This window comes from the organism of the source record quoted next, unplaced genomic scaffold (assembly GCF_019419815.1).
Source record: "Pyrus x bretschneideri cultivar Hongxiangsu unplaced genomic scaffold, Pyrus_bretschneideri_v1 Contig26, whole genome shotgun sequence".
Taxonomy (NCBI): Eukaryota; Viridiplantae; Streptophyta; class Magnoliopsida; order Rosales; family Rosaceae; genus Pyrus; species Pyrus x bretschneideri.
Window position 1 is genome coordinate 4,621,942 of NW_025999568.1, and position 52,798 is coordinate 4,674,739.

The 52,798-nt window shown below is 35.7% G+C and overlaps 6 protein-coding genes and 2 pseudogenes across 8 annotated transcripts; 7 read left to right on the top strand and 1 right to left on the bottom strand.

Moving 5' to 3' along the window:
• Positions 1–9,271: 9,271 nt before the first annotated feature.
• Positions 9,272–10,082, top strand: LOC103957136 (40S ribosomal protein S30). Its single transcript, XM_009369229.3, has 3 exons — positions 9,272–9,420; positions 9,508–9,645; positions 9,855–10,082. Exons 1-3 carry the CDS (start codon positions 9,417–9,419, stop codon positions 9,899–9,901), a joined length of 189 nt encoding a protein of 62 aa, XP_009367504.1. The 5' UTR covers positions 9,272–9,416; the 3' UTR covers positions 9,902–10,082.
• An 8,644-nt stretch (positions 10,083–18,726) lies between these two features.
• LOC103957137 (glycosyltransferase BC10) lies at positions 18,727–21,313 on the top strand. Its single transcript, XM_009369231.3, has 3 exons — positions 18,727–19,033; positions 19,475–20,023; positions 20,418–21,313. Exons 2-3 carry the CDS (start codon positions 19,502–19,504, stop codon positions 21,051–21,053), a joined length of 1,158 nt encoding a protein of 385 aa, XP_009367506.2. The 5' UTR covers positions 18,727–19,033; positions 19,475–19,501; the 3' UTR covers positions 21,054–21,313.
• A 118-nt stretch (positions 21,314–21,431) lies between these two features.
• On the bottom strand, positions 21,432–23,885 carry LOC103957139 (annotated as a pseudogene).
• A 5,910-nt stretch (positions 23,886–29,795) lies between these two features.
• Positions 29,796–30,650, top strand: LOC125478708 (putative FBD-associated F-box protein At5g22720). Its single transcript, XM_048587145.1, has one exon. The coding sequence runs from the start codon at positions 29,796–29,798 to the stop codon at positions 30,648–30,650; it is 855 nt and encodes a 284-aa protein (XP_048443102.1).
• A 2-nt stretch (positions 30,651–30,652) lies between these two features.
• Positions 30,653–32,043, top strand: LOC103957140. The gene is made up of 3 exons (XM_009369232.3): positions 30,653–31,162; positions 31,251–31,424; positions 31,614–32,043. The coding sequence occupies exons 1-3, from the start codon at positions 30,734–30,736 to the stop codon at positions 31,845–31,847; spliced, it is 837 nt and encodes a 278-aa protein (XP_009367507.2). The 5' UTR covers positions 30,653–30,733; the 3' UTR covers positions 31,848–32,043.
• Positions 32,044–33,391: 1,348 nt separating this feature from the next.
• On the top strand, positions 33,392–51,200 carry LOC103957142 (jacalin-related lectin 19). 3 transcript variants are annotated; one of them, XM_048587114.1, is made up of 4 exons: positions 33,417–33,498; positions 33,606–33,673; positions 33,794–34,018; positions 50,832–51,200. In XM_048587114.1, exons 3-4 carry the CDS (start codon positions 33,833–33,835, stop codon positions 51,183–51,185), a joined length of 540 nt encoding a protein of 179 aa, XP_048443071.1. In that variant the 5' UTR covers positions 33,417–33,498; positions 33,606–33,673; positions 33,794–33,832; the 3' UTR covers positions 51,186–51,200. The 3 variants fall into 3 exon arrangements, with proteins under 3 accessions (XP_048443070.1, XP_009367509.2, XP_048443071.1); XM_048587113.1 differs by lacking the exon at positions 33,606–33,673 and having other exon boundaries at positions 33,392–33,498; XM_009369234.3 differs by lacking the exons at positions 33,606–33,673; positions 50,832–51,200 and adding an exon at positions 34,122–34,615 and having other exon boundaries at positions 33,392–33,498.
• LOC103957141 (jacalin-related lectin 19-like) lies at positions 49,949–50,818 on the top strand. The gene is made up of 2 exons (XM_048587115.1): positions 49,949–49,996; positions 50,504–50,818. Exons 1-2 carry the CDS (start codon positions 49,976–49,978, stop codon positions 50,792–50,794), a joined length of 312 nt encoding a protein of 103 aa, XP_048443072.1. The 5' UTR covers positions 49,949–49,975; the 3' UTR covers positions 50,795–50,818.
• A 244-nt stretch (positions 51,201–51,444) lies between the features above and the next one.
• On the top strand, positions 51,445–51,563 carry LOC125478751 (annotated as a pseudogene).
• The last annotated feature ends 1,235 nt before the right edge of the window (positions 51,564–52,798 follow it).

Sequence of the window (52,798 nt, forward strand, 5' to 3'; positions counted from 1 at the left end):
ATGTTTGTAATCCTGTTTGGAACAAGATAGTTGTTAAAGAACAATATTCCAATATGGAGAATGATGATTTTGAATCATTGAGTGTTAAATTGTTAAACCACTTCACTAGATGGAAACTAGGCATCGACTTCACGTTTATGTCCCTATCCAAATGATTCGCTAAGTTTATTGTAAACTATATAGTGAACAATTATCACACGCTCTCCAAAATATTGGATGTGTATAACATAAATGAAATAATAAGTTTAAAGAGAGACAGTGGGAGTTTAGGGACCATGACTATTGTAGTCATAAGAGAAGTCAACTAAAGAAGGCAAAATATCTCCAAGAGTACAAACTTTCTTTTTGAAATGATGGACATTGGAAGGGGTATTTGCAAGAATTATCTTGCAAGTGTCGAGAACACACCTTCAATGGTACTATAAATTGTTCATAGTTGGTTCTTTTCCTTGAATGTTTGATTATGTACTAGTAACTATGCTTGTAATCATTGTAAAAGATTGACTAGTAAGAAGTAGAAGATTAATGAGAGAAGGGAAAGTGCTTCACATTCGGAACATGAATAAAGATATACATCTCTGCGAAAGCATTTGGTACTTACTTCCTTATATGAACTACAAAGAAATTGGAAAAACAAACATTGTCTTTACATTCCAATTTTAATAAGGAACTTATCCTATCACTATAGTTTTAAGAGATGGATGGATTGTCTTGTTTAACAAAACATTGCTCATTATTATGAATAATTGGATTATTGTAATCAAATTGGTTGTCTCTACATAGTAGAGATGATGTGGTAGTGTTAACTGTTTAGAATAAAATGATGCATAAAGCCCAAAAGAATACAAAGAAATGACTTAACCCTACTGAGGTGTGACACCTTGAAAACATTAATTACAAGTTGCCTTTAGATGGATGCTTTGGATCATTAGATCCGGATCCAATGCCTTCTTGTTAAACTTGTATAAAGGCGAAATGTTTGAATATTTATTCTTTTGGAAAGAAAAAATAGTCACAAAAATGTTAAGGTTAATTCACCTAGATATTAGTGGTATTTGTCCACAACATAACACTGCTCATGTTATGTGACGTTCACCGAAGATCACTCTCAGTGGGACTATCGTGTATTTTGAATAAACACAAGTCTGAATACTTTGCAAAAGGTTTCAAAGAATTCAAGAATGTAAGTTGATGAGTAAGACGTCTAAAGTATTTATCTCCTTAGATTTGATCAAAGGAAAATGAACACTTTAGAAGAGTTTACTTGAAAGGTATCAAGGAAAATAGCATCATATGATAATGGATTTCTCTATTAGGATAAGAACAAACTCTAATTAGATATAGTTTGTTAAATATTGTCAAATTACCTATATCTAGAATATGTACCTCTAAGACAATGTGATTGTCTGTTAAAGTGTCTTCCAAAATGTTTCACAACTCCATCAAATGTAGTTGGGAAGAAAGACAAGTCTTAACCAAGTTGAGATTTGGGGTTGTCATGCATATGTCAATTGACTTAATACATGTGTGCTAATAAGCAATGCTTGTTTGAGCACAATCTTGTGGGATATCCTTAAATTAACCTTTGGATATCACTTCTATAGTCCAACTAACAAAGGTTGTTTATCGCGTAGTTCATTATAATCATACGAATAGGATTTGCCTAAGATAGAGCAAATGAACGAGAGATAGAATTCAAGGAATGAGTTGTTTGAGAAGGCCACAGCTAAATGATGATTCAACGTTTGGACATAGTATGGGCTTCCAAAACCATTATCAAGATAGCCTTGATGATATATTTCTAAGACCAGAAATTAGAAGATTTGTAAGTTGTTGAGATCCATCCATCATGAATCTAAGGGCTGGTTTGGTATTGCTGTGCTTTGAAAAAAAAAGTTTCTTCTGTTGTGCTGTGAGAATAAGCAGCTGTGAAATAAAGCAACAGAGTGTTTGGTAAATTTTTTTGTAAAAGTGCTTTTGAAAAAAAAAACAGTATTATAGTGTTTGGTAAACTTTTATGTAAAACAGATGTGATAAAAAGCCAGTTTTTCAAAGCTGGATTTTGCAGCTTCTTGTTTTTGGCTTTTTTTCACCCAAAACTATGAGAAAAAGCTGAAGCTGAATGTTTACCAAACACAAAAACAGCTCCCAGCTTTTTTTTATACCAGCTTTTTTTAGAATCACCTCAGTACCAAACCAAGCCTAAGCAAGCTAGTGAGGGCTATAAGCATTTCATAAGAAAATATTAAATCATTTGGTTTCTTGTAAGGATGTGAATGAATCCTTTGTTTGCTAGGTTTATAAAAGATTAGTGAGAGTTAATCATGTTCCTAAATTTGAACATATATATACGATATATTAAATTTTCGAAATGAACAGAATTATTCTTCAATAAAGTTATTACTTTAAGCATTCTATAATGATAGGATGTATGTGTTGGAGACATTTTCTATAGACTTAGGATAGAAATCTATAATGACAGATTTTAGGGTATTATTGGATTATCTCAAATCCCTATTGATAGACAAAAGATGCTAGGAAGTTTCTCAAGTGATAAATTTCAAAAGAAGGACAATTCCAGACGGATTAAGAAGTTGCTCTTCTTAAAGGGAGTGTGTCATTTGACTCCCAAATAAACATAGTGCGTAAATAGAGTCCTGTATGCATACACAGAAATGTGATTTATGTATTTCATATAGTATGAAAAACATTGATATGAATTCTACCTAGAACGGTACAAGATGATATCAATGCAAGCCCAGGATCAAAACTATGGCAAATGTCAAGTAAGTCCTTAAGTACTTAAGAAATGCTAAAGGATAGGTTCCTCAAGAATGAGGAAGATTTAGAGTAGTTAATGGAAACGTAAACGTATTAGATTATGAATCCAATATCACATCCATAATTGGATATCTCTTTATTATATAGAGACAATTGGATATCTCTTTATTAAGACTAAAGAGATAATTAAATGGAAACACTAAAAGTAGTTACTATAGTGTTGATTATGAATGTAAAATATATTGCCATACAGAAGCTTACAACAATTTGTTTGGATGGGAAAGTTCATTTATGAACTCTTCATTTAGTTCTAACCAGAAAGCGTCATTAGCGCTCCCCACTACAACACTAATAAGGCGATAGCTCAAGCTAGGGAATCAAGGTCTCATCAAGATCTCATCAAGATCCAAACACTATTGAGAAACTGAACCATATGATTAAGAATCATGTATAATGGTGACGTTGTTAATCTCAAGATTGTTTCTGTGGATAACATATATATATATCCACCAACTAGGCCTATTACTCAGCTATTTGTTAAATGACTTCAGAAGAGGTGTTATCACTAACCACACAACTAAATGGCTCTATTGCAAGTGGGAGATTGTTGGAAATATGCCTCGAGATCAACAAATCCGAGGGTTAAACATCATTGAAGAGTACCAGAGGTAATTTCTTGTTTTCATGCACACGCAACAAATGCAAAGCTTCATCATTACTAACTTTATGGCACCCATGTCTAAATCTAAAACGTCTCCACTACATTGTAAAGAATCGGATCACCACACGAAATTAGAAGACTAAATGGCACATATTCCAACTTACTCCAAAAGGCATAGTCTTTAGATAACTATCCATCCTCAAGGGGAAAAGTTGCCTTTCAGATACATAGTTGGGGGCAATTATGGGACCATGATTTTTCAGGGCCCAAGTAAGGTTAATCAAAATGACGTTACCTTAGAAGTCCGGTATGGACTTAATAGCTCCAAATCGAGCTGGATTAGACAGAGTACCGGTGCCACCATCACCTTGTTCTGGGCAATAGGCGAAGTCTAAACGACTCTGCTACAATGAATATGCTTGTTTTGCAAGACATAAGATCTGATCTAGATATGGACACAATCAGATTCGTCATAAGTCTTAAAGTTCCTACAATCTAAGAATTGGCGTGCACTACAAGTAATCATAACTCCTAAAATGGTGTAATTTCTACTTCTAAATATCTTCTAGTATTTTTTTAGCTTGTTCATGTCTCTCTCCCAACAATATAAATACACCTATCTAAGGTTCATCTCGAGTAATACAATCTCAATACTCTAATTCTCTTACCCATTGCTTGAGTCTAAAACTGCTTACTAACTTGACCAGTCAAAGAGCCTTTGGCTGACACACACATACAACCCCCCTCCCCCCCCCCACCCCGATTGGGCCCTAGTCTTAAGCTTGCTCACGGTTGTTCTCTATTTTCCAGGTTACTTGACTTTATGCCTCCACCATCTGTGATGGTGCACAAATTTGGTTCCAATAGGAAACTAAGTTTTTTTATTTCAAAAAAAAAAAATAGAGATCAACCATAAACCACCCATTAACGTAGGGGGGTGGGGGAAGGTCTAAGGGTGGGCATGGTTTAAGCCAGACCCAAATTTGGAGGGACCAGACTAAACTCATTTTAAAATGCAACAAGGTGGGCCAAGCCAAGTATAGGAATTATGAGCGTTGGGCATGTTCTTCAGTGTAGTCATGAGCTTGATAAATTCTAGTTTTTGAATTATTCTTCGTATCTTGGTATCTTCTACAATCATGTTTGTGGATGCAAATTTCCGCCTTCTTCTCCTTTGACGAAAATGGACCTGCAAAATAATAACACCTAAGATTATGGCCAAGAGCCTCACGCGCCCATAATGAATAGGGGGCTTTGGCTGAAGAATCTCCAATGCCAAAGTTGGAATTTTAGAGAGAAAGTATTTAGGGATTGTTAGGGAGAGATTGGACTTAGGTTTGTGGAGAAATATGGGGCTATATATAGGGGTGTGGCCAGCCTTATTTGGAGAAATAAGGACCGACCACTTATGGTGGAATTCTAGCTCTAATTGCAAGATATTATGTCAAATAATATCTTGCAATTAATTTGGTAATTAATCCCAATTTGAAAAGAATAATTGGGAGTTACCTTGTGGGTGAGGATTTGATGAGGAGTGAGGAGAGGGTTTTGAATAAATACCATTTTGATCACGTTTGACCTCGATTGAGCCATTATTGTCTGTTGCATGCGCATGAGAATTAGGGGTGGGCATAAAAACCGTCAAACCGCAAAACCGCATCGAACCGTAAGAAAAAAAACCGAAAAAAACCGTGTTGACCGGAAAAGTCAACTTTGAGTGAAAAACCGAACCGAACCGTTCAAACCAGTTCCGGTTCCGGTTTCGAATGACCAAGAACCGGCCGAACCGAACCGAACCGTTTTATTAATAATAAATAAATAAATTATATATACACACACATGTCATGGTATAATAGGTTGAAAAATTGTGTACAGGAGCTGCTGCTTCTTGCTTGCTCTCTGAAGTCTGAAAACTTGCAATTTGTTTCATCATTTTTTTGTTTGTTGACTGATTGACCAGTGCATATGTATTTTAGTTGTCTCTTTTTGTTGACTTGGTGCCACTACCAAAGACATTTGTATTAAAAAAGATGTATTGTATGCAACTTTATGTAATCAGTTTTAGAAGATGTATTTGAATGCATAATGATTTGGTGTTCAAATAATTTATTATTAGGAACCGTAAACCGGCAAGAACCGAATCGGAACCGGTGTAGACCGAACCGTAATGTTCTAGTCATAAATTTAAGTGGAACCGCACCGAATCGAACCGTTAATATATTTCGGTTCCGGTTCCAATTTAGGGGTGGAACCGCACCGAACCGCACCGTGCCCACCCCTAATGAGAATCCCAGTGTACCTCAAGGGTAATTTTATCTTTTTACCCAAGAGTCCACGTGTCGCCTCCATAATTTTCTTGATATTTTTTGCTCCACACAAGATGATGCACGTCATCATGATGCTTCAAATTGCCCATTGTTCCACAATCAAGCAACTTCTCTAATGATTACCTAACGAGCTTGGAGGATACCAAAACACTTATTCACATCTTTCATATACCCCTTTTGTTGTGCTACAAAGTGTTTTTCGTTCTCTGTGTCATTTGACATGGTCTTGCAAAAATGGTCCATAATGGGTTAATTTCATTAACTAAATAGTATGCTCCTGAGTACATTGTACCGTTGATTTCATACGCAATTTAAGGCGACTCTCCTCTCAACACATCAAAACAAGCGATGAACCAAGAACATTTAGGTCATTTTGAGATCCTAGTACACCAAAGAAGCAATGCAAAATGTATGTATCAAATGATGCCATTACCTCTAAAATGACACTTTATGTAGTGTTTCAATTTTCGTAATCTCCTTGCCATGAACTTGGGCAATTTTTCCACTACCGAAACCTCAACAATCAGCTTTTTAAAGGTACTCTACAGTATATAGTGAAGAACTTATCAAGGTAATCTAGTACAATGGATCTCTCCATCTTCTTGATCTCATCAACTGTGTCTGCAGCTGGCCTATAAGCAAGTATAGGGCAGCCATCATTTTTTGCTTTAGAAGAAGACCTAAAGCATGTTCATGATCCTTCTTTTGAACAAAATAATTACCATAGTTGCAAACAGCAGCTATGATGTTGTTGAACAAATATGGTGATCCTAAATCTTTTACAAAAATAATTTTTTGGGTAAAAACTATTTGGAATAAAGTAATCTTCCAAGACATTCTTACCTCGGTTTCCCTCACATAAGTTGAGGTTCGGCGCACAATCGGTTGTTAAACCACCTGTTTCTTGGTTGTGTTGATCGATTGATGATATCCCTTGCACAATTTGATGAGTTGATGCTTCTCTATGCATTTGGTGTTGGGCACGTCTTCTTCTTCATTCTTCATCTTCTCGCTCGTTTTCTTGCTCGACTCTCTTGCAACCTCCTTAGGTTAGACATTGTTGAAAGAACTTACTTTTCTAAACATCTATGAATGAGATGAGTAGAGGGGATGGAAGAGGCTTAGTGTTAGTAAATATGGTGGTTTGAAGGGTTTTTTATGGAGAAATATGAGGAAATCAGAATATTAGATAAAGACATGTGGCACTACGTGAATGGTTGAGAATCTTATCAAAAATCTAAGTGCATGTATTAATGAATGATGACATATGGCACAATGGGAGTGATTGAAATCTCATAAAAAATCTAAAGGGATGATGACATGTGGAAGATGAGGCCAACAAAGCATAAAAAAATGAAGACATACATATATTTGTCAGTAGTAATTGACCTTACTTTTACCCTTTCTAAATAGGTGGAGTTGCACAAAAGCGAGTTCAAAGTTAATAGTAACGGCAATTTACATGCCCTTGCACTTGCCTTGTCCTTACCTTCATAAAATGGATCGACTTGCTAGAGCAACTCTATCGTTGCTTGTTGCCTTGGGGATAGGCAACCAAATCCACTTCCCCTCCCAAAACACTTCAGCCCACTTGGATAATTGGGCTTAAGGCAAGCTCGATGGAGAAGTCAGACAATAATCGATTGGTCTAGCGCCCTGTCTATGTTACGCAAGACTCTACAATTTAAATTATTAAAAAATTAGAAAAAAAATTGTAGAAAATTATAAAAAATTAATTAATTAAAAACATAAAAAAAAATTATAATTTTTTTCCATAACTAACCATGTTCTTCCACTTTACATAACATTTTAATATTTTTAAATACTTTCAACCAATATTTTATTATTATCCAAAGTTAAAAATAAAGTTATCTTTTATTATTTTATTATTAAATAAAAATTACTAATATTTTAATACAAATTGCTTAGGCTATACAGTTTAGGCGTGGAGATGGACTTGAACAGTTGCTATTCACTGTAGACAATTACTGTTCATTTAAGGGGATTGAGTTGTCCATTGCCCAGGGGGCATTACAACACTGGAAGTGCTCTAAGACCATCTCCAACTCATGGGATAGAGCTTAAAATATAAGCTTTAAACTCCCCCCAATCATCTCCAACCATTGGGTTAAAATAAATAAAATATATCTTTAATGTAGATTCCCCCATAAATTAAGTCTGGCTTAAATTATTCTGGACTCACAAAGCTGTCATATTTCAATCATTTTTTTTGTGTTGTTTTACTTATAATCGAAAGGCTATGATCAAATGAGATCAAATCTTACGGTAAAAAAAAAAAAATATTTGACGCTTCAAAATTAAATCTAACATTGAAAATAATCTCAGACTAAAATTTTAGGCTATAACTATTAAAAAAGAAAAACAGTTTCTAGATTATGACTTAAAATTTTAAGCTTTATCCTCAAGAGGTGGAGATGGTATATAGGTACATTTTGAATAAATTTACCTTAAACCGTACGACGTGTTCAGAGAAGTCAGTCACACTACTGAATGAGTATTTATCAAATATAGCAAAAAATTAACCCTTAATTTCAAAAATATCACTTTTTACAAAAACTTTCAAATATATCCAATATTCACTTAAATAGATACAGATACCCTCAAATTTAACAATCAAATAAATTAAAGGTTTTTTTAACCAAAATGGTTCATGACATTGACACAACTCCTTAATATTGTCCTTAACAATGAAAATCAATTGTAGTGTCCTTGAATTTGTATATTGTGAATCATTTTAGTCTTTCTTTGAATTTGTCCTTCATGATCACCGTGAAAAATTTGTCAATTGCTCTATTAGTACAATGATGTGGTGCCACGTGAGCTCACAAATACAATCATATAATGACTGTGGATTAACTTTCAAAACATTTTTTATATTTAAAACTAAAAATAATATGAGTAAGAAAAATAAAAATTATAAATAAAAAAAGAAGTCGTCTTCTTCATTTGGTGGGTAAATCCAACAAACATGCCCAAATCAAAAATCCCTAACCCACCTAAATCCTTATTCTCTCACAATCCAAACCATCCACCTTCCAATCCAAATTTCCGCACACTGAGATAAATTTAGTGGTTCTTTCTTAAAATTGTCCTTTTTCAATTGGGTTCAATGATTATAGAGAATTGATGCGATTCGGAAAGAGTTTATGCGTCCATGAATTGGCAGCCCGCCGGGGGGCGGGGCGCTAAGACTCGGTTCGTGGGAAGAAAGAAAGCGTTGAAGGCATGATTGAAATTTTGCTGCTCCCACTTGCGATAACAACAGCGGCCAGTGATGAGGGGGTCGAAAGGGATAGGGTTATAGGGGTGAAGTGTAGAAGCAAAGGTGAGTTGGACCGAAGCTTGAGGCAACAATAGCTAAAATGCCTTTAATTTATTTTATTGTTAAATTTAAGAGTATTTGTGTCTATTTAAGTGAAATTTTAAATATATTTAAAAGTTTATATAAAAACTGACATTTTTTAAATTAAGGGTTAATTTTTTGTTATATTCGATAAATATAGCAAACAGAAGCGCAAAACAGAACGACCTTGACCCTATATAGTCCACTTCTCCGCCTCCGCCAAAACCCTAAATCGCAAACAGAAGCGCGCTAACACACAGAGCAGCAGCATCACCGATCAGCCATGGGTACGTGGTCCGCATTTTTTTTTCCCTTTTTTATGTGGATTTTCTCGATTTTTGATTGTTCTGCAACGGTGGGTGAGTGCTGTGCAGGCAAGGTTCACGGATCGCTCGCACGTGCCGGGAAGGTTAGGGGTCAGACTCCGAAGGTGGCGAAGCAAGACAAGAAGAAGAAGCCCAGAGGCCGCGCCCACAAAAGGCTGCAGTACAACAGGAGATTCGTCACAGCCGGTAAGCTCATCGCTCTCACTTTCACACATTAAATACTTCATGATTTTTTGGGATTAGGGTTTCTTTGGATTTGATAAATTAGTTCAATTGAAGTCTCTGGGTGTTGAAATTTTGAAATGTGATGTTGATTTTTTTTTATTTCTAATGCGTTTGAGGTGCTAAAGGTTGGTAATTTGGATGGTGCTGATAATTTCTGGTTCGATTTGCAGTTGTTGGATTCGGGAAGAAGAGGGGGCCGAACTCTTCCGAGAAGTAAGGTTGCTCTGTGAGGACTTTTACTGGTTTTTAATGAGGGATTAGTTTCATTTTAAATATGGATTGTGAAATTTTGTAGCAGTTCAATTAGCTACTGGTTATGTTTAACTTGTACCCTTTAGGAGCACTCTCTATGATATTCAGATTGGGAAATGCTTATTAATATGTTCTACTTTTGACCACATGATTGTTTGGTACTGGTCTTTGATTTTAAGCTCTGATTTGCTCATGCCTTGTTGTTTCATTGTTATAATTGGTTTTGGATCACTAATGCCACCTTTTTATGATCCTACTAGAAATTACTGTTATTCTTGTTTACGAGAGGGTTAAGAGATTAAGGAGTTGTTTGTTTGTTTAGAAATCTTAAGTTAAGTGATAATGTGTTTAGATTTCGGTTGTTTTCTCCCTTGTAAACCCACAAGCCTTAGAAACCATTTTCCTTTAAAAGTTTAAACCATGGAATAGACAGCATTGCCGTTGAACTCCTTTCTCATACCAAACCATTTTCCTTTAGATTTAGGTGTTCCGTCTTGGAACAAGAGCTAGGGTCACACCAAAGCACAGGCCTTCCAAATTGAACTTTGGAAGAGACCCGAGTGTACAACAAAGCTCTAGCTAGATGTTGTGGTTAAATAGGAGGTAAAATAACTTCAATTTTGAAGTTTGAATGTGCTTATGAGGTAAGCAGTAGCATCCTGTTACACCCTTTGGTCGTAGTGGAACCTATCTCCTCACACCAAACCGGAGGCCTTCCAAAACTGAGCTTTGTGAGAGACCCTAAATGTAGAGTAGAAACCCAGTTCCTGAGGGGAGTGGTCTTGAATGAGGTGTAAAGGACTTCACTTTTGAAGTTTGAATGTGGTTATGAGTCAGGTGGTAGCATGTTCTGTGCATTATCGAGCGCTTACTTTAGTTTGAAATCTGTTAAGAGTTGAGATGGTTTTGCAATACATGACTAGAATTGGGAATGAACCGATGAGTGTATATGAGGAACAGAGTACCATTGGTGAATCCGTCATGATCCTCTGGATGAAAGCAGAAACAAAATTGGTTTCTTGAACATGAAAATCTTAGACACTGCAGAGTGGCGTGTTCCAATTGTATGATTGTATCTAATAGTGTAGCAGTATGTCACAAACACTTGGCACGATGATTTGAACATCACTGCTGGGACTCGTCTCTGCACGATGATATGAGATGCTAGAGTAGAGGTCACCACGTTCGAACTCCGTAGTATAATAGCGAGATATAGGTTTAGATGTTGAAAGTGAAGATAGCTCTCGAGGCCTACTGCTTTTCGAGTTCGCCCTTTAAAGATGGCATCGCAGGCGCCCCGGAGGCAGGCTGGCGGGCGGGGTGGATTGATTGCAAGTAATACTCTTCTTCTTGGGAGCTGGAGCTGGTTGTGGAGACAATATCATAGCTTCTCTTTTTACCTGTCTTTTTATCAACAAATAATCATAGTTTTTGTATTGGTTTTATCGTTTTTAATACGAAAACATCGGAATATCCGACCATTCCTACACAGATTGGGAACATGATCCTATTTGGATTCTCTTTTAGGATCTTAGAGGTCAGTTCATCATATCCGTTCATCAATCATCCTATGATCAGAAATTATTTTAAATTAAACACAAACAGACTTAACAAAAGTTAATCGCACGATGTATAATGAACAATTAAGATGATTTGATCCATAGAATCCTCACAAAAAGGATCGTCATCCCACAAATTGTATATATATATTTTTGAATATTTCAGAAGTGTTGACTCGGATCACAAAGATCCAATGGGATTCGGACTGTCAAGTGTTTATTGATCTCTGTCCAGTGATGTCTACGTGACAACGTTTAAAAAAACAAATGGAGATAACAACAAAAAAATGAAAAGAAAAGGTTGGAGTTGGAGGCCTGCCAATTGCTGTCACGTTGTTGCGACGGCCGTTTCAGCCATTTAGTCGTTTCGTAAAGATTGAGAAAGGAGAAAACCAAGCGCTATGCTATGATTTTGCTCACACTACTTTGCTCACAACTACAAATCGAATACGCCGCAGCCCACTTCCTTGTGCGAGGGATTTGTAACTCGTTAGTTAAGAGCATTGACTTTTATACTTAATATCTCGAGTTCAATGTCCTCCTTCCGTTTAATGTTGTATTTTTATTTTTAACAAATAATAATATTTACACTAAAAGGGTGAGGGAGTGGGTTAAATGATAGGGATTTTTACCACATGCAAAAGTAGGAATAAAAATACTTGCAAAAGTACAAGGTCGTAGTATAGCAGCTTAAGCAAAGTCGTTTTCCACAAGAATTGAATGAATAATTTGTGTTTAAAACTAACTCTTAATTAATTATTTAAAACAAAGTTTGGAAAATGTTGATTTTAGCATTTAATATAATAAAAACGAATTTTAAAATAAAACAATTAAAGAAATTAACTAGAGAACAATTTAAAGAAAATCAACTTGTAAAAGCCTAGAGTTCTGTCGTCCCCTTAACAATCCTACGCAATTATGAATTTCCACATACATGCTTTGAAGGTTAGGTTTTCCTAATGCATATCTTCTCCGTGATGTTCAAGCGAAAACGTATATCTAACATGCAACCTGTCTGTGATGTTTAGATCAAATATAAGCATGCAAGACTCATTAAGCCTTGTGAAAATCCTTTGAAAATCATGCAACCCTTAAGAGCGTGATGTTCGCCTTAAGTGAACTTATAATTACTAATCACAGGAAGCCCTCCTCAATTTCAGGGTGATGTTCCAACAGAAATTGCATCAAATTACTTGTCTAAAAACCTAATGGTCGTGAATCACTAAGACAATTAGATAGTTTTAATCGTGGTGATTAATAATTCAAAGCAACCATGCATCGATTCATAAGCAAATTAATAAAATCACATATTCATGTTAAGGCTCAAGGCTTCGCCCTACCAAAAGAACTTAGTTATGAACAATCATAATAAAATATTATTAAGAACAAGGATAGAAAACACCTAGAAAATAAACTTGAATTGTCAAAGGCTTGTGCGTGTGTTTCCTCCTCTCCTTCCCTCCTAACCCTAACGGCTAAAAAGTCTTATTTATACACTACAAAATAAAACCCTAAAAAGTCTTAGAATAAAACTAGGAAACATAATAAAATAATAAAACATAAAATAAAGGGTTTCCTATTTAAACTGAAATTCGGAGTTCTCAGAAAATTAGTCTTTTGACCAACCAAATCAACTCCGATGTGGCCCCAAAAGGTCTCTTTTGAAAGTTGGAGATGTCCCCTACAAATCCTCAGAAGGAATCTTTCTCAAAATATACCATTTTACCTCCAAAATATCCAAAACGTCTAAAAACGTCAATCTGAAAAAGCTACACGCTGGGCCTTTATTTCGTCTTGAAAGAATCACGAACATCTTCCAATTAGAATTACTTCAAAATTCATCCGTTTGATCACTTTTTGCTCCAGAGGAAGTCGCATGTCCTACATTGAGAATATATAACAAAGTATCAAAATTTTACCAAAATAATCAATAAATTAATACTAAGATTAGAGTGAAATATATAGTATAATATGGACTCAACATTAAGCCTTACAATGGACTTGCTATAATAATGTAGTTCAACTTCGTTCTTGGTAAGAATCAAACCTAAGACATTTCACATACAAATGAATAGGATTATCACCAGACCATAGTACGGTATTTTTTTTTTCTTTTTTTAACAAACGATATTATCTATATTAAGGGGATGAGATGGGCTAAGCCTCACAAAGGACTAGCCATAATGTGGTTCAAATTCGCCTTTGGTGAGAATAGAACCTAAGGCCTCTCACTTATAAGTGAAGTACCACTAGACCATAATACTAAGTGGTCGTTTAATGTTGTATTTAAAAACCCAAGAAATAAAAAAAATTATTTTTTATTTTTTGGCTGCGGAAAAAAACAAGTAAATGTGTTAAGGGGACTGTATTTTCTTAGTTTGGGGTTAAAGTTGACTAATAATTGCAATGCCCTCACGGCTCAAGCGTTTGAAGAGGTATTACCCTTGTCGAATTTAATTAGGATATAAATGTTGTCAAATTGTATTCCCCCTATGTTATACATGTTAGTCAAACTGTTTGCCAAAGAGGTGCGTATGTTGGCGATGTGTATGTTGCTAAACTGTAAATATTTATACCTAATTAAGATGTGTATGTTGCCAAATTATAAATATCAACAGTCAACTATAGTTTCATTCTTGACTGACTGTGCGTCGATATGCAAATCTGACCACATCACGAAATGATAAAAAATTAGGCAAAAAATTAAGATGCATTTTCCACTAAAGTATATCTGCCGAAACATTAACAACACCGTATAGGGCCTTTAGATGTTACATACATGTGGCGACCACACACTATATTGATTAATCACCTAACAAATGATGTTTTCTTAGACCTACCCCTACTTTTGAAATAAAACTTAAATTTTAGCTTCTAAACCCATCCCAACTTACTAAAACCTTGAGCTAAAAAATAAGTTTTAACCTAAAAATTAATTTTGGATCAAATTTTAGTCAAGATTCCCCCTTGAGTTAGTGGGCTGACGCACATATGAGAGTAGACATGCCCAAATTTTCCCCAAACATGCAAGCTTCACTCGCCCAACGGACTACAAGAGCAGGGCGCTGACATGGGATGGGTCACATGCACATGGGCGTGTTAGGCACCATTATGAGCCCAACGACTCTTTATTTCATCCAATGGCTGCAGTTATCCAACGGTCCAGATTCAAATTTATTTGATTTTTTTTTATATTTATAAATTCATTGAATTCAACGACTACAATCTAATATGATTAAATCTAACTGTAAAAAAAAAATAAAAAAAATTTAACGGCCCAAAATTAAATCCAACGGAAAAAAACAATTTTAAAAAAAATTATTTAATTGTTCATACAATTATTAGTGATTTTTCAATATTTATCGGAATTTAAATGTTTTTAGGTTAAAATCTTCATAAAATTAAATTTGGATAGTCTACATAAATTTTTTTAAGTTACTTTTGACATTTTTGGAGTGTTAATAACAGTTTCCTGAAAAGAAAAAAAAACCTAAATTCATTCTTTAATAATCTTGGGCTAAATATTTAACCCAGAATGGTTGGAGTAAAAAAACTATTTCTATGTTAAAACTTAAATTTTCTAGATTTTAACTCAAGAATTGGAGATAGTGTTAGCACATAAATAGTAAGTTAATAGTAAGTTAATACTAAATGATCCCCAAGGTGATTAGTGAAATCTTCTTTATATCATTATATGTAAAGCCAACAACTTCTTTTGGGGTCACAAGCTTCACCAAAAAATAGTTGGACAAAAATGTCCCGAAAACAAAAAAATTCAAAAGCAAAATAATGTAGGGGCATTTTCATCATTTTAACAGTGTTTTTTTAATAATTAATTCATTTTGTATAGTTTTTTTAATTAATATCTCACAATAGACTAACAATAATGTGATTCAATCAGTTGTTCATTAAAAATTATTTTCTCTATTTTTAAACACGTTCAAATCATCTTAAGAGGCGTGTAATGCCGGTTATAAAAAATGTCTTTCTCAAGTGTATAATAATATGATTAAATTAGTTGTCAAATGATTTTTTTTTTTTGAACAAACGATATTATCTAATAGGGAGGGGTGGGCTTAGCCTCACAATGAGCTAGCAATAATGTGATTCAATCAGTTGTTTATTAAATATTATTTTCTCTATTCTTAATGTAAATTCAACTGCTTTGATTGGTTTGTGAGGGGTTTTTTCTAGCACCCAAAATAATGCAGGGGTATTTTAATCATTTTAACCGTGTTTTTTTAATAATTAATTCTTTTTGTACATTTTTTTAATTAGTACCTCACAATAGGCTAGCAATAATGTGATTCAATCAGTTATTCATTAAATATTATTTTCTATATTTTTAAACACATTCAAAACATCTTAAGAGGCGTGTAATAGTGGTTATAAAAAAAAGTATTTTGCACGCGCATAATAATGTGATTAAATTAGTTATCAAATGATTTTTTTTTTTTTTGAACAAACGATATTATCTATATTAAAGGGGATGGGGGTTGGCTTAGTGTAACATCCCGCATCGACCAACGGAGATGGGATGATGTGCCTTATATGTACATGCCCACCACCTCCATATAGCACGAGGCTTTTTGGGAACTCGCTAGCTTTGGATTCCATCGGAACTCCGAAGTTAAGCGAGATTGGGCTAGAGCAATCCCAGGATGGGTAACCCACTGGGAAGTTGATCGTGAGTTCCCAGAAACAAAACCGTGAGGGCGTGGCCGGGCCCAAAGTGGACAATATCATGCTATGGCGGAGTCGGTCTAGGACACGACAGAATGGTATCAGAGTCACCCTGCCGTTTGGTGCGAGTGTGTGAGCGTGTGCATGAAGGCTAGTTATATATAAAGCCAACAATCCCTTTTGGGATCACAAGCTTCACCAAAAATTTCTAGACAAATATGCCCCCAAAACAAAAAAATTCAAAAGCAACCCAAAATAATGCAGGAGTATTTTTGTCATTTTAACAGTGCTTTTTTTTTTAATAATTAATTCTTTTTCTACAATTTTTTTTAATTAATACCTCACAATAGGCTAGTAATAATGTGATTCAATTAATTGTTCATTAAATATTATTTTCTCTTTTTTAAACACGTTTAAAACATCTTAAGAGCCGTATAATGCAAGTTATAAAAAAGGTTTTTCGCACGCGCATAATAATGTGATTAAATTAGTTGTCAAATGATTTTTTTTTTTTTGAACAAATGATATTATCTAAACTAAAGCGGAGGGGGTGGGCTTAGCCTTACAATGGGTTAGCGATAATATGATTCAATCAGTTGTTTATTAAATAATATTTTCTCTATTCTTAATGTAAATTCAATAGAATGTAGATGAAAATTAAAAGACTGATTTTATTATGTGAATTCAGTTGCTTTAATTGGTTTGTGAGAGATTTTTTCTAACATGATCTAAGATTATTCATTTACTTCAAATATTTGAATTTCCTTTTGTCAATTCACGCATATAAATACATTTAAAAAGTGTAAGTCACGCGTAGCACTCCGTAATTCAAAAAATGTCTTTTGCACGCTCGTGAGCATGTGCATGAAGGCTAGTTATATATAAAGTCAACAATCCCTTTTGGGATCACAAGCTTCACCAAAAAAATTTGGACAAATATGCCCCCAAAACAAAAAATTTCAAAAGCAACCCAAAATAATGCACCAAATAATGTAGGAGTATTTTTGTCATTTTAACAATGTTTTTTTAATAATTAATTCTTTTTGTACAGTTTTTTTTAATTAATGCCTCACAATAGGTTAGTAATAATATGATTCAATCAGTTGTTCATTAAATATTATTTTCTCTACTTTTAAACACGTTCAAAACATCTTAAGAGTCGTGTAATGCCGGTTATAAAAAAAGGTCTTTTGCACACGCATAATAATGTGATTAAATTAGTTGTCAAATGATTGTTTTTTTTTTTTTAAACAAATGATATTATCTACACTAAGGGGGAGGGGTGGGCTTATCCTTACAATGAGCTAGCAATAATATTATTCAATCAGTTATTTATTAAATATTATTTTCTCTATTCTTAATGTAAATTCAATAGAATATAGATGGAAATTAAAAGATCGATTTTATTATGTGAATTCAGTTGCTTTAATTGGTTTGTGAGAGATTTTTTCTAACATGATCCAAGATTATTCATTTACTTCAAATATTTAACTTTCCTTTTGTCAATTCACGCATATAAATACATTTAAAACGTGTAAGTCGTGCGTAGCACTTCGTAATTCAAAAAATGTCTTCTACACGTGCGTGAGCATGTGCATGACTGCTAGTTATATATAAAGCCAACAATCCCTTTTGGGATCACAAGCTTCACAAAAAATTTCTGGACGAATATGCCCCCAAAACAAAAAATTTCAAAAGCAACCAAAAATAATGCAAGAGTATTTTTGTCATTTTAATAGTGTTTTTTTTTTAATAATTAATTCTTTTTGTATATTTTTTTAATTAATACCTCACAATAGGTTAATAATAATGTGATTCAATCAGTTGTTCATTAAATATTATTTTCTCTATTTTTAAACACGTTCAAAACATCTTAAGAGCCGTGTAATGTCAGTTATAAAAAAGGTTTTTTGCATGTGCATAATAATGTGATTAATTTAGTTGTCAAATTATTATTTTTTTTTAACAAATGATGTTATCTACACTTAGGGGGAGGGATGAGCTTAGCCTTACAATGGGTTAGCAATAATATGATTCAATCAGTTGTTTATTAAATATTATTTTCTCTACTCTTAATGTAAATTCAATAGAATGTAGATGAAAATTAAAAGATTGATTTTATTATGTGAATTCAGCTCCTTTAATTGGTTTGTGATATTTTTTCTAACATGATCTAAGATTATTCATTTACTTCAAATATTTGACTTTTCTTTTGTTAATTTACGTATATAAATACATTTAAAACGTATAAATCGCATGCATGAACACGGACGTGCATAAAGGCTTGTGTAAATAAAAGGAATGGAATTATTGGAAAATGAAAGCATCTGAACTAACAAATTGGTAAAGCCACGACACGTGCACGACGAAGAAGCCACAAAACAGAGGAACAAGGACACAAACATAAGGTATAACTTTTTGCTTTCTTTCCCTTTCCCTTTGCGCCAACTCAAAGGACCAAACCAATAAAACAAAATCCTCAACACACACACCTTCCCTTCCCCTCTCGATTTTGCCACCACCCTCCCACACACACACACTCTCTCTCTCTCTTTCTCTCTCTCACTATTAAATGCTTTCTTCAGTTTTACTTTTCGTAACACCCCACTAAAACAAAACCAAAAGGTAAAACAAAACCAGTGGAACGAGTGACAGCCCCTTAAACCTCTCTCTCTCCCTCTCTCTCTCTCTCTCTCTCTCTAAATTTCATTCCTTTATTCAATGAATGAGAGCCGGCTCAAACTCGAAAGCAAAACAATTGAGGTGAGACAAGTGTGAATCGATCTGCGTTGCTTCCTCAAACGTATCCGGCATTGATTCATCCACATATTGCTCTCCTTTTTGCAACGCACATGGTACTAGATTCACTCTCTCTCTCTCTCCTCTCTTTCTCAAACCATGTTGCATGTTTTTTCTTATTTGCCAAGATAATGGGAATTCAAGCCTTTGTGATTTGAATTTTGATCCCAAAACTTTCCTTTTTGTTGATTTGAGCCTTGTTGTTTGGAGAAATCCCATTTGGAAAAGTACTTTTTGTTCCTAACTTTCTGATGTGATCTCAATCTTTTGTTGAATTTGGATGCGTTATGGGCCTCCATTGTTGCATAAATTGGAAACCCCATAACGCAAAATCCAAATTTTCTTCACTTTTCTCATTGAAAGTGATTTTTCAGAATCTGGGGTGTCCTTGTGTGATGATTTGAATTGAAAAAGGGGTTGTTTTGAATTTGTCATTGCGAAAACTACACAACCCAGAATTTGAATTTGAATTTGAATTTTTTTGTGTTTGGTGGTAGTTGAATTCGATTAAGATTTGAATCAAGATGCAGTCAAGGGGAGTGGTGGCATTGGAGGAAGGCAAGGATCCTGCTACTACATTTAAATCCAGCCATGCCAGGGCCTTGCCGTTGCGACTCGTTCAATTTCTTGTCATGTTTGTAGTTTTGGGTCTTGGGGTTTCGATGTTGAGTATGCACTCGATTCGGTTTTTCCCTGTTCAGCATGTGGCTCCAACAGCACCTTCCACGATTAGGCCTTGCTTCGAAGAGCCGAGTAGTTTAGAAAGTCGGATTAGACCTCCATCTAATCTGTTGCACGCCATGAATGACACCGAGTTGCTGTGGCTCGCTTCACATGCTTCTCAAATAAAGGAGTATCCGTTTAAGAGAGTTCCTAAAATTGCCTTCATGTTCTTAACAAAGGGACCATTGCCGATGGAGCCTCTTTGGGAGCGGTTTTTAAGAGGACACGAGGGACTTTATTCGATCTATGTGCATTCGCTGCCATCTTATAATGCCGATTTCTCACCTACATCAGTGTTTTACAAGAGACAAATCCCAAGCCAGGTAAATTTACTTTAATTGAATATGTTTCATGCGTTTGGCCTGCTTGTTGTGAGTTGGTTCTGCCAATTCTCCCCATGTTGTGGTGTTGGTTTGGACCATTCCTTGCACAGCGTGCATTTTGCTTCCACGGTTCCACCTTGATCGATGTTAATGTACCGAAAGCGAGTATCTATTTTGAATAACTAATGCATTGATCAGTAGGGAACCTGTGGTTAGAAATAGTTTCCCCCGTTGGTTATCTACATCAATGGGCGCCTGATTATCGATCATTAGATACCTTCATATATATGCAGAAACAGATATGTCATTCCTCTGTGGCTTTCTAAGCGTAATTTTCAGAACAAACTTGTTCTCATGTATTTAGACCTGTGACTATTTATATTCTATGATTCAGGTTGCCGAGTGGGGAGAGATGAGTATGTGCGAAGCTGAGAGGAGACTCCTAGCTAATGCATTGCTTGACATCTCAAATGAATGGTTTATCCTCCTTTCCGAGTCATGTATTCCTCTCTACAACTTGAGCATTGTCTATCACTACCTGTCAAGATCCAGGTACAGCTTCATGGGTTCGTTTGATGAAAATGGGCCCTATGGGAGAGGACGTTATGACGGACGCATGGCCCCTTTGGTCAATCTCTCTGATTGGCGTAAAGGGTCTCAGTGGTTTGAGATTAAACGGGAACTTGCAGTTAGGATTGTTGGAGACACAACTTACTACCCCAAGTTCAAGGACTTTTGCAAACCAGCATGTTATGTGGATGAGCACTACTTCCAGACAATGCTTAGCATCGAGACTCCGCATCTTTTGGCAAACAGGACCCTTACCTATGTAGACTGGTCTAGGGGCGGTGCTCATCCGGCTACATTCGGCAAAGCTGATATTACAGAGGAGTTTTTCAAGAGGATTGGAAGTGATACATGTCTTTACAACAACCAGCCAACCTCACTCTGTTTCCTTTTTGCACGAAAGTTTGCCCCGAGTGCTTTGGAACCCCTGTTAGAATTAGCATCGAAAGTATTTGGGTTTTGACATATCATCGAGTTCTAATTGCGTGTTCGGAGCATGAGTGTAGCTGAGATTGATTACCTTTTTACCCAAATTCAATAGGGTTTTTGAAACTTCAATGTTAAAGCATATTGTATGTATAGAAAAATAGGGCTCAAAATTAGGATCTTACAAAATTTCTGGTACAATAATGATCTGTTTTTATCTGGTTGTTAGTTGATCGAATGTATTGCTTCTGAATCATACTTATTCAATAAATTTACTGCCTCCCATTTTTTCCCCCCTTCTAAAGACTTCATACACTTTTGCTTTCGTTAATCTTCTGATGCGGTTCCAAGTTAAATTTTGTGCTGCAGAAGATACCATAGATTGTAGTACCAAGAATGCTCGTACACTAAACATTGCCCGCTTTATTTGACAAATGTGAATTCAAAGTTACAGCATTTGATGAAAACTAAATGTTGATACATGATTGTATAATTTACTGACGAATGAACCATGCAATGCACAGTTGCTGCAGTATGAAAATCCTTTAGTGAGTATGAAGACTAGGTAATGTTTGAACGAAGGAATTAGTCAATCAGCCTGTTATAATTCATCATGGTGTTCTCGTTCTGGCAAAGGAACTTCCTGTTGAAACTCGAGCAATACCTAGCAGCGAAAGAAGCATGGAGTGCAGCACCATAAGGAAGTGCATCTTCGTTGATACAGAAGTAAGGTGAATGTGGCGTAGGTAGGGGTCCAAGTGCATCGTCTGCCATTCCAAGGAAGGAAAAGTATCCAGGTATTGCATCTTGCTAGTATGCAAAATCCTCGGATCCCATCCACGGTTGATGGTCCTTGACCTTTTCAAAGCCAAGCATATCCCAGCTACGTTTCTGAAGTGTTCGTGCAAGTCCTTATGGTTTATGGTCGGTGGGGACAAAGGTTTCTCATCTTCAAAGAAATTGACAGTTGCGAGGCACCTGTGTACCGATGCTTGTCCTGTTATAACCTGGCAAAAGAAGTACATCAGGCTATCATTATACAAGTCATTAATTAACCGATAAGAAGTGATTAACATACATATTACATGAGCAATGTTAACTGTTTTACCTGCTTAATCCGCTACTTGAGTTGCATTAGGCTTTCCATTGTAAATGCACGGAAAGTACCACCTATTTTGACAGAATCTGGAATAACATTGAATGCATCACCTCCTTGAAATCTTCCAACAGTGATTACCTGAAAATATATGCTTTCAAATTAGTTGACAAGAGTACTTGAAAGAGAAACACCTTTCCTATTAAATTCCATATCGCAAAATTTCAATTCTATACAACCGAAGACTGTAATGCAACGCAGTTATGGTGGTTTCAGACAGTCACCGTATTAGACAACCGGTTGCTACAAATCAAAGTGCAGAACAATGCTGCACTAACTAGTGCTTACAGTCATTTGATCGGGGAATGAATCTAAAATAGGTCCCGACTAAACTGTCATTGTTTAACACAAGCAAAGCAACGAGCAGTAAGCGCTGAGCAATGCCCATTATATTTCAATCAGGTGTAAACAACCAGTACAGAAACCAAATAAGGAATGAATACCCATTGTATTAAGATTAGAATGGAAATGAGGGGTTTTACCTGCGAGTCGAGTGGATCAGCTTCACGCGAGACAAGATGTTGCAAGCTGACAATCACATTAGAAGCTGCCAGGATCGGGTCAACCACGTGGTGAGGAAGGGCTGCATGACCACCTTTTCCACTTATTGTCGCTTCAAAGAAGCCAGCCCCAGCTAAAAAGGGACCGGGTCCGGAGGCCACTTCAGCAATAGGTACGTGGTTTGCAACAGCAACCCAAAAATAGCGCTAACATTCTCTAATGCTCCACCAGCTATCATTTTCTTAGCCCCTGCTCCTCCTTCCTCCGCCGGTTGAAATACAAGAACAACTGTTCCCTGTTGACGTTGAAACAAATGTAAAAAAAAGTTACAACCTTATGAGAATCATAAAGCTCACATTACGCTTTCCAGTTACGAAACCAAACGTGAAAATGGCAATGTGGGGGCAAACGATTTGTCTAATCCCGCAAGCGAATTCTTATTTATGCATACTCAGATCATACACCAAAGACATCAAAAAGCTGTTAAGTTTTACCTGCAAATCTTTCTCATGGTCTTTAAGGATCTTTGCTGCACCAAGAAGCATTGCAACGTGAGCATCATGCCCACAAGCATGCATTTTCCCTGCATTTTTACTCCTGTGCTCCCACTCCACCATTTCCTACAAATACAAAATCCCATCAATCAAATTATAAATTAATTAGTCTATCTACAACAAAAACTCTATCTACACAATCTACACATCCAAACCTGCATGGTCAGAGCATCCATATCAGCTCTGATTGCAACGAAAGGCGGTTTTCGGGTGCCAATGAAGCCTACAACACCAGTAACCCCAACTGGGTGTTTATATTCAACACTCATTTGATCCAATTCTGCTCTGATCAGCTCACTGGTCTCAAATTCCTCATAACCCAGTTCTGGGTTTGCATGTATTTTCCTCCTGATTCCCACCATCCAATCAAACACCTGGGGGTTCTGGGCAAAACTGAGCAACTTCTTAGGGATTTCTGAGACCCCATTTGAGCTCAGAGAGGAATCTGATAGCACGGTTGCTGGAACAACAAACACACGAGAGAGAGTTTCATGCAGAACTTTATGATGAAAGCATAAGAGAGAGTGAAGAAAAAACCAAATATAAGAGAAGAAAACTGATGGATTCTTTGTGCTGCTGAGTGCTGACCAGCTTGTGCAGTCAAAACTGCTAACCAACCTGCTGAATCTTCTAATTTTTCGCACGATTTAGTACCATTTTATTGTTATGGCAAATGTATCTGTACGTGTTAAGGAGAAAATATCAATTGGTCTTGTATTATTCCTAATCAAGCAGCCATCAAATCTAGTTTTGCCACTTCCTTGGCGTGACGAAGAATCTCTTTACCTGAATGCCTAAATAATGACGTGAAGAAGGATCTCTTTCCCTAAATGGCTAAATAATATTGGATTTTGGAGGATTTTGTTGGAGTTTAAGAATCTAACATTAAGACATCTTTGTGCCAATCTTTGTCCTGCCATGGCACGTTTAGGATGTAGGATAACCAGGAGAAGCAAGGCCTTGGCTGAAAAAAGTAGAGCCCATCAGAACTCCTTCGCACTCTATGCAGCATGCGAAATTCTTGAAGATCAAGTTTAGCCCCGTACTACTGATTTTTAGCAGTTCGAAGCAGGTGATGAGTCTGAGAGTGACGGGGCCAGATTGCAGATCGTCATGTCATAACTAACCAAGATGCCCTTTAGTAGCATTTAGTACTACTGTCTAGTAGTATTCCTCTTCACATGGAAATGAGATGTCTTAAGTTCGAATCTCGTGAATGACAAATTTGATACCAAATTAGATTGCTTATTGTGTGACTTAGCCAAACTCTCTCTCCCCCTAGTGTATAAAAATATTGATGTACTCAAAAAAAAAAAAAAAGCCCTTCAACAAGTTTGAGAGGGGAAATCTCAACCTAGGTCAAGGTACAAGGAGGGATATTTGAATATTGGGCTTAACTGAAGGAAGGCTCCAAGTGCGCCAAAACGAGATGATCTTGCCCGAAGCCCAGCTACAAAGCCTGAAGCAAATTGAAGCTTTCTCAACCAAGGCATATGCCATGTGCCTATGAATGAAGTGACAAGTGACAGAGACCAGCTCACTATCAACCAAAAAACACTTTTTGATGGCATAAAGGTGTAAATACAAGATGACTCACTACCCCTGAAAGCCCTCGGCCAATAGTGAAACTAAAGCAATCCGGCCAAGTTGCCTATAAAGGCCAAGAGAGACAACAGAATTATGGACACTCAACCAATCAAACAAACAACATACAAACTTTGCTCTCAAGCCAAATTTACATCCAAAAAGCTAAAATCAACCTTGATTCAACCCTTTTAAAACAGTAGTTTCCTTAGAAAAGTTATCTTTTGTCTAGTGTAAAAGCTCTGTTACCCTCCCTAGTGTTGTAGCATCAATTCCCTCATGTAAAACATGTTTACCATCCATCACTTTTAGCATACAACCCTTGTAAACTCAAAGATAAGTGGCTGCAAGAGGTTCGACCTTGCCCAACAAGGTGAAATCTTGACCGAGTCTCTTTGCTTGCACTTTAAATTTGTAGATATGTTGCTTAATGTACTTTTCAGTATATGTTCAAGTTATTTTCTTCTATTTTCCACTTTAAGAAGGTCCATTTGCATTCGAATCTAGTTAAGTTAATGAACTTGGTCTCATTAAAATAAACTGGAAATGAGGATATGGTTTTAAAGGGCTCTGGACTCCCTTAGTTTCGAGCATACAAGATTATGAACTAAAAGTCCTTGTTTACAAGGCAAGAAAAAGAACTTAATGTATATTTAACCCATCTGTGACAATCCCTTGATAACAAGAAGTTTGAGTAACTTGGGGCACAAGTAATCAACTCAAATCACATCTATTTCAACATCTGTTATACTCAGATAATCTGGATTTAACTCCATTGATTTTAAAGTCTATAGAAATCCGAGTGTATTTAATGGTAATGGTAAAGAAATCTATAAAAATATAGGTGCAATCCGGTGATTTTAAAGTACTTTTTTTTTATTTATGAAAGATTTAAAGTATTTTGGAAAGTAAATGTTTTGGTAAATTTTGAGTATCTTTTCAGACCAAAACAAATTATGACGTTCCCTCAAGATTTTATTGGATTTTACTTTCCCTTCTTTCATGATATAATCCCGCCACCTGTACGATCACCTCCAGTTTCATCATTTCAAACCTAACACTTCTATGGGTTGAGGCGACCTTGGGTTTCAAAATCGCTGCCCTAGCCAATATACACAAGGAATTGATAACCCCACATTATTTTTCTCTATTTGTACCTTCTGTTTAATTATTTCTCTTTTTTTTTTTTTTTTTTATAAATTCATTCAATTTAGAAGTCAGAAATAAATAATAGTGTAAAAAAAATGTATAAATCATTTTCATAAATAAAAGGATTTTTATCACAAATAGTCTCTAAAATTGACTAAACCTATCAAGTTGATCCCTGAAATTGAAAATCAATCAATGTAGTTCCTGAAAATTGATGATGCAAATCAATGTAGTCCTTCCATTACAATTCCGTTAAAATTCAATTATGTGCTTATATGTCACATAAGTAGGTCACATAAGTCTAATTAAATATTACTATGAAATTAAAAAAATTTAAAAACTAAAAATATATTTTTTTATGTCAAAATAAAAATAAATATTTTAAAACATAATTTCTCCCGTCGTCTTCATCGAGTAGGTTTGGCTGCCATGGCAGCACTGCCCACCATGGCTCGACTTTTGGCACTCGACCCATTCAAACATAATATACCATGATAGAAACCCAGTTAAACCAAACCATCTTCTTCGTTTTCGACTCCAACGTCGCTGACACCAACCTTCTCCCCATCGTATACTCCGATCTACCGCCGCACCCAAGGCCCAGATTTAAGGCCCCACACCAATCTTTCCAACGAGTAGCAGAAGATTTCAGGAAAAACCCTCCACACCCAAGGGATTTTTTACTTCGGCTAATAGTAAGGGCTACCATGGTAGGCAAGCATGCGCAAGGAAGACAAAAGAAGAAAAAAAAAATTTATTTTGACATAAAAATTAGATTTGCAGGATGTAACATCCCACATCGTCCAGGGGAGTGATCCTTAAATGTATATTCTCATCCCTACCTAGCACGAGGCCTTTTGGGAGCTCTCTGGCTTCGGGTTCCTTAGGAACTCCGAAGTTAAGCGAGAAGGGGGGCTAGAGCAATCCCATGATGGGTGACCCACTGGGAAGTTGCTCGTGAGTTCCCAAAAACAAAACCGTGAGGGAATGGTAAGCCCAAAGCGGACAATATCGTGCTACGGTAGTGGAGTCGGGCCCGGGTCACCCATACACATCCATACGAATTATTCCTCATTCTCCCCATTCATTCAGCCATCATCCACCCATACACATCCACATCCATACGAATTATTCCTCATTCTCCCCATTCATTCAGCCATCATCCACCCTCTACCACCATCCAACCTATCCATCCATCACCATAATTCATACCCAAACACCCTTGTGCCGCAACAAAGAAGGAGAAAGAAAAGAAGAGAAGCCTTGGACATTTTGGCCATTCAAGCTTGGATTGTTGGAGCGTTTCTAGGTGTATTCAATCTTTGTTTTCAATGTTTAATTTGTATTCTCTTTGTTCTGTTGTAAACATGAGGAACTAATTTTGTTTTGGCTAGAGGAGACTTTGAAACCATGATTATATTTGCCATATGAATTGATTAATTCCAGTTGTGATTTCATAAATTGTGAATGCAATTTACTTAACCGTTTGATGGATAACTTATTCTTGTTTGTTGATTAAGGGTGCACACTTAATTTGCATGCTTGAATTTGGTGCTAGAATATAAGGGAGTTTCACATAATCGTTACAAACTTATGTTCACAAGTAGTTAAGGTTGTTTTCACAATCATGTTAAGTAAATTCCTAGCATGAGTATCATGATGTCATAGTTACAAGTGCTTTGTCAATGCTTATGATTTTCATTGAACGTAATGATCTTTGATTGTATCTCTATTATGATGTCATGTAGGGAACTTTTGAAGAATGCTTTGGGTTGTCGTATGATGTCATCCAATCCAATAACTTAAGGAAAATCTGAGGGTTAATTAGTGATGTCACGGTTAATCTGGGGTGTTGAGGTTCATGGTTTATCGAAAAGCAACTGGAAATCAATTTGTATGCAAGTGTGTCGTGTGTGGAGAAGGACCCTCTAGCTAGCTAATCACCCATCCATATACCCAAATTCGTTCATAACTTTGTCTAGTTTAGTTTCTGTTTTGTTTTAATTCAAATTCGTCAAAACCAAAAACCCCCTTTGTTTTAAGTGTCAATTAGGTTAGAATATGTCCTAATTAGTGTTTTTGAGTATTTTGAGTCAAAACCAAACCTATTTTCGTCCAAAGTAAGTCCTAGAGTCTAGTTTGAGTCTTTTTCATTGTTTTGTGTTGTTTTGAGTCTTTTGAGTTTGTTTTGAGTCATATAAGTTTAGTTAAGAGTCTTTGAGTTTATTTAAGTGTTTTTAAGCATATTTTTGTATCTTTGAGTCAGTTTTCATTAGATTAGCAATCCCTCCTAATCCCCGGCCTAGAACGATCCCTACTTATATCTATACTACAATTGTCAAAAAGAGGGTTTAATTTGAGTGCTATTGTATATCACCTGGGCCCGACTCCACTACCGTAGCACGATATTGTCCGCTTTGGGCTTACCATTCCCTCACGGTTTTGTTTTTGGGAATTCACGAGCAACTTCCCAGTGGGTCACCCATCATGGGATTGCTCTAGCCCCCTTTCTTGCTTAACTTCGAAGTTCCTAAGGAACCCGAAGCCAGTGAGCTCCCAAAAGGCCTCGTGCTAGGTAAGGATGAAAATATACATTTAAGGATCACTCCCATGGGCGATGTGGGATGTTACACAGGACCTACTTATGTGACACAACATAAATTTTAGTGGAATTGTAGCAGAATGACCGCATTGATTTGCAACATATATTTTCAGGGACTACATTGATTGATTTTCAATTTCAAAAACCATCTTGAATGGGCTGGTTCAATTTCATAAGTCATTTGTAATAAAAACCACGATATTTTTAGCTATTATCAATAAAGGTAATATAATATTTTTTTAAGAATTGATTGGGTTACTAATAAAAAACCTCTCATTACTTGAGTAAGTAAAATACTATCTTAGGCTTCTGCTATTTATATACGCACTTTCTCCTTTCTTTTGTTCCTTTTTTTGTCCTCTTTTTTTTTTCGTGCTTTCTTTTGTCCTTTTCTCTATATAATTCGAAATTGTAAAGTCTGTGTTTTTTCACATTTAATTTCTAAAAATTATTTTCATCTGTTTAGAAATATCAAATAAATAAATAAATAAAATTAGGGACAAAATTCGTTGTAGGCTATTAATAATGGAAAATGATCCTCGTCATATCCTTTTCCTAGGGATTTTAGGGATCCCGTGATCTCACACTTTCATCATATATCGTACGGTTAATTTTCATTAAGTATTATTTATATTTAATTTTAAATTTTGATATGATTACTTAGCTCACAATATACGATGGGAAAAGATCCGGCAAGGATCGTTTTCCATTAATAATGGACTATATCCCAAAATTTGCCAAAAGAGTGAAAAACAAAAAAAAAACAAGAAAAAGAAACCTAGACTACAAATAGGTGAAGACGAAATTCAGAGGGGGATGAGAAGTCAACCACCACACTCTGACTCTCGTACAGATTATTCTTGGGGAGACCGCAGGACCAGGTAATTCCTCACAATTCTTACTCCTTTCAATTTTTCTTTCTGTCCTTTCATCTTTCTCGCTGAAATCCAATTGGTATTCGACGACGATCTTCTGTTTTTCTATTCAATTTCCAGGTCAAAGATTGATGCTTCTTTTTCTTTTCTGAAAAGAACCCTAATTTTTCTTCATCTTGTGATTTAATATGGGTTTTATTTGCTGATTAATTCAATCGTGTTCTGTGCATCTTATGTGGTTTGATTGTGTTTGTGGGAATTGTTTTCTGTTAATTTTTGTAGTGGGTAAAATATTTGATCATAACAGATAAATAATTTGCAATCACTAATCAGGTGCCTTGCAAGTAGTGAATAGACAATGTTCAAGAGAGCCTTGCATACAAATCTACCTCGTGATAGGAAGAGGAGGAAAACGGAAGGGGAAGGCGTCTCCGGCGCGTTAGGTTTTGATTTGTGTACAGAAGCGTCTGGAGTTGAAGGAAAACGAAAGAGTGGAGAATTAAGCATGACTGACAAGAGTGTTAAGCTTAAACAGAAGGAAGGGGTGGGAAATTGGAATGGTGTGGAGATGACAGTTGAATGCGTGGATTATGTCTCGCAATTGCCCGAAACTGTCATCCATCTCATACCGTCTCTCCTTCGTGGTACAAAAGATGCTGCTCGAACCAGTACCTTGTCGAAGAGGTGGAGGGACTTGTGGACCTCTTTCTCTGTTTTGGCATTCGATCAGTGCAAGTTTCAAGCACCAGAGGGAGTTAAAGATAAGAAGACGTGCAATGCAATGTTTAAGGATTTTGTTGACAAGTCTCTCCAAAGCCACTTTGAGCGTAATTTGGGTATATATAAGCTTGTGCTGCATTTGAATTCGTTTGATCAAGATATGGCTCATCGTATTGAACAGTGGATTGGACTTGCAGCTGAAAATAAAATAAAAGAGATTGGTTTCCATGCAAGCGGCCACTACACATTGCCTAGGAATGTCTTTGCTTCAGAAACCATAACTGGATTAAGGCTAGAAGGCTGTAGACTGGATACTTCTAGCAATATAACGCTTCCTAATCTGCAAAAGCTATATCTGCGAAGACTTCCTCTTGATCAGTCGATAATTATGAATCTCATTACTAGCTGCCCTCAAATTAACGATTTGAGACTCATACTTTGCACGGGGTTAATCATCTGCAGATTTCAAGTCTCCTTAAACTTTATCGGGTAGAGGTACACTACTGCCATGGACTAGCTTTGATTGAAATCAAAGCTCCAAGTCTTGAAACATTTTGGTTTTGCGGGAAGAAAAACATGCCCTGCAAAATTAACTTGGCTGAATGCGAGTCTCTGAAAAGACTGACGTTAGAGGACAATGGAATGACAGACAACCAGTTTCGTGATCGGTTCTTTATGTTTCCTCTCCTGGAGAAACTGGATCTACATAAATGCCTTTACTTGAAAAATATAAGAATTGCAAGCCATCGGCTGAAAAGGCTAGTCTTAAGAGGTTGCAAGAAGCTAGCGTATGTTGAAATTGATACTACTAATCTTCTTTCGTTTGAGTATGAAGGTGATGAAATGCCCTTTTCTTTTTTGAATCCTATAAGTTTGAAGGAGGCTAAGTTTTCATTTGCACCAGTGAAAAACGTCATATCTGAGCCTGAATGGTTTCTTAAAATGCGAAAATTTCTTGGAAAGCTGGATCATAGAGACTTTAAACTGGTTGTTTACACCAATAAGGTAATCTTCTTTTATTATTAACAATTGCAACTCATTTTTCGCTTCTCATAATTTATCTCATCTTACATGCTTTCATTGGCCAATCCAGAATGTCATCATCCATGAAAATCTTAGAGAAATTTCACTTCCTCCAAACTGTGGTCTGAAATTTGAATTAGTCCAATCATCAGTGGGTACCGAGGAACTATTAGATAGTTCATTGCAGAAACGGCAGCTGGAGACCCTGTCTGTAGTTTGGTCTTCCGGCAGTGAATTCCTCAAGGTATGGTAGTTTTCTTGCATACATTTTGCTAATTGCTACCCTATTACGTTATCTGTAATTTGTATGCTGTGAATTATGTTTTCGGGTCATGGCTCCTTCAATTAAAGCCACCATGTTCAGTGAGATTGTGCCATCAAAGAATAAAGTGACATTTTGCTTTCTCAGCTGTTGTTTTTACTTGAACTGCAGTTGGTACGTAAGAAGATTACCAGAAAGGAAGATCCAACGTGCTGCATAAGTATGAATTCAACCAATAAATGTTGGCGACACTTCTTAAAGGATGCCCGGATGGTGAACTTGAAAGTGGACAAACACGCGGCTCCATGGATGGCGTGGTTGAAGTCACATCCAAGGGTTAATGAGATCACTTGTTTTAGATTGAAGTGGAAATCTGACAAAGATGGTAGGATGGCGTCCCGCTAAGGTTTACATTTAACTTGAATTTTATTTTTATGTCACAATGAAATCCTATTTGAATATTTTTTTTATTTTTTTTAATTTTGGTGTGGAGATTATATGACTATGGTCTTCCTTCTAAGTTTTTCATTTAGGTTAGTGAGTTTCCACGATCTTGTAAATGATCGTTTTAACGACTTTAGTTACAAACTCCCTTCTTGTACTAGAAGTTTTGTAAAAGAAGCCAGGAGGATTCAAGGTATACCGCAAAATATTCATAGTGATTTACGACAGTCAATTTTGATAATTGGGATTTGCTGAGCTATATGACCCTAACTGTGTACGCTCACGTGACGCCGTGAATCCCAGAACTATGAATCGATTGTATACAATTATGAGTCTCTCATGTGTCGAGATTGATAAACTTTCTATGGTTATAAACGCCGGGTATCCCACAACTATGAATCGGTTGTATACAATTATGAGTCTATTTCACGTCATGTATATAAGCGGCCAAAAGGATTGTCAAGGAATTTCTCGGCCTAGATTCCCACAATCAAAAAGTGGAGAAGAGAAGGATAGGAATCGGAAGAGCTAGAAGCACCTAAAACAGCTTCCACACACCACAGAATCACATTCCCAATATAGCAAGATGTGTACCATTCGAAAATGTAATATGCAACTCCCAAAATAAAACCTACGTATCTACAAATATACGAAGTCTCTACGCGTGTCGTCCACTTTAGAGATTCACCAAGCGCAGTTTTTAATTCATTCATAAGTCAAAGGGAATTGTTTTTGGCATCCTAAAATTCTCATTTTTCACTTTATGCTTTTTATATTTAGAAAGAAAAAATAAACTTGTGAAGAGTGCAAAATGAGATTTTTTGGTTGCCCATAACAGTTTTCAAAATCAAGAAGAGAGCTGATTTTAACACTCTTTCTTAGTCTCTTACACAACCCTCTTTATCTATGGAATTCGATTAAATAAAATCAAATGGAACAATAGACATAGTTAAACCAGGGTGCGTAGGAGAAGAAAAAATATGTATATCATTCTCGATCAAAATTTTTTTTAAGTTTGTAGCTCAGTAGTTTAGAGTGCTAATTTGTGCACTTGGAGTCTTTCACGACCTATGTTCGACTCTCCCTTATCCTCTTATATAAAGAACAAAGATATACAAACTAATATATAGCTTTTCTAGTGATGACCACCACGTCGGAACCGGATTCTCTCCGGGCTCAAAGGAATTGAGCCTACTTATCAAATGATCCTGCCATTGAAATTTGATCCAACAGTTACAAACAGGGGGCCCTCTAAAAGTTATAATAATTGTAACCGTTGAATCAAATTTCAATGGCCCGAATCATTTAATCCTTAGACTCAATTCCTTTGGGTCCGGAGGGGATCCGGTTCCCACCACGTCCTCAAATGTATAAAGCAAAAGCATGATTCCCAGTTCATGCAGAATGTTTGAATAGAATCAGATGCTACCCCCATCCTTACCACTCACCAATTAACCAACAACCATACATGCATATATACATGTATATATATATGTGTGTGTGTATATGTACATGTGTGTGTGTTTATATACACTCTCTATAAAAAGCCTTGTTTTCTTGCTTCACCTCTGTGTTTATCATTTTCTTTCCCATGCTTCCATTAAACGCCAAGGTAAGCATTAAGCTCTTCTTTTCCACATCTATTTTTTACTCTCTTGTTTTTTTTTGGTTTTATTATTAGAAGTGATATTACTAATCTAATCTTCGTCAAAAGAATAGGGAAGAGTTTGAACCCGAGAGACAGTAGGTTGAAAGGAACGCTGTGTCCACCATTACTCAGTTGTTGTGCACTCGATCGTCAATTCTATTTACCTATTAAAACTGTGTATCAACACAAGCTTTGAACAAGAAAATAGCATTTAACGTACGTTTAAACAAGGAAACTGGTTTTTTAACTTTTTATGTAGGAAGATGGCAAGGAGCAAGCAGGCGAGAAGAGGAAGATCATGGAAGTAGGACCATGGGGAGGAAATGGTGGAACTCCTTGGGACGACGGCATCTACAATGGCGTGAGAGAAATCACGCTTGTTTATGGCCACTGCATCGACTCCATCACCGTGGTGTATGATAAAAACGGCACGCCTTTCAAAGCTGAAACGCGTGGAGGTCGCGGAGGCAATCAAACCGCGGAGGTCTGCTTCGTAGCTCATAGTTTTCATTTCATTTCAACAACTATTGTCTCAGAGGATCGAACTTAAGACCTCATTCATACCTTATCTTTTTCATACCTTGCAGATAAAGCTGCAGTACCCCGATGAGTACATAGTCAGTGTGACTGGGCACTATGGCACGATGGTGTATGGCGGCACCCCTATCATCCGTTCGCTTAAATTTCAGAGCAATCGAAGAACATTCGGACCATTTGGAATGGATGAAGGCACACCGTTTACTTACACTCTGGATCGAAGCAAAATTGTTGGCTTGAAGGGAAGACATGGTTGGTACATAGATGCCATTGGGTTTCATGTATCCCCTGCCCCAGCAAGACTCTTTGACAGAGTTCAGAAGAGTTTCAGAAGGCTCGGGAGCTCAGTTACCTTCGGAGCCCAGAGAAACTGAAACGACTCAACTGCTCCAAGTTGAAATATATATGATTCATAGCTAAAGGATTTTGAATGTATAAGCTAGTGTGTTTCTGCTTGTGACTGTTCTGATGTATACTTTTGCTGTCCAAATAACCTACTGGTTTCTGTACAACGATATGAAAACATGCTTCACTTTTTAAGGTCTCCTTTGAAACGTTTCTCCAGAACACACTTCTGATCTTAAGCGTTTCTACTAGAAGCAAAAACATGTTGGAAATTTTTAGTGAATATCCAATCCAAGTGCTTTCTGAAAAGAACTTGAAGTGCTTCTGTAAAGGAAGCAACTATTTTAACTTTTTCGACCAAACGTTGTTACAACCGCCTTTAGTTAGATGCACTACTAAACAGACCCAAGTCCTATCAGCATTACAAAACTCCATTCAATTCAATTCATGATCATCATAGCAAGTAGTGTTCTAACAATAACATTTAACAAGGTAACGATATTCCGTTATCAAAGAAATCAAATGCATCTGAGTCACATTCTGTATCACCTATGTAAAGTTCACATATTGGCTCCCTTAGCAAATATTATTGTAACAAGCGAGGTTTAAAAATTCATCAGATACTTAACGGTAATCATCTGTGGACCGTCATCAAAGAAATCAGATGCATCTGAGTCACATTCTGTATCACCTACGTAAAGTTTACAAGAAGGATATGACTGACTCCGGTTTAGAGAAAGAAACTAAAACACACAGATTCCTCAAAATTGCTTTTCTTTACTGGAAGGCAAGCATTCATAACATCTTTTATATCATAAACCACATACTATGTGAAGCAATAAAACAAAAACCGAATTGCCATTTAGTACACTAGATGAGAACATTCAGATCTCATTTCAAGCCATCGTTGTTAAAACACTGATCCGACAACAAACCAATTATATAGCCATGACCCATGAGTACTAATTCTAACAGTGTGTTGGCATCACGGTGAAAAATCGCTGAACGGTTCTCACAATGGCAGAAAAGATCAGCAAGACTAGTGCTAATAAGAACGTGAATAGCATAATTCCCATGTTTTGTACCCAAAAAAAGTACCACATGCTTGAACATGAAGCATATCAGAGAGACACGTTGTCTACATTAAAAGCACACCACACACCAGTTTCATGTGTAAGAACAAGTTTGTAACATCTTATCCAAGGAACAAGAATTCATCCAATTGAATCACAACTAATGCAAACCTTTCATTGAACACACTTAAGAACCAAAGCCTTTAAAACATACCTGCATTATTCGATCCTGATGAAGAAGTCATTGCAGCCTCTATTCTCAAAACCTTCTCCTCTTTTGCGACGTTAATAGCTCTTCTAATCAATAGGTCTTAGAACAAAACAAGCTGGTGAATCGCAACAGCAGTGGTTTGAACCATATATATAGTACTCCTCCATCCATTCCCTATCAGAATTGGACCAGGATTCAAACTATACAAACCATAAGGAATTGTGACTTTATAAAGTTCCAACACTAAGTTCTTTTCCAAAACCAATTGGAACTTCTCTCAATTCTATTATCCTAAAACATTAAGGACAACCTAACAGCTTTAGCCAAGACTTTTCCATATGAATCTCAAACACTATAACCAATTCTATCATATATTTCATACTCATAATCTTACATTCTCCCACTTGAGTATAAAACACAACAATCAATCTTTAAGATTTATAGAAGTGATCACTAAACCTTATTCAAGCCACATTCATACTCACATACTACATAGGTATGCATTTCAAAATAAGGAACTGAAGAATCTACTATGTACATCACATAAACAATTCAACAATTACTACATATTCAAATTTGCAATAATTCCAATAAGTATGCATCAAACAAAATTTCAAAACTGATTTTCTAGCAAACTTACTTTTATTGATTGAAACTTGTTTTCTGGAACAATTGATCACATTGGAAGAATTGAACACCTATTGAAAGTCAATATAAGCTATAAAACTAGCTAAGCAAATACTAATAACTTCAAAACAAACAAAACTACCTAATTGTGAAGACATGTTGCCTCAATGCCATCATATACAAATGAAACACCACAACAGTCTTCCAATTTCGCAGCAGTTCACTCCTACTGTTCAAAAGACTCTACAACCCCCATCTGTGTAACATGTTCCTTGTATACATTGTTTGGCAAGGCTTTAGTAAGAGGATCTGCAATCATTGCACCAGTAGATAAGTACTGAATATCAATCTCCAATTTCTTGACCATTTCTCTGAACTTTAAGGAACTTTACATCCATTAACCTTGAAGCTGAAGTTCTTTTGCTATTCTTTGAGAAAAATACAGCAGCATTGTTATCACAGAACATTTTAATAGGCCTTTTGACCAAATCTACAAGCTTCATATTAGCAATTAAGTTTCTGAGCCAAACAACTTGCTTTATCCCCTCGAAACATACTACAAACTCAGCTTCCATAGTTGAAGTTGACACTATAGTCTATTTAGCACTCTTCCATAACCCAGCACCTCCACTTAGCTTAAAAATATATCCACCAGTTGATTCTCTTTCATCCACATCCCCAGCAAGATAAGAATCAGTAAATCCAATCAACTCTAATGAATTACTATGCCCATAAACTAGCATAAACCATTTAGTTCTCTGCAAATATCTCAACACCTTCTTGGCTGCCACCCAGTAAGCTTCTCCAGGATTTGATTGAAATCTTCCCAAAAGTCTAACAATGAAAGCCAAATCAGGTCTAGTGCAAATATTAGCATACATAAGACTACCAACTAATGAAGTATATGGTTTCATCTTCATTAACTTAGCCTCAAGTTCATTTTTAGGACACTAATCTCGAGAGAACTTATCACCCTTATTTACTGGAACATCAGCCTTGTTGCAACTTTCCATGTTAAACATGTTAAGCACTTTTTCTATGTAGCCCTTCTAAGATAAACCAAGGAGTTTTTGTTTTCTATCTTTCACAATCTCAATTCCAAAACATAATGAGCTTCACCAAGATCCTTCATTTCAAAGTTTGAACTCAGCATGCTTTTAGTCTCTTTCAACAGTTGTACATCCGAACTTGCAAACAAGATATCATCAGCATATAAGACCAGAAGAATGAACCTGGATCCCTTGAACTTAAGATAGATACAATCATCCATGTTGTTTTCAACAAACCCTTTTGAAGTAACTACTTGATCAAATTCCAGAAACCATTGTCTTGAAGCCTGTTTTAAACCATAGATTGATATATTCAATTTACAGACCATATCTTATTTCCTCCTTTCAACAAATCCAGGAGGTTGAGACATAAAGATCTCCTCATCAAGTTCACCATTCAAGACTGCAGTTTTGACATCCATCTGGTGCAATTCCAAATCAAAATGAGTTGTCAAAGCCATTATCACTCGCATTGAGTCCTTGGAAAAACAGGTGAAAATGTGTCATTGTAATCAACACCCTCCCTTTGTGTGAATCCCTTTGCAACTAATCAAGCCTTATATCTCTCAATTCTTCCCTTAGCATCTCTCTTGGTCTTAAACACCCACTTGCAGTTATCTGCTTTAGTGTTAATTGAAGGATTCATTAAAGACCAAACATTGTTTTTAGACATTGACTCAAGTTCTTCTATCATTTCTTGCTGCCATAGAGCTACTTGAGGACTTTTCATAGCTTGCTGATAAGTCACAAGGTCATCTATATCACCATAATCAAATTCTGTCTCTTGGAGATACACATAGTCTTATGAGATCACAGGTTTCTTGATTCTGTTATATATCCTTAACCTTGGTTGACCAATCGAATTCTCAGTTGTTTGAACATTGAGATTTTGATCCTGAGTTCCCACTTGATTCTCAATGCTTGTATGATCATCACTTTCATTCTTAGTTTCTGCCATGTCATCATCAAGGTCAGCAATTTCTGAGTGAGCTATTTGAAATACAGGTACTTGATTGTAGTTTAGTTGAGAAGAATTTTCTGACTGCACTATTTCCTCAAAATCGAATTTATCTTGAGTCATGGCTGATACAACTTCATCCTCTAGAAAAAATGGCATTGTGAGTTTCTTGAATCCTTGTATATGCCTGTGTGCAATAGAATGTGAAACCCTTTGACTTCTTTAAGTAACCAATGAAATAACATGTAGTTGTTCTAGGGTCGAGCTTCTTTTCACTTGGATTGTAGAATTTTGCCTCTGCTTTGCAACCCTATACATGAAAGTGATTGAAATTTGGATTTCTCCCATACCATAGTTCAAAAGGTGTCTTAAGCACAGACTTTGAAGGCACTCGATTTAGAATATAACTTGCAGTCTTCAATGCCTTTCCCCAAAGAAAGTTTGGGAGCTTTGATCTTGAAATCATGCTTCTCACCATTTCCATAAAAGTTCTATTTCTCCTTTCTGCCACACCATTCTGTTGTGGGGTACCAGGAGTGGTATATTGAGCCACAATCCCTTGACTTTCATGAAAGTGAGCAAATGGACCATTTTGTTGCCCCGTTCCTATATGCATGCCAAAGTATTCACCTCTTCTATCTGATCTAACAATTTTAATCACATGGTTTAATTGTTTTTCAGCTTCCCTTTAAAAACTTTGAAACATTCAAGGACTGCAGACTTCTCACTTATAAGGTTAATATAACTGAATCTTGAGAAGTCATCTATAAAGTTCCCAAAATAAGTATTCCCACAAATGGTTTTGACAGGAAAAGGTCCACAAATATATGTGTGAATGACTTCGAGCAAGCCTCTACTTCTTTTGGCATATAACCTTCTAACATTAGTCATCTTGCCCTTGACAGCAATCAACACATTCTGTAGCAGTTTTAATGTCTATTGCAGGGATCAAATCTAATTTAGATAACTGAAAAACTCTTTCTTTTGAAATATGTCCTAGCCTCTTGTGCCAAAGTATGAATGATTGATTAGAAACATGCATCCTTTTAGTTGCAATATTCAAAACATGTAGGTTTTCAAAATCTACATTGCATTGTATTTTCTAAAGATGATCATGCAAAAATGCTTTTCCGTGCAAAGATCCCCTTTTAAAAAGCTTGACACACTCATGATCTCCAATAAAAATATAGCCTTGTTTAACCAGCTTTGATGTAGAAACCAAGTTCCTCCTTATTTTGGGCACATATAACACATCATTTAGTTGCATTGTAAAACCAGTGTACTAATTTCAATTTGACAGTAGCCAATGGACTCAACAGACTCTTTGGTTCCTTCTCCAACAAAAACATTAAAATTGTTTGTCTTTTTTTGTTCTTTAAAACCATGAAAGGAATTAGTGACATGCACAGATGCACAAGTATCAAACCACCAAGAATTTGTGGGAATATCAACAAGATTTGTCTCCTCACAAACATAGATATCAGTTCTACCCTTAGATCTCAGCCAATCCTTGAATACTTCATAGTCTTTTCTACAGTGACCCTTAGTTTTGCAATGATGGCATCTAACTTTTTCAACACTTTTAGTTTTCACTTTAAATTTGTTAAACTTAGAGGAATTGAAACTTTTAGCAGGCATAACAGATTTATCATAAGGTTGGGGTTTAGAAGTTTTACCAACATCTAACTCCTTCTTCCTTTTGGCAGCTTGGACAAAATTGACAGTTTCAGGTTCTTTCCCCTTCTCTTGTTTCTGTTTGTTTTCTTCTTGCACACATTGAGCAATGAGTTCATCCACAGTCCAAGTCTTGTCTTGAGTATTGTTGAACACCCTAGGTTGACTAAATTTAGGGGTGGGCATAAAAACTGCCAAACTGCATCAAATTGTACGAAAATAAAACCAACTGTGTTAACTGAAAAAGTCAACTTTCAGTCAAAAACTGAACCGGACCCCTCATACTGGTTTCGGTTCTGGTTTTGAATGAACAAAAACCCATCAGAATAGAACCAAACTGTTTTATTAATAATAATTTAATTATTATATACACACACACACATGACATGGTATAATAGGTTGAAAAATTAGTTTCACCAAGTTAGTTGTGCTGGAGTTCCCCTTGAACAACAAACTTCAGGGAATAACCTATTAAAGGAGGAGTTTGGGAGTTCTCTATCATTTCAAACAAATTGGCAAGTATTTAATAGCTCTGTGGTTTTTTTTAATCTGTAGTTGGCATGCTCCTTAGCTTATATCATTTGGGCTTATTAATACAGATCATTGCTTAAAATGAGGTGCAATGCTTCTTCCATGTGTATGCCTTGGGTTGTTATGTTTTATTGGCATGCTCCTTACTTTTATACTTGAGATTTTTTACACATTTTGGTTTTGCTGCTTCTCTGTTCCCACTCAATCAGTTTTACTGTTATATGTATTCAATTGAGAATTTGAGAGACTTTAATGGATTTATAAATCCATGGATTTTTATGGAGTTTAATTGATTTGTAGAGATTACATATAAAATTTTGATTCAATTCCCTCGAAATCTCATGGGAAGAGGTGAGATTTGTGGATGCTTAATATACACTACGAAATCTCTCCAATTCCCTCTAATTCCTCAACTTTCTCAAATTATTTAAAATCAATTTCTAATTGAATACACCTGGAATGTTATAAACTTATTTAAAATCCTAATTAAATACACCCGAATTTCTAAGGATTTTAATAAACTATCTTAAAGTTCTAATTGAATACATCTTGAATTTCAAAGAATCACTTAAAATCTTGATTGAATACCCCTAGATTCATTAAAAGAATTTAAATCCCACAAAATCCCAATTGAATACACCCCCTATCTGTCTTTCAACTCAATTTCAATAATTGAGTAAGGCTACTATCAAATGTTATATTGTCTCCATTTACGCTTAGTATTCGGAACCGTAAACCAAAACCGAACCGAAATCGAGATAGACCAAATCGTATTGTTCTGGTAATATATTTAAGCAAAATCGCACTGAACCGAACCGTTGATATTTTTCGGTTTTGATTCCGGTTTATGGGTGGAACCGCACTGTGCCCACCCTTAACTGAATTTGTGCGGCAGTGCTTGGAGTATCATGAACACAAGTTGTTTTTCTCCAATGTTAACCTCCATAAGTTTCTCAATTGCATCAGTCATTTTCATAATGTGATCTCTGATTGAACCTCTACCTTCAAACTTGTAGGAAGTCAAAATGTACATATCTCTGATTCAATAAATTTATTCTCAATGGCTTGGAGATAATCATTTGCAAAAGCTGACTTCTTTAGTGCTCCACGCACAGTGTCTGTCATACCACTTTGTTGGCCCTAGTCCATTTCTCAAAATCAGTTTTCTCAGCCTTAGTGCTTTTGTATGTCAAGGCCTCAGGTTGTAGATTGTCAAGAGCAATGTCATACTCATTCAGTGTCAAAAGCAATTCAATCTCTCTTCTCCACTTTTTGCAATTGCTTCCACTAGTGAGTATTGGCACTACTGCTAAGTTGAGTGATTTTAGTGAAATTGCATTAGACAACAATGAAATCAACACTATGAATCTCAATGATTCTTGATTTTAGCCTTTTCACTACCAAATTTGTTCACTGAATCAACTTATTCATACATATGATCTTATATTTTAAAGACATATAGAGTAAACAATTCAATGAGATTCCACAATATCTGCATTAAGGTCAACACATATTGCGCAATATATATATATAGGCTTTACCTTCCTCGCGTTTTTGCTAAACTCTCTCTTCGCTCATGCGATCCGCTCATGCCAATCCTATGGACTTATTGTTTGGAACACGCCTTACCATTTGAGTTAAGAGTAAACAATCCTACTTAGAAGGTTAACAAATAACATAAACTGTAAATGAAAACTAAGGGATGAACATAATGTAGTGATTATAAAGATGATAACTCAATTACCAACAACTTGGCTCTGATACCGAATGGGGTGCAACTAGTGGTTATGATGATGAGGGCAATGATGATGAAAATCATGTGAATTGGAGATTTGATGTGGTAGATAACCAGGATTGAATAAACTATGAAACCAACTATTATAAATGAATAAGAAAAACCGGATGAAGGAATCATATGTGTTTACCTTGAATTTGAGATATTCGATGAATTGACTGTGACTAAGAATTTTATGCCATTCAAAATTAGTAGTTATGAAAATATTCATAATGAAAATAATGAATTCAAAATAATCAAAAAAATGCCAACATCAAAATACCCCTATCAAATGATCAGATATCAGTATACCATCATATTGGTGCTTGATCAATGAAAGCAAACCAATAAGCATACAAAATAGCTTAGTCAACCTCAACAACATAGAACAATATTTTAACGGAACAATTAAAATCAACTTCAACCCTCAAGTCAAAAAATCTAGTGTCCACTTACACGAGTTAGCCCAGTCACACAAATCTTTAGAGTCAAATAGAAACTCTTTTTCTAGATCCACATCAGCCGATATGGTGGGTCGAGATCAAGATCTAATCAATTCCCTGGTCAATACGAAATTAAAATCAATAGAAACTAGCTTAGTAGTTACCCATTACCCAACAAGAATTAATTAATGATTTGATCAACATGAAGTTAAAATCAGTAGAACCAACCTCTCATATTACTCATCCACGATACCAACCTAACACTCAAAATCAAGGAGAACAAACCTCTACAACAGAGTCTGATTACGAAACAAATCAAGTCAACCACCAATTTCTAGCCCTAAACAAACCATTCAAAATTCGATGAAAGAAACTCAATGCTGACATTTAAGCAATAGAAAACATTCCCAAAGAAACACCTTTAGGGAAAAATATACAAAAGAACGAAAATTGGACATTTACTATAAATGGACCAATTTCATGAAAAAACACAGATTTTAAGTATTTTTCTTTGATTTTGTTGAAAAATATTACGAGTCTGAAAAGAAATTAGAAGTCATCACCAAAAAAAATTGGGTTAAAGAAGACAAAACCATAGTCTCTTCTAGTCACCCTGTATAAGAAACAATTTTAATTATAACTGCAAACACACAGGTACCAGCCACTCCTTTCAAACTTCTCAAAGAAGATGCAGGAGTCAAGCCAGTCATTGAACAAAACAATTTCACAAACCAAAGTCTACACATCATAGGAAAACAACTAGATAAAATAGAAACCAAAATAGATAGACTTTCACATTCCAAACCAACAATTAAGGAAAAACCCTTAGTCAACTTCCCAGAAGCCTCATTTAGCACAACAGCCTTGAAAATAATCTCCATAAGTAAAAAATTAGATCAAATGTTACAAGAGTTAAAACAAGAAAAAAAGTCAATGTTTTACAACACCTAGATGAATCTCAACCACAAACAACTTCTGCAATATAGGATTCAAAAGGCAAGAGTGAAACAAATTTCATCAGAAAAGTAGAAAAAGCTTTTCAAAATCTTGAACTAAAACGAATCACAAACAAAAGAGTCGATCCGACAACTCTTACCAAAAATTGGTATCCAAGGCCAACACCTCCTGGATATTCAATTTGAGGAAAGAAACATCCAAAACCAATTCTCAATCTCGGCTGATAAACTTTATGAATGGAAACATAGATGGATTATCAAAACAAGAACTTTTGAACAAATTACAACACATCTCTGTGGTTGCTAGTAGTTATATTACCAATCATAACCTCAGTCAAACCCAAGTTGTCGACTCTTTGGTCACTAGATTTACAGGAATGCTCCATTCCTGGTGGGAAAACATCTTACTGAATAATCCAGAAATGAAATAAAAAATGCAGTCAAAAGAGATGAAGAATGAACACTTATTTTCGATGAACGTATAGGAAGAGGAGTCTCAGATGCAGTCAACACATTACTTTTCACTATAATAGAACATTTCATAGGGATACCTAGTAATGTTACCTCCAGGATTCATGACCAACTTAGTAACTTAACATGTCCAACCCTAAGCGATTTTAGGTGGTACAAAGATGTTTTCATGTCCAAAGTCATGCTTAGAGAAGACAGTAATCAACCATTTGGGAAAGAAAAATTCATTAATGGATTATCAAATCTATTTGCCCATAAAATCAGAAACATTTAGTTAATGAAATATGTATCATACCATATCATACCTTTACTTATGGAAATATTAATAATATTATCTAGAAAGAGGGATTGAAAATGTGTATTGATATGAAAATTACAAAACAAGTCAACAATGACAAGTCAATAGCCAAATACGAATTAAGCACATTTTGTGAACAATATGGATTACCTCCTATTGCTCCATCCAACAAAAAGAAAAAAATCTGAAGCCTATAATAGATACCCAAATAGGTACTCCAGTAGGAGACACCACAAACATAACAAATTTAAAAATAAGAATTTTGAAACAAATAAATTTTACGAAAAACTCAAGTCCAGCAAGTAGAGGAGGAAACCTTCAGGAAAACTCCACTCCAAAAATCAAGAACAAAAAGGGAACTGCTACAAGTGTGGTAAATTCGGTCATTATGCAAACAAATGCAGAGTCAAGAAAACAATCAATCAGTTGAAAATCTCTAAGGAAGAGAAGACCCAGCTAATTCAAGTCTTAGAATTATGAGACATAGACCATACTTAATCTGAAGACGATTTAGATTTTAATTCATTCTCTTCCAGTAATTGCTCAATTAGTCTTTCATCCCCTGACATTAAGATAGATGCACAGATGCTTGTTGTAAAAAGATTTTAGTCCTCAATAAACAAGAAGAACAAGAAGATCTTCTTATCGATCTAATCAGCAAAGTAGATGACCCTAAATTAAAGTCATTTTATTTAAAGAAACTTAAGAAGTTAGTCTTTCCTGAAGAAGTCAGTGCTAGTCAACCCCAGGTAGCCCCAAAAATCTATCTTAGCAACCCTGGAAAGGTTTAACAAGGCTAAAAATGAAATTATAGTCAAAGACCTACAAAGGGAAGTCAACAAAATTAAGGAAGAAATTGAGTCCTTAAAATCAAAAAACATAGAAATCCACTCACATCTCAGTAGTATCCAAACACAAGCATTCCTTAGCAATAATGATGATGAGCACAATAGTTCTTCCTTCGACCAAGAATCAGAATCCAAGTCCATAGAAAATCCAACAGAAAACCTAGTTTTAGGATTACTACAAAAAATTAGGATCCAGAAATGGTATTCTAAAATAAAAATAATAATTGAAGACTTTCAGTTAGAAACAATTGCCTTAATTGACTCAGGTTGCTGACTTGAAGTGTATTCAAGAAGGTTTAATTCCCACTAAATATTTTCATAAATCAACATAAATTCCCAGTCCCCCAATGCAATTAAAATATGAAATTCCAAAAGCTCATGTTTGTCAAAACAATGTTTGTTTTAAAACCCCATTCATTTTAATAAAAAAACATTTCAGGCCCAATCATTCTAAGGCCCCCTTCATAGCTCTTCTATATCCTTTTAAGGTACACCATAACCGTATAACTACCAGAATGTTAGAACAAAAAATCACATTTGAATTCTGCACGGAAACAGATCTCAAAAAATTAAGACAATTACAAAAAGATAGTATTCAAAAATCATCAATCTAGTCACCAAAAAATCACAACAAATTAATTTCTTAAAAGAATAAATTAATTACAAAAGAATTGAAGAACAATTAACAACCAAATCTTTGTTGCAAAACGTTGACAACTTTCAAAAGAAACTTGTTAATGAAATTTGTTCTAACATTCCCAATGCTTTCTGGCACAGAAAGCAACACATTGTTAAACTTCCTTACAATAAGGAATTTGATGAAAAGAAAATACCAACAAAAGCTAGGCCAATTCAAATGAGCCAAGACGTCATGGAATTCTGCAAAATAAAAATTCAAGAACTTCTCAATAAAGGAATAATCAAGAAAAGTAAATCACCCTGATCTTGTCCTGCTTTTTATGTCTAGAAAAACGCTGAATAAGAAAGAGGAACTCCTAGGTTAGTCATTAATTACAAACCTCTTAATGAAATCTTGGAATGGATACGATATCCAATTCATAACAAAAGAGATTTAATTAAGAAACTCAGTCAAGCTGTAATCTTCTCAAAATTCGACATGAAGTCTGGATTTTGGTAGATTCAAATTCATGAGGATGATAAATACAAAATTGCATTTGTCACTCCTTTCGGTTATTATGAATGGAATGTAATGCCCTTCGGTCTTAAAAATGCACCGACCGAATGTAATGCCCTTTGTGTATTAGTAAATTTCAAGATGATTTATTAACTCAAAAGTTTTTAGTCAGAGTCGATTGCAAATCTGCAAAATATGTTTTACCAAAAGATGTTCAAGACATTGCATCAAAACAGATTTTTACACGATGGCAAGCTATATTAAGTTTTTTTTTTTATTATTTTGAAATCAAATACATCAAAGGTAGTCAAAATTGCATCCCTGATTTCCTAATCAAAAAATTTTTGCAAGGGAAGAATGATAGCAAGAAAACCTAATCAGAGGAGGCTTCCAGCCACTCTACCACCACCACCAATAAAACAAGAATCAAGCTCCAATTCTTCATCGGCCTTAGCCATTACCAACCGTTTCACTCCCTTAGGTTCCACAATAGGAAACCTTATGCCAAATTACCAAAGGGTCATTAGTCTGGTTCTCTCTGAATTTCCCATTACTCCTCCTCTAGTCATCCCAGCACAGCCAATAATGCCAGCTATTCCAGCTTCAAGATCCACGGGCTCAAATCATCAGGCTTAAAGACGAATAAAGCCACTCAGCTCCAAGATTTAGCACAAAAATTACTTGCAGAAGCAGCAATGCTCCACACTGAAGAAGAATAAGCTTTAGACTCTGAATCTTCAGATGCATCCTCATAGCAACCAGCCAATTCGATAAGTCAAAAAATACAGTCTGCCAAGTGGGTCGACTATAAGGATTTGCAAGACCATTTTGCATAAGGCCATGTGAATACAGTTAATTACCATGTGAAAATTCAGTCATCATGTCTTGTCATCATGTGAACACTATTGCCATGTGAAAATTCAGTCATCTTTCCAAGTCACCATATGAAGCGTTCAGACAATATTCGCATCAATAATTCCAACAAAGCATGGAATCATTCAGTCATCTGCACATTCCACATTAAAAGAAGAAATTATTCCAACAAGTTCACTATTCATCAATAGTAAAAGTAAATTATCACCCAACAGTAAAGCAATCAATCATCCAGTTCTCTTTTCCAAGTCTATATGAAGGGGACTCAGATGAAGGAGACATCAAGTTAATTTCTACATCTTTTCTTAGTCAAAATTTCTTTGGGACATTGTATTCAAAGAAAACCAAATTGTAAACAATTTAAATTCTCAAATGTCAAGAATGCCTGCATGCACCAATATCCTTTTCACCAGTCAATTTCTTATTTGCCGACTCAATCATTAGTAAATTAATTATAAGTTCCAGTGTCAGTTTTGCAATAAAATTTATTTTCAAATTATAATTGCATCATTATTTTGAATTCATTATTTTCATTATGAATATTTTCATAACTACTAATTTTGAATGGCATAAAATTCTTACAGTCAATTCATCGAATATCTCAAATTCAAGGTAAACACAGATGACTCCTTCATCCGATTTTCCTTATTCATTTATAATAGTTTGTTTCATGGTTTATTCAATCCTGGCTATCCACTGCATCAAATCTCCAATTCACATGATTTGCATCATCATTGCCCTCTTCATCATCATAATCACTAGTTCCGCCCCATTTATGTGTATATATATAAAGACAATCTGATATGTTAGCGGAAGCATCTTATAAAGACAATCTATGCACTTTAAATTATTCTCAATGAGTATGAATCTTTTTAATGTTCTAATCCTTTATCATGATTAAGGAATCAATTTCCAACATTAAATTCATATAAACTCACTCTAAACATTCTGTATAATTTGAAAGAATTTGAATTTCAAAAATACATACATACCTCTTCGCAGTTAACTTTTGAGATTTGCCAATTTCAACATCTATCTTGACTCAAAATCATGTTTTAGAGAAGCAACAAGAAAGAAATAGGTCTATCGAAGACGATGAGGGAGAACCCTCTTCGAAGAACATGATGAAAACTGAATCCCAGATTTCCCAATGGTCAATTTTGGGTATTTAAATATCTTATGAAACGACACTGTTTTGCAGCTTGTTTTCCAACGGCTCTATTAATGAAAACGACACCATTTCTAATTAAAGGCTTTAAGAACCCTAAGAACTCAGTCTGAAACCCAGCTAGTATTTTTTCATGCATTCTACTTTTAATTTTAGTTGAATTCAATGGTTGAAACCTAATGGCTCTGATACCACATGTAACAACAAGTTTGTAACATCTTATCCAAGGAACAAGAATTCATCCAATTGAATCACAACTAATGTAAACCTTTCGTTGAACACACTTAAGAACCAAAGCCTTTAAAACATACATGCATTATTTGATCCTGATGAAGAAACCATTGCAACCTCTGTGCTCAAAACCTTCTCCTCTTTTGCGATGATAATAACTCTTCTACTCAATAGGTCTTAGAACAAAACAAGCTGGTGAATTGCAAGAGCAGTGGTTTGAACCATATATATAGTACTCCTCTGTCCATTCCCTATCAAAATTGGACTAGGATTCAAACTATACAAACCATAAAGAATTATGAGACTTTATAACGTTCCAACACTAAGTTCTTTTCCAAAACCAATTGGAACTTCTCTCGATTATGTTATCCTAAAACATTGAGGACAACCTAACAGCTTTAACCAAGACTTTTCCATACAAAACAAAAAAGTCTCAGAAAAAATATTGCAAGACATCAACATCCATAGACAAGAGGCACAACGTTCTCTGAAAACATTGTCTCATTGAACAACATATTGTTTTAAGACATAATTAATTACCATAAAATTCACCCACATTGTCTTGAAACTTCTTTTTCTTCTGCGAGTATATTGTCTTGAAACTTAACAGCACGTGTTGCACCTCTATTATGCATGCCATCAAGTAAGATAGGTGGCTTCAAAATAAAAGGAAAGAAATTTTCAAGGCATCAAACACATATATGAAACAACCAGAATTTTCTCTGACTGTAATGCACAATTACACAAAAGCATTTTACAAGCCATCATCAAGCAATTCAAATTTCAGGATCGGATGCAAAAACTCCAAGCACAAATAAAGCACAAACATCAAATCACGTCCTTGTTAGAAAAGCCTGAAGTGTGTATAAGAACACTAAAAGCGAATTGGGCCAACTAACATACCTATAATTCACAGAAACATTAATCCCAATTCCAATCAATAGAAATCACTATGTACCCTGGACCTAAAAACACTGGCACCCATGTACAACTATCCTCAAATGTATAAAGCAAAAGCATGATTCCCAGTTCATGCATAATGTTTGAATAGAATCAGATACTTACCCCATCTTTACCGCTCACCAATTATCCAACAACCATACATATATTTACACACACACACACACATATACATATACATATACATATATATATATATATAGACATAAGTTTATAAATGCTCTCTATAAAAAAACCTTGTTTTCTTACTTCATCTCTGTGTTTATCATTTTGTTTATCATGCTTCCATTAAACACCAAGGTAAGCATTAATCTCTTCTTTTTCACCTCTATTTCTTAGGGCTGATTTGGTATTGCTGTGCATTGAAAAAAAAATTACTTTTGCTGTGCTGTGAGAATAAGCTTATTTTTCCTGCTTCACGTTTTCAACTTTTTTCATCCAAAACTGTGAAAATAAGCTGTTTTTAAGTGTTTACCAAACACCCTTTTTAGCTCAGCTTTTTTTTATACGCACTTTTTATAAAAACACCTCAGTACCAAACCAGTACTTACTCTTGTATTTTTTTTTTGGTTTTATTATTAGAAGTGATATTACTAGTCTAATCTACGTCAAAAGAATAGAGGAGAGTTTGAACCCAAGAGACAGTAGGTTGAAAGGAACGTTGTATCCACCATTACTCAGTCGTTGTGCACTCGATCGTCATTTCTATTTACCTATTAAAACTGTGTATCAACACAAGCTTTGAATAAGAAAATAGCATTTAACGTACGTTTAAACAAGGAAACTGGTTTTTAACTTTTTATGTAGGAAGATGGCAAGGAGCAAGCAGGCGGGAAGAGGAAGATCATGGAAGTAGGACCATGGAGAGGAAATGGTGGAACTCCTTGGGACGACGGCATCTACAATGGCGTGAGAGAAATCACGCATGTTTATGGCCACTGCATCGACTCCATCACCGTGGCGTATAATAAAAACGGCAAGCCTTTCAAAGCTGAAATGCATGGAGGTCACGGAGGCACTCAAACCGCAGAGGTCTGCTTCGTAGCTCATAGTTTTCATTTTATTTCAACAACTATTGTCTCGGAGATTCGAACTTAAGACCTCATTCATACCTTATCTTTTTCATGCCTTGCAGATAAAGCTGCAGTACCCCGACGAGTACATAGTCAGTGTGACCGGGCACTATTGTACGATGGTGGATGCCGGCATCTATTCCCCTATCATCCGTTCGCTTAAATTTCAGAGCAATCGAAGAACATTCGGACCATTTGGAATGGATGAAGGCACACCGTTTACTTACACTCTGGATGGAGGCAAAATTGTTGGCTTGAAGGGAAGAGATGGTTTATACATAGATGCCATTGGGTTTCATGTATCTCCTGCCCCAGCAAGACTCTGTGACAGAGTTCAGAAGAGTTTCAGAAGGCTCGGGTGCTCGGTTAGCTGCGGAGCCCAGATAAACTGCAACGACTCGACTGCTTCAAGTTGAAATATATATAATTCATAGCTAAAGGTTTTGAATGTATAAGCTAGTGTGTTTCTGCTTGTGATTGTTTGTGTTGATGTACACTTATGCTATCCAAATAACCTGTACTGTGTTTTCCGTACAACGACATGAAAACATGCTTCACTTTTAAGGTCTCCCTTGAAAACGTTTCCCAGAAAACACTTATGACCTTAAGCGCTTTTACTAGAAGTAAAAACATGTTGGAAATTTTTAGTGAGTATCCTATCCAAGTGCTTTCCTTACGCGCAATCATACCAATTCACATGCATTGAATCCCATCCAAACTCCAAAGTTAAACGAATTTGGGCGAGAGTAGTACTAGAATGGGTGACCGTCTGGGAAGTTCTTGTGTTGCATCCCCCTACAGCCGCCCCCACCCAGTGGGAAAAGCTTTGTTGTGTTGTGTTGTATCCAATTCAAGTGCTTTTTGAAAAGAACTTGAAGTGCGTCTGTAAAGCAAGCGTTTTAACTTTCTCGACCAAACGTTGTTACAAACACTCTGTTAGATGCACTACTAAACAGACCCAAGTCCTATCAGCCTTTACAAAACTCCATTCAATTCAATTCATGATCATCATAGCAAGTAGTGCTAATTCATGATCATCATAGCAAGTAGTGCTCTAACAATAACATTTAACAAGGTAACGATATTCCAAATTCCACAAACCCCGACAGCACATGAACCACCGCAATCACAGAAAATAAACGCAAGAAATCACTATATTCTTGCGATTTATTTAAATAACTTCTGCAAGTACTAAAATGCCAAGTTCATACAATATGTGTCGCATGTTGGCTGCCTAGCAAATATTATTCTAACAAGTGAGGTTTAAAAATCCATCAGATATTTAGCTGTAAACCGTGATCAAAGAATCATATGACTCACATTCTTTATCAACTATATAAAGATTACAAGAAGTTTATGACCGACTCCGGTTTAGAAAATGGACCTAAAAACACACAGATTGCTGAAAAATGCTCTTCTTTACTGGAACGCAAGCATTCATAACATCTTTTAATCATAAACCACTGACTATGTGAAGCAATAAAATAAAAACAGAATTAGCCATTCAGTACACTAGATGAGAACATCCAGATCTCATTTCAAGTTATTGTTGTAAAACACTGATCCAACAACAAACCAATTATATAGCCATGACTATTACTTATTCTAACAGCGTGTTGGCATCAACGTGAAAAACTGGTACATAAGATCAGCAAGACTACTGCTAATAAGAACTTGAATAGCATAACTCCCATGTTTTCTACCAAAAAAATAAGTACCAAATGCTTGAAAATGAAGCAATTATCAACGAGACACGTTGTCCTGCATTTAGCAGCACACCATACAACAGTTTCATGCACATACACAAAATAAAAAATGGTGCACTCAGAAAAAATATTGCAAGACATCAGCATCCAAAGACAAGAGGCACAGAGTTGTATGAAAACACTGTTTTGAAAAATTATTAATTACCATAAAATTCACAAACATTGTCTTAAAACTTCTTTTTTCAGCAGGTATATTAGTCTTGAAACTTAACAGCACATGTTGCACCTCATATGCATGCCATAAAGTAAGATAGGTAGCTTCA

What these genes read in the sequence shown, in the direction of transcription:
- LOC103957141 (XM_048587115.1), top strand. Translation starts at nt 49,976, where the DNA reads ATGCTTCCATTAAACACCAAG. An exon ending in TGCTTCCATTAAACACCAAG is followed by an intron (nt 49,997 to 50,503) that starts GTAAGCATTAAT and finishes CTTTTTATGTAG; the next exon opens with GAAGATGGCAAGGAGCAAGC.
- LOC103957136 (XM_009369229.3), top strand. An exon ending in CAGGAGATTCGTCACAGCCG is followed by an intron (nt 9,646 to 9,854) that starts GTAAGCTCATCG and finishes TTCGATTTGCAG; the next exon opens with TTGTTGGATTCGGGAAGAAG.
- LOC103957140 (XM_009369232.3), top strand. Translation starts at nt 30,734, where the DNA reads ATGCCCTGCAAAATTAACTTGGCTGAATGCGAGTCTCTGAAAAGACTG. An exon ending in TGGTTGTTTACACCAATAAG is followed by an intron (nt 31,163 to 31,250) that starts GTAATCTTCTTT and finishes TGGCCAATCCAG; the next exon opens with AATGTCATCATCCATGAAAA. An exon ending in CCGGCAGTGAATTCCTCAAG is followed by an intron (nt 31,425 to 31,613) that starts GTATGGTAGTTT and finishes CTTGAACTGCAG; the next exon opens with TTGGTACGTAAGAAGATTAC.
- LOC103957142 (XM_048587113.1), top strand. Translation starts at nt 33,478, where the DNA reads ATGCTTCCATTAAACGCCAAG. An exon ending in TGCTTCCATTAAACGCCAAG is followed by an intron (nt 33,499 to 33,793) that starts GTAAGCATTAAG and finishes CTTTTTATGTAG; the next exon opens with GAAGATGGCAAGGAGCAAGC. An exon ending in GAGGCAATCAAACCGCGGAG is followed by an intron (nt 34,019 to 50,831) that starts GTCTGCTTCGTA and finishes CATGCCTTGCAG; the next exon opens with ATAAAGCTGCAGTACCCCGA.
- LOC125478708 (XM_048587145.1), top strand. Translation starts at nt 29,796, where the DNA reads ATGTTCAAGAGAGCCTTGCATACAAATCTACCTCGTGATAGGAAGAGG.
- LOC103957137 (XM_009369231.3), top strand. Translation starts at nt 19,502, where the DNA reads ATGCAGTCAAGGGGAGTGGTGGCATTGGAGGAAGGCAAGGATCCTGCT. An exon ending in AGAGACAAATCCCAAGCCAG is followed by an intron (nt 20,024 to 20,417) that starts GTAAATTTACTT and finishes TCTATGATTCAG; the next exon opens with GTTGCCGAGTGGGGAGAGAT.